The sequence below is a fragment of the Puma concolor genome, unplaced genomic scaffold (genome assembly GCF_028749965.1).
Source record: "Puma concolor isolate L17-30 unplaced genomic scaffold, mPumCon1.1.hap2 unalloc_scaffold_35, whole genome shotgun sequence".
Lineage (NCBI taxonomy): Eukaryota > Metazoa > Chordata > Mammalia > Carnivora > Felidae > Puma > Puma concolor.
The window spans coordinates 138,607-209,478 of NW_028240242.1; the positions used below are offsets into that span (position 1 = coordinate 138,607).

The window sequence follows — 70,872 nt, forward strand, 5'->3', positions numbered from 1 at the left end:
ATACTCAAGGTCCCCATAATCTCCTTCATTCCGGAGAGACACAACTCACCCCTCGGGGACCAAACACACGCTCAGGAGCCTGAGCTGCTCCAAGTGGCCTACACCACACCATCTTCCTGAAAACATAAAGCACCAGTCAGCTCCATATGGAAGTGTGGGAAAGCCTCTGCTCTTAGGCCTTTGCTTTCAGTGAGGTCACAGTGCTGCCTTCAGGATGTTTTCAGCCTTTGAGACAGGATTGGAACTCTCTCGTGCAATGAGATATTCCCATGCAACAAAACGCATTCCTTGCCAAGAACTGGGTCCCTGACGCGGTCCGGACTCCACACGGGCCACAGCACCACACTCACGCACACACACTCCCCCCAACAACCGGGGAGAGGTACAACCCATGCAATGAAAGACCGTTTGCTCAAGACCTCATTTCCCAAGGAGGCTGAGAGAGGAGCACTGCCTGCTCCAGTACACACGCACTGGTTTCTAGGGACCCGGTGGGCTCCCAGTCACTTCTCCCTCGTGCTGCCTGGTGAGTCCCTGAGGAGACGCGATTGCCAAGGACTGAAACTCTTGAAACACGGAACGAATGCAAGACAGGAGGCGCTCCACGGAAACGGGAAGCACCACGCCCCACGGAGAGGAAGAACAAAACCCACCAGTCTGCCTTGGACAAGGAGCTTTTCCATCCACCTTCGTCGCCAGAGTGCGAAGAAGACGTTCCCACCCAACGTGTCCCAAAGAGATGACTTTGGACTCCATCCACAACACCCAGTTCTCTTCAGCACACATCTCCCATCAGGAAAGAGTCTGGACCACCCTCGAAAACACACAAGCGCCACTGATTCCTGGCTCCCGGGCTCCCACTTCATTGATGGAATGCACATTGCCTTCAGAGATGAAGAGCTCAACAGGGAGTTGCACTTGCCCTCATCCAGACTCCTACCCCCTAGTCCCATTGACTCCCACGAGAGAGGACCCCCTTTCGCCACAAGCGGGGTGAGATCTCCCCCTCCCCATCAGAGGGTGCAACTCTGCCACCAGGGGCGGGGCGGGGCGCGGCGCGGCGGGCTGGGCAGGGCAGGAGAGCAGGTGCGGAGGGGGGAGGCAGGAGGCCTGTGTTCACCTGCTGCTTCCACTCTCAATCCCTTCAACACCGTCCCCTGCTGGCCTCCAGCAACTCAGGCCCACCACCCTGACTCTCCCTGGAATGTTTCTCTCGAGTCTCAGGTCCCTTGTACTTCATTTTCACAGGCAGGAATGATTCCTCCTGCTCATGGCTGCCACTTCCCTGGCCCTGCCTTGACACTTTCCCACAGCCGCCGGTCCACGCTTTCCTTCCTTCCTTCCTCCCTTCGTTCCTCCCTTCGTTCCTTCCCACCTCCACCCGCCAAACACCAACCCAGTCAGACCTCCATGGGCACTCAGGGCACCCCCCCTCTCGACCTGAGCCACTCACCACCGCCTGAGCCTAACCCCCTACTCGATCTGGGGCCCTCCTCTTCCAGGGAACCAGGGTCCAACCCAGAAAGCCCACTCCTGAGGCGTCCAGACCGCAGCCGCAAAGGAGCCCAAGAAGAAGCCCGGAGCCCCAGGGCGGGGGGAGGGTTCTCATGGGAGGGGAAGACAGAGAGGGGCAGAGGGGAAGGCCACGTGCGACCTCGTCGCTAGGGACCTTACCTTGGCAGCACCGCGACTGAGGCAGGTCCTGGAGGGAGGCTGTGTGTCTCAGCTGCTCCACCATTAGGCTTCTCCCAGATGGACTTTCAAGGGCGCCGGGGGGGCATCGCATCGCGCTCTGCCCCAGCCAGTGCTGGCACTCCACCAGCGCGGCCAAAGACCGAGGCGCCCGGGAAGCGCGTCCCGCGCCCTGGCCTCTGGCTCCAGGAGCAGCAGGAGCAGCAGGGCTGCCACCCTCCGAGGCTGGAGGCTCATGGCTCCCAGTCTTCTCCACGCGGGGCCCCGCCTGCGCCCCCGCCAGCGCTCCCGCGAGCGCTACCGCTACCCCTACCGCCAAAGCCATGGCTGCCGGGTCGCAGGCGCCAGGCAGCAGCATGTCCCAGGTCGGGGGCTGAGGTGGGCGTCCGTCCCTGGCTGGCCCAGACACTTGGGGGCTTGGGGCGGCAGGCGGGCTGGGAGCCAACTCACGGCACGGCTGCAGCCTCAGCTGTGTCCCTCACCGGGCTCCGGCCCTGGCCCACGCGCATGCGCGCGCTCGAGCGCGCGCTCCCGCACACCTGCTTGGGCCCAGGATCCTAGCCGCCCCATCCCCCACCCCACCCCCACCGCCACCCCCCCACAGGGGGCACAGCTCCTGGGCACCAGGGTCTGCACCACCGCACCTCCCTGTGCCCACCAGATGCTCTGACCGACTGCCCGCCAGCCTGACAGCCGCGAGCCAGGCAGAGGGCTCCAGACACCAGGCCAGTGGGACAGGGACCGGCAGGTGTCTCCTCCCAAGGTGGACACCTCCCTGTCACCCCTCAAGAGACCCAGGAACCTTTTGCATTGCTGGTTTCCCAGGGACGTGGCTGCACGTGAACCCAGTGATCCCTCTTGCATCCTAGGCCTCTGTGTTTCTTCTTCACTCTGCCTCCCATTCCCGCCAACCGTGGCCATCTACAGCCGTGCACCCTCCTCGCTCGTCACCCGTGACCGCAAGGGCAGCCCTAAGGGACAGGGAGACACGCTGGGCACACGAGACTCCTTCCACCTCCCTTCTCCATGAAAGGCCGGTGCTTTTCAGCTCTGCATGCCCTTCCCATGGCCCTACCTGGACCGCACCACCAGCGGTCCCACCCCTAAGTCCACCCTGCCACCGCTGACTGTGGCACGTCCTTCAACTCTGTGGAACCGCCTGTCCACCTCCACTACCTCCCAACCCCCGTGTTTTCTTCACAGTGTGCCTCAGATCCCAACTCCTCCGTGCCATTTTTCTTTTCTTGGGTTTCCATTGCTTTTCAACGTTTCTTTCTTTTGGTGAGAGAGAGAGGGAGAGAGAGAGAGAGAGAGGCCATCACCCATGCGATTGTGCAGCAAGCATCGACTGAACGTGCAAGGCGTACCAGACCCTGCTCTGGAGGGCCAGTGTGCAGAGGTGGGCAAGGAAACGTATGCCTGAGGATTCAAGGGGAGCCACAGGACTACCGTCCAGGGTGAGGAGGAGTAGAGAGACCAAGCAGTCAAGGCTTTCTACGAAACGAGCATCGAGGGCACGAACCTACGCAGCCCTGGAAGGAGAGCAGGGGGTCACGGCCAGATGGATCATCGAAGGCCAGTCCCAATGGGCAGCCTTCATCACGTGTCCTCACCTGAGGACTTGCAAAGAGGCACGCCCAGACTGGACCTGGTAGAAACAGGACTTACAGCAAAAGCACAAGACTGCTCTGTGGACTTCATGGTCATGGGAAGGACACCATCCCACAAGCCCCACCAAGGGACTCTGGACTCTGGGGACTTGGCCTTACTGTGTACCATCAGGACCTGTCAGGACTCTTTCAAGTGCACAAGGGAAGAGCAAACTAAGCCACAAACCTAGGAGAACAGAGATGCAAAACCTTTCTCCCCCCAGGGGCAACGTCAATGATCGCATGCTATACAAATGCAAATGACCTCTGCTAGCATTAGAAAGGTCACCAGTTTTCGGCCTCTTTATCAGTCTCATACCACAAGTGCACCAGGGTTCCATTGGCTCCACAGGGACCATTTGCCTGCATTCTCCGTGGGAGCAGCTTCCTATCCTACCAGAACCCTCGCGTGTGTCTCCCTGTCATGGCACGTACTGATACATACGAGAATGACGTTTCCCTTTCATTTTGAACTTTGTGCTGATGCCTCCCTCCTGGCTCCGCGTCTCCACCCAGAAGACCGTTTGGCTCAGTTTACATGGTGTGTGTGTGTGTGTGTGTGTGTGTGTGTGTGTGTGTGTGTGTGCATATACGTATATATACACATACACGAATACGTGTACGTATCTGTAGACACGTATGCGTATGTACACAGGTATCCCTATGGACACACAGGTAGCTAGATGTATATATAAATGTAGCTGTTTTTTCTTTTGAAAATACACACTGAAAACTCTGTGGGCCGCTTGGATGACTCAGCTGGGTAATGGTCCGACTTCGGGTCACGTCAGGCTCTCAGGGTTCCTGAGCTGAGTCACGCCTAGTGCTCCGTGCTGACAGCTCAGAGCCTGGAACCTGATTCCCTTCTGGGTTTCCTCTCTCTCTCCCTGCCCCTCCCTCGCTTGTGCTCTCTCTGTCTCTCTCGCTTTCTCTCAGAGGTGAACGTTAAAAAAGAAACCAAAGCATGTGGCTCTGGATCTCGCCTCACGTCACGATCTCACAGTTTGTGAGGCTGAGCCTCCACAAGGAGCCCCACCTCAAGATGGGCGCCAACGATGCGGAGCCCGCTGGCCCTCCTCTCTCTCTCCCTCCCTGTCTGCCCTATCCCTGCTCACAGGCACACGTGCATGCGTCCACTCTCTCTCTGCCTCTCAGAATGAATGAAAGAAACAGAGAACCTCAAATGAGAACACTAAAGGAACACCGTCGAGTTCATGACTACAGCGAATGAATGGCTGTGCCCGTGGCCAGCACCTGCCCTGGGGAACGTTCTATTTCCTATTTGTTCATGTGTCTTCACTCTGGAGACACAGGGAGCCAGAGAGCAAGCCGGCAAGCCGGTGACCGCCAGTGGGGGAGGGGCAGAGAAGCAGAGACAGACACACGCAGAATCTGAAAACAGGCTCCAGGGCCTGAGCTGTGGGCACAGAGCCCAGCGCAGGGCTGGAACTCAGGAACCGCGAGGGCGTGACCTGAGCCCAAGTCGGAAGCTCAACCCACTGAACCACCCAGGCGCCCGGGGAAGGTTCCATTCAGGAGTCCACTCTACCCATCCCCGCCCATTGGCGCAAGGTCAGAGCCCTTGCGACACATACCAGCAGGAAGGATGCTCTACAACTGTCCACAACCTGCCCTCTGTCTACCAAAGAGGCTACCCTGACGATACCTAGCAAACAGGGCGCTCCGATCAAAAGGCCCATGGATAAAGGTCATGCCTGCCTCCCCTCAGGGCCTGGTGACTCCCCAGGTTCCCCTTGCGGCGCACTCTGTCCCACTGGAAACGTCGTGGCTTTGGGTTCCAAGGTGCCCTGCAGCTGAGCACAGGCCACCGGGAACGACCTCACCGCAGCTACCTACCAGGAGACAGCTTCGCACCCTTCACCCTTCCTGCAGGCCCTGTGCTCAGGGTCTGGGACCAGCCAGGGCGCGGGTCACAAGCAGAGAACGTTAGCATTTGAGAACGCAGAAACGGCCTCGGTGTTCCCTACTCGGGGACCACGTTCACCACCTGGGCGCCTGCGACACTGGCAACTGGCACACAGGGCGACGGGGAGTGTGGACCGCATGAAATGAGGGCCCTCGGCCGCTTCTCCTGCAATTCAGAGGGGGAACTCGCAAAGGTCCCCTCAGTCACCAGCTCCCAAGAAGCCTCCCTGCGGAAGGGATGGTGCCATCAACAGCCTGTTCCTCCTTCCAGCCCTGCCTGGGTTTCAGGGGCACCACAGCACCGGCGGGGGGGGGGGGGGCGGGGGGGTGTCCTAGGAAGGTCCCGCTGACCCATGCCCCCCGCTGTGCCGCCACCCTCACTAAGAGCCCCGCATGTCACTCTCCAAAGTGTCTCAGGCTGGATGTGCAATGATAGGGTTCCCCGCAGAGAGCGTGACTCAGGCCCTAGAGCCTATTTTGCTGGATTCCCCGTTTGAGGGCACACGCACGTCTCCAAGCCCACCTCTGCTCGCAGGACAGGCACGCTAGGTGCAAATGCTTTCCCTGCCTCTCGACAGGCAGCAGTGGGAAAGCCAGCGGTGCAGCACGCTCATGTGGAGGCCGACTGCCTGCCTTCATGCCTCGAGTCCTCCCGCTTCACAGCACTGACCCCCGGCACACATTCTTTCACATCTTCCCTTGGAAATACGAACGGGGACGAGAGTCCTTGCCGAGGTACTCTGTGTCGTCTGCATAGATCTCTCAAGTGCTCAGAACAGTGCCTGGAACAGGCTAAGCCCTCTACCAAGGTGGGGTAAGACCAAGGAAAACAAACACGCATAGGCAGTCCCCTCCCTCGTGGCCAGCACCTAGGCAACTGCTGGGGATGGTGAGGCAGGGGAGGGATCCCTTCCTTCCCCCGACGGTGTCCGGCTCCCCCTCCCTCCTCAGGACTTCCCGCTGGCATCAACAAAACCTCCCTGCCTGATTCTGGGTGGAGCCGGCTAGGAACCCAGTGCCTCAGGGAGAGGCCCTCGCACATCTCCCTGGATACTTGCACGGGCTTCAGGTCAACAGACTCTGCCTCCTCACCTATATGGCAACAGGGACTGCACACCCGTGGAGCCGCTTCGGGACTTGCAAAGCATCAAAGGTGTTCGGACCACAACCAAGTTTCGAGGCCACGCACGGCGACCATGTTACCAAGGAAACCTCTCACATGGCGAGCTCATGGATCAATATCCATGCGATGACTTAGGCAGAATCATCACGGTAATCATGAAGGTAACGATACTCAAGGTCCCCATAATCTCCTTCATTCCGGAGAGACACAACTCACCCCTCGGGGACCAAACACACGCTCAGGAGCCTGAGCTGCTCCAAGTGGCCTACACCACACCATCTTCCTGAAAACATAAAGCACCAGTCAGCTCCATATGGAAGTGTGGGAAAGCCTCTGCTCTTAGGCCTTTGCTTTCAGTGAGGTCACAGTGCTGCCTTCAGGATGTTTTCAGCCTTTGAGACAGGATTGGAACTCTCTCGTGCAATGAGATATTCCCATGCAACAAAACGCATTCCTTGCCAAGAACTGGGTCCCTGACGCGGTCCGGACTCCACACGGGCCACAGCACCACACTCACGCACACACACTCCCCCCAACAACCGGGGAGAGGTACAACCCATGCAATGAAAGACCGTTTGCTCAAGACCTCATTTCCCAAGGAGGCTGAGAGAGGAGCACTGCCTGCTCCAGTACACACGCACTGGTTTCTAGGGACCCGGTGGGCTCCCAGTCACTTCTCCCTCGTGCTGCCTGGTGAGTCCCTGAGGAGACGCGATTGCCAAGGACTGAAACTCTTGAAACACGGAACGAATGCAAGACAGGAGGCGCTCCACGGAAACGGGAAGCACCACGCCCCACGGAGAGGAAGAACAAAACCCACCAGTCTGCCTTGGACAAGGAGCTTTTCCATCCACCTTCGTCGCCAGAGTGCGAAGAAGACGTTCCCACCCAACGTGTCCCAAAGAGATGACTTTGGACTCCATCCACAACACCCAGTTCTCTTCAGCACACATCTCCCATCAGGAAAGAGTCTGGACCACCCTCGAAAACACACAAGCGCCACTGATTCCTGGCTCCCGGGCTCCCACTTCATTGATGGAATGCACATTGCCTTCAGAGGTGAAGAGCTCAACAGGGAGTTGCACTTGCCCTCATCCAGACTCCTACCCCCTAGTCCCATTGACTCCCACGAGAGAGGACCCCCTTTCGCCACAAGCGGGGTGAGATCTCCCCCTCCCCATCAGAGGGTGCAACTCTGCCACCAGGGGCGGGGCGGGGCGCGGCGCGGCGGGCTGGGCAGGGCAGGAGAGCAGGTGCGGAGGGGGGAGGCAGGAGGCCTGTGTTCACCTGCTGCTTCCACTCTCAATCCCTTCAACACCGTCCCCTGCTGGCCTCCAGCAACTCAGGCCCACCACCCTGACTCTCCCTGGAATGTTTCTCTCGAGTCTCAGGTCCCTTGTACTTCATTTTCACAGGCAGGAATGATTCCTCCTGCTCATGGCTGCCACTTCCCTGGCCCTGCCTTGACACTTGCCCACAGCCGCCGGTCCACGCTTTCCTTCCTTCCTTCCTCCCTTCGTTCCTCCCTTCGTTCCTTCCCACCTCCACCCGCCAAACACCAACCCAGTCAGACCTCCATGGGCACTCAGGGCACCCCCCCTCTCGACCTGAGCCACTCACCACCGCCTGAGCCTAACCCCCTACTCGATCTGGGGCCCTCCTCTTCCAGGGAACCAGGGTCCAACCCAGAAAGCCCACTCCTGAGGCGTCCAGACCGCAGCCGCAAAGGAGCCCAAGAAGAAGCCCGGAGCCCCAGGGCGGGGGGAGGGTTCTCATGGGAGGGGAAGACAGAGAGGGGCAGAGGGGAAGGCCACGTGCGACCTCGTCGCTAGGGACCTTACCTTGGCAGCACCGCGACTGAGGCAGGTCCTGGAGGGAGGCTGTGTGTCTCAGCTGCTCCACCATTAGGCTTCTCCCAGATGGACTTTCAAGGGCGCCGGGGGGGCATCGCATCGCGCTCTGCCCCAGCCAGTGCTGGCACTCCACCAGCGCGGCCAAAGACCGAGGCGCCCGGGAAGCGCGTCCCGCGCCCTGGCCTCTGGCTCCAGGAGCAGCAGGAGCAGCAGGGCCGCCACCCTCCGAGGCTGGAGGCTCATGGCTCCCAGTCTTCTCCACGCGGGGCCCCGCCTGCGCTCCCGCCAGCGCTCCCGCGAGCGCTACCGCTACCCCTACCGCCAAAGCCATGGCTGCCGGGTCGCAGGCGCCAGGCAGCAGCATGTCCCAGGTCGGGGGCTGAGGTGGGCGTCCGTCCCTGGCTGGCCCAGACACTTGGGGGCTTGGGGCGGCAGGCGGGCTGGGAGCCAACTCACGGCACGGCTGCAGCCTCAGCTGTGTCCCTCACCGGGCTCCGGCCCTGGCCCACGCGCATGCGCGCGCTCGAGCGCGCGCTCCCGCACACCTGCTTGGGCCCAATATCCAAGCCGCCCCATCCCCCACCCCACCCCCACCCCCACCCCCCCACAGGGGGCACAGCTCCTGGGCACCAGGGTCTGCACCACCGCACCTCCCTGTGCCCACCAGATGCTCTGACCGACTGCCCGCCAGCCTGACAGCCGCGAGCCAGGCAGAGGGCTCCAGACACCAGGCCAGTGGGACAGGGACCGGCAGGTGTCTCCTCCCAAGGTGGACACCTCCCTGTCACCCCTCAAGAGACCCAGGAACCTTTTGCATTGCTGGTTTCCCAGGGACGTGGCTGCACGTGAACCCAGTGATCCCTCTTGCATCCTAGGCCTCTGTGTTTCTTCTTCACTCTGCCTCCCATTCCCGCCAACCGTGGCCATCTACAGCCGTGCACCCTCCTCGCTCGTCACCCGTGACCGCAAGGGCAGCCCTAAGGGACAGGGAGACACGCTGGGCACACGAGACTCCTTCCACCTCCCTTCTTCATGAAAGGCCGGTGCTTTTCAGCTCTGCATGCCCTTCCCATGGCCCTACCTGGACCGCACCACCAGCGGTCCCACCCCTAAGTCCACCCTGCCACCGCTGACTGTGGCACGTCCTTCAACTCTGTGGAACCGCCTGTCCACCTCCACTACCTCCCAACCCCCGTGTTTTCTTCACAGTGTGCCTCAGATCCCAACTCCTCCGTGCCATTTTTCTTTTCTTGGGTTTCCATTGCTTTTCAACGTTTCTTTCTTTTGGTGAGAGAGAGAGGGAGAGAGAGAGAGAGAGAGGCCATCACCCATGCGATTGTGCAGCAAGCATCGACTGAACGTGCAAGGCGTACCAGACCCTGCTCTGGAGGGCCAGTGTGCAGAGGTGGGCAAGGAAACGTATGCTTGAGGATTCAAGGGGAGCCACAGGACTACCGTCCAGGGTGAGGAGGAGTAGAGAGACCAAGCAGTCAAGGCTTTCTACGAAACGAGCATCGAGGGCACGAACCTACGCAGCCCTGGAAGGAGAGCAGGGGGTCACGGCCAGATGGATCATCGAAGGCCAGTCCCAATGGGCAGCCTTCATCACGTGTCCTCACCTGAGGACTTGCAAAGAGGCACGCCCAGACTGGACCTGGTAGAAACAGGACTTACAGCAAAAGCACAAGACTGCTCTGTGGACTTCATGGTCATGGGAAGGACACCATCCCACAAGCCCCACCAAGGGACTCTGGACTCTGGGGACTTGGCCTTACTGTGTACCATCAGGACCTGTCAGGACTCTTTCAAGTGCACAAGGGAAGAGCAAACTAAGCCACAAACCTAGGAGAACAGAGATGCAAAACCTTTCTCCCCCCAGGGGCAACGTCAATGATCGCATGCTATACAAATGCAAATGACCTCTGCTAGCATTAGAAAGGTCACCAGTTTTCGGCCTCTTTATCAGTCTCATACCACAAGTGCACCAGGGTTCCATTGGCTCCACAGGGACCATTTGCCTGCATTCTCCGTGGGAGCAGCTTCCTATCCTACCAGAACCCTCGCGTGTGTCTCCCTGTCATGGCACGTACTGATACATACGAGAATGACGTTTCCCTTTCATTTTGAACTTTGTGCTGATGCCTCCCTCCTGGCTCCGCGTCTCCACCCAGAAGACCGTTTGGCTCAGTTTACATGGTGTGTGTGTGTGTGTGTGTGTGTGTGTGTGTGTGTGTGTGTGCATATACGTATATATACACATACACGAATACGTGTACGTATATGTAGACACGTATGCGTATGTACACAGGTATCCCTAAGGACACACAGGTAGCTAGATGTATATATAAATGTAGCTGTTTTTTCTTTTGAAAATACACACTGAAAACTCTGTGGGCCGCTTGGATGACTCAGCTGGGTAATGGTCCGACTTCGGGTCACGTCAGGCTCTCAGGGTTCCTGAGCTGAGTCACGCCTAGTGCTCCGTGCTGACAGCTCAGAGCCTGGAACCTGATTCCCTTCTGGGTTTCCTCTCTCTCTCCCTGCCCCTCCCTCGCTTGTGCTCTCTCTGTCTCTCTCGCTTTCTCTCAGAGGTGAACGTTAAAAAAGAAACCAAAGCATGTGGCTCTGGATCTCGCCTCACGTCACGATCTCACAGTTTGTGAGGCTGAGCCTCCACAAGGAGCCCCACCTCAAGATGGGCGCCAACGATGCGGAGCCCGCTGGCCCTCCTCTCTCTCTCCCTCCCTGTCTGCCCTATCCCTGCTCACAGGCACACGTGCATGCGTCCACTCTCTCTCTGCCTCTCAGAATGAATGAAAGAAACAGAGAACCTCAAATGAGAACACTAAAGGAACACCGTCGAGTTCATGACTACAGCGAATGAATGGCTGTGCCCGTGGCCAGCACCTGCCCTGGGGAACGTTCTATTTCCTATTTGTTCATGTGTCTTCACTCTGGAGACACAGGGAGCCAGAGAGCAAGCCGGCAAGCCGGTGACCGCCAGTGGGGGAGGGGCAGAGAAGCAGAGACAGACACACGCAGAATCTGAAAACAGGCTCCAGGGCCTGAGCTGTGGGCACAGAGCCCAGCGCAGGGCTGGAACTCAGGAACCGCGAGGGCGTGACCTGAGCCCAAGTCGGAAGCTCAACCCACTGAACCACCCAGGCGCCCGGGGAAGGTTCCATTCAGGAGTCCACTCTACCCATCCCCGCCCATTTGCGCAAGGTCAGAGCCCTTGCGACACATACCAGCAGGAAGGATGCTCTACAACTGTCCACAACCTGCCCTCTGTCTACCAAAGAGGCTACCCTGACGATACCTAGCAAACAGGGCGCTCCGATCAAAAGGCCCATGGATAAAGGTCATGCCTGCCTCCCCTCAGGGCCTGGTGACTCCCCAGGTTCCCCTTGCGGCGCACTCTGTCCCACTGGAAACGTCGTGGCTTTGGGTTCCAAGGTGCCCTGCAGCTGAGCACAGGCCACCGGGAACGACCTCACCGCAGCTACCTACCAGGAGACAGCTTCGCACCCTTCACCCTTCCTGCAGGCCCTGTGCTCAGGGTCTGGGACCAGCCAGGGCGCGGGTCACAAGCAGAGAACGTTAGCATTTGAGAACGCAGAAACGGCCTCGGTGTTCCCTACTCGGGGACCACGTTCACCACCTGGGCGCCTGCGACACTGGCAACTGGCACACAGGGCGACGGGGAGTGTGGACCGCATGAAATGAGGGCCCTCGGCCGCTTCTCCTGCAATTCAGAGGGGGAACTCGCAAAGGTCCCCTCAGTCACCAGCTCCCAAGAAGCCTCCCTGCGGAAGGGATGGTGCCATCAACAGCCTGTTCCTCCTTCCAGCCCTGCCTGGGTTTCAGGGGCACCACAGCACCGGCGGGGGGGGGGGGGGGCGGGGGGGTGTCCTAGGAAGGTCCCGCTGACCCATGCCCCCCGCTGTGCCGCCACCCTCACTAAGAGCCCCGCATGTCACTCTCCAAAGTGTCTCAGGCTGGATGTGCAATGATAGGGTTCCCCGCAGAGAGCGTGACTCAGGCCCTAGAGCCTATTTTGCTGGATTCCCCGTTTGAGGGCACACGCACGTCTCCAAGCCCACCTCTGCTCGCAGGACAGGCACGCTAGGTGCAAATGCTTTCCCTGCCTCTCGACAGGCAGCAGTGGGAAAGCCAGCGGTGCAGCACGCTCATGTGGAGGCCGACTGCCTGCCTTCATGCCTCGAGTCCTCCCGCTTCACAGCACTGACCCCCGGCACACATTCTTTCACATCTTCCCTTGGAAATACGAACGGGGACGAGAGTCCTTGCCGAGGTACTCTGTGTCGTCTGCATAGATCTCTCAAGTGCTCAGAACAGTGCCTGGAACAGGCTAAGCCCTCTACCAAGGTGGGGTAAGACCAAGGAAAACAAACACGCATAGGCAGTCCCCTCCCTCGTGGCCAGCACCTAGGCAACTGCTGGGGATGGTGAGGCAGGGGAGGGATCCCTTCCTTCCCCCGACGGTGTCCGGCTCCCCCTCCCTCCTCAGGACTTCCCGCTGGCATCAACAAAACCTCCCTGCCTGATTCTGGGTGGAGCCGGCTAGGAACCCAGTGCCTCAGGGAGAGGCCCTCGCACATCTCCCTGGATACTTGCACGGGCTTCAGGTCAACAGACTCTGCCTCCTCACCTATATGGCAACAGGGACTGCACACCCGTGGAGCCGCTTCGGGACTTGCAAAGCATCAAAGGTGTTCGGACCACAACCAAGTTTCGAGGCCACGCACGGCGACCATGTTACCAAGGAAACCTCTCACATGGCGAGCTCATGGATCAATATCCATGCGATGACTTAGGCAGAATCATCACGGTAATCATGAAGGTAACGATACTCAAGGTCCCCATAATCTCCTTCATTCCGGAGAGACACAACTCACCCCTCGGGGACCAAACACACGCTCAGGAGCCTGAGCTGCTCCAAGTGGCCTACACCACACCATCTTCCTGAAAACATAAAGCACCAGTCAGCTCCATATGGAAGTGTGGGAAAGCCTCTGCTCTTAGGCCTTTGCTTTCAGTGAGGTCACAGTGCTGCCTTCAGGATGTTTTCAGCCTTTGAGACAGGATTGGAACTCTCTCGTGCAATGAGATATTCCCATGCAACAAAACGCATTCCTTGCCAAGAACTGGGTCCCTGACGCGGTCCGGACTCCACACGGGCCACAGCACCACACTCACGCACACACACTCCCCCCAACAACCGGGGAGAGGTACAACCCATGCAATGAAAGACCGTTTGCTCAAGACCTCATTTCCCAAGGAGGCTGAGAGAGGAGCACTGCCTGCTCCAGTACACACGCACTGGTTTCTAGGGACCCGGTGGGCTCCCAGTCACTTCTCCCTCGTGCTGCCTGGTGAGTCCCTGAGGAGACGCGATTGCCAAGGACTGAAACTCTTGAAACACGGAACGAATGCAAGACAGGAGGCGCTCCACGGAAACGGGAAGCACCACGCCCCACGGAGAGGAAGAACAAAACCCACCAGTCTGCCTTGGACAAGGAGCTTTTCCATCCACCTTCGTCGCCAGAGTGCGAAGAAGACTTTCCCACCCAACGTGTCCCAAAGAGATGACTTTGGACTCCATCCACAACACCCAGTTCTCTTCAGCACACATCTCCCATCAGGAAAGAGTCTGGACCACCCTCGAAAACACACAAGCGCCACTGATTCCTGGCTCCCGGGCTCCCACTTCATTGATGGAATGCACATTGCCTTCAGAGGTGAAGAGCTCAACAGGGAGTTGCACTTGCCCTCATCCAGACTCCTACCCCCTAGTCCCATTGACTCCCACGAGAGAGGACCCCCTTTCGCCACAAGCGGGGTGAGATCTCCCCCTCCCCATCAGAGGGTGCAACTCTGCCACCAGGGGCGGGGCGGGGCGCGGCGCGGCGGGCTGGGCAGGGCAGGAGAGCAGGTGCGGAGGGGGGAGGCAGGAGGCCTGTGTTCACCTGCTGCTTCCACTCTCAATCCCTTCAACACCGTCCCCTGCTGGCCTCCAGCAACTCAGGCCCACCACCCTGACTCTCCCTGGAATGTTTCTCTCGAGTCTCAGGTCCCTTGTACTTCATTTTCACAGGCAGGAATGATTCCTCCTGCTCATGGCTGCCACTTCCCTGGCCCTGCCTTGACACTTTCCCACAGCCGCCGGTCCACGCTTTCCTTCCTTCCTTCCTCCCTTCGTTCCTCCCTTCGTTCCTTCCCACCTCCACCCGCCAAACACCAACCCAGTCAGACCTCCATGGGCACTCAGGGCACCCCCCCTCTCGACCTGAGCCACTCACCACCGCCTGAGCCTAACCCCCTACTCGATCTGGGGCCCTCCTCTTCCAGGGAACCAGGGTCCAACCCAGAAAGCCCACTCCTGAGGCGTCCAGACCGCAGCCGCAAAGGAGCCCAAGAAGAAGCCCGGAGCCCCAGGGCGGGGGGAGGGTTCTCATGGGAGGGGAAGACAGAGAGGGGCAGAGGGGAAGGCCACGTGCGACCTCGTCGCTAGGGACCTTACCTTGGCAGCACCGCGACTGAGGCAGGTCCTGGAGGGAGGCTGTGTGTCTCAGCTGCTCCACCATTAGGCTTCTCCCAGATGGACTTTCAAGGGCGCCGGGGGGGCATCGCATCGCGCTCTGCCCCAGCCAGTGCTGGCACTCCACCAGCGCGGCCAAAGACCGAGGCGCCCGGGAAGCGCGTCCCGCGCCCTGGCCTCTGGCTCCAGGAGCAGCAGGAGCAGCAGGGCCGCCACCCTCCGAGGCTGGAGGCTCATGGCTCCCAGTCTTCTCCACGCGGGGCCCCGCCTGCGCTCCCGCCAGCGCTCCCGCGAGCGCTACCGCTACCCCTACCGCCAAAGCCATGGCTGCCGGGTCGCAGGCGCCAGGCAGCAGCATGTCCCAGGTCGGGGGCTGAGGTGGGCGTCCGTCCCTGGCTGGCCCAGACACTTGGGGGCTTGGGGCGGCAGGCGGGCTGGGAGCCAACTCACGGCACGGCTGCAGCCTCAGCTGTGTCCCTCACCGGGCTCCGGCCCTGGCCCACGCGCATGCGCGCGCTCGAGCGCGCGCTCCCGCACACCTGCTTGGGCCCAATATCCAAGCCGCCCCATCCCCCACCCCACCCCCACCCCCACCCCCCCACAGGGGGCACAGCTCCTGGGCACCAGGGTCTGCACCACCGCACCTCCCTGTGCCCACCAGATGCTCTGACCGACTGCCCGCCAGCCTGACAGCCGCGAGCCAGGCAGAGGGCTCCAGAGACCAGGCCAGTGGGACAGGGACCGGCAGGTGTCTCCTCCCAAGGTGGACACCTCCCTGTCACCCCTCAAGAGACCCAGGAACCTTTTGCATTGCTGGTTTCCCAGGGACGTGGCTGCACGTGAACCCAGTGATCCCTCTTGCATCCTAGGCCTCTGTGTTTCTTCTTCACTCTGCCTCCCATTCCCGCCAACCGTGGCCATCTACAGCCGTGCACCCTCCTCGCTCGTCACCCGTGACCGCAAGGGCAGCCCTAAGGGACAGGGAGACACGCTGGGCACACGAGACTCCTTCCACCTCCCTTCTTCATGAAAGGCCGGTGCTTTTCAGCTCTGCATGCCCTTCCCATGGCCCTACCTGGACCGCACCACCAGCGGTCCCACCCCTAAGTCCACCCTGCCACCGCTGACTGTGGCACGTCCTTCAACTCTGTGGAACCGCCTGTCCACCTCCACTACCTCCCAACCCCCGTGTTTTCTTCACAGTGTGCCTCAGATCCCAACTCCTCCGTGCCATTTTTCTTTTCTTGGGTTTCCATTGCTTTTCAACGTTTCTTTCTTTTGGTGAGAGAGAGAGGGAGAGAGAGAGAGAGAGAGGCCATCACCCATGCGATTGTGCAGCAAGCATCGACTGAACGTGCAAGGCGTACCAGACCCTGCTCTGGAGGGCCAGTGTGCAGAGGTGGGCAAGGAAACGTATGCTTGAGGATTCAAGGGGAGCCACAGGACTACCGTCCAGGGTGAGGAGGAGTAGAGAGACCAAGCAGTCAAGGCTTTCTACGAAACGAGCATCGAGGGCACGAACCTACGCAGCCCTGGAAGGAGAGCAGGGGGTCACGGCCAGATGGATCATCGAAGGCCAGTCCCAATGGGCAGCCTTCATCACGTGTCCTCACCTGAGGACTTGCAAAGAGGCACGCCCAGACTGGACCTGGTAGAAACAGGACTTACAGCAAAAGCACAAGACTGCTCTGTGGACTTCATGGTCATGGGAAGGACACCATCCCACAAGCCCCACCAAGGGACTCTGGACTCTGGGGACTTGGCCTTACTGTGTACCATCAGGACCTGTCAGGACTCTTTCAAGTGCACAAGGGAAGAGCAAACTAAGCCACAAACCTAGGAGAACAGAGATGCAAAACCTTTCTCCCCCCAGGGGCAACGTCAATGATCGCATGCTATACAAATGCAAATGACCTCTGCTAGCATTAGAAAGGTCACCAGTTTTCGGCCTCTTTATCAGTCTCATACCACAAGTGCACCAGGGTTCCATTGGCTCCACAGGGACCATTTGCCTGCATTCTCCGTGGGAGCAGCTTCCTATCCTACCAGAACCCTCGCGTGTGTCTCCCTGTCATGGCACGTACTGATACATACGAGAATGACGTTTCCCTTTCATTTTGAACTTTGTGCTGATGCCTCCCTCCTGGCTCCGCGTCTCCACCCAGAAGACCGTTTGGCTCAGTTTACATGGTGTGTGTGTGTGTGTGTGTGTGTGTGTGTGTGTGTGTGTGTGCATATACGTATATATACACATACACGAATACGTGTACGTATATGTAGACACGTATGCGTATGTACACAGGTATCCCTAAGGACACACAGGTAGCTAGATGTATATATAAATGTAGCTGTTTTTTCTTTTGAAAATACACACTGAAAACTCTGTGGGCCGCTTGGATGACTCAGCTGGGTAATGGTCCGACTTCGGGTCACGTCAGGCTCTCAGGGTTCCTGAGCTGAGTCACGCCTAGTGCTCCGTGCTGACAGCTCAGAGCCTGGAACCTGATTCCCTTCTGGGTTTCCTCTCTCTCTCCCTGCCCCTCCCTCGCTTGTGCTCTCTCTGTCTCTCTCGCTTTCTCTCAGAGGTGAACGTTAAAAAAGAAACCAAAGCATGTGGCTCTGGATCTCGCCTCACGTCACGATCTCACAGTTTGTGAGGCTGAGCCTCCACAAGGAGCCCCACCTCAAGATGGGCGCCAACGATGCGGAGCCCGCTGGCCCTCCTCTCTCTCTCCCTCCCTGTCTGCCCTATCCCTGCTCACAGGCACACGTGCATGCGTCCACTCTCTCTCTGCCTCTCAGAATGAATGAAAGAAACAGAGAACCTCAAATGAGAACACTAAAGGAACACCGTCGAGTTCATGACTACAGCGAATGAATGGCTGTGCCCGTGGCCAGCACCTGCCCTGGGGAACGTTCTATTTCCTATTTGTTCATGTGTCTTCACTCTGGAGACACAGGGAGCCAGAGAGCAAGCCGGCAAGCCGGTGACCGCCAGTGGGGGAGGGGCAGAGAAGCAGAGACAGACACACGCAGAATCTGAAAACAGGCTCCAGGGCCTGAGCTGTGGGCACAGAGCCCAGCGCAGGGCTGGAACTCAGGAACCGCGAGGGCGTGACCTGAGCCCAAGTCGGAAGCTCAACCCACTGAACCACCCAGGCGCCCGGGGAAGGTTCCATTCAGGAGTCCACTCTACCCATCCCCGCCCATTTGCGCAAGGTCAGAGCCCTTGCGACACATACCAGCAGGAAGGATGCTCTACAACTGTCCACAACCTGCCCTCTGTCTACCAAAGAGGCTACCCTGACGATACCTAGCAAACAGGGCGCTCCGATCAAAAGGCCCATGGATAAAGGTCATGCCTGCCTCCCCTCAGGGCCTGGTGACTCCCCAGGTTCCCCTTGCGGCGCACTCTGTCCCACTGGAAACGTCGTGGCTTTGGGTTCCAAGGTGCCCTGCAGCTGAGCACAGGCCACCGGGAACGACCTCACCGCAGCTACCTACCAGGAGACAGCTTCGCACCCTTCACCCTTCCTGCAGGCCCTGTGCTCAGGGTCTGGGACCAGCCAGGGCGCGGGTCACAAGCAGAGAACGTTAGCATTTGAGAACGCAGAAACGGCCTCGGTGTTCCCTACTCGGGGACCACGTTCACCACCTGGGCGCCTGCGACACTGGCAACTGGCACACAGGGCGACGGGGAGTGTGGACCGCATGAAATGAGGGCCCTCGGCCGCTTCTCCTGCAATTCAGAGGGGGAACTCGCAAAGGTCCCCTCAGTCACCAGCTCCCAAGAAGCCTCCCTGCGGAAGGGATGGTGCCATCAACAGCCTGTTCCTCCTTCCAGCCCTGCCTGGGTTTCAGGGGCACCACAGCACCGGCGGGGGGGGGGGGGGGCGGGGGGGTGTCCTAGGAAGGTCCCGCTGACCCATGCCCCCCGCTGTGCCGCCACCCTCACTAAGAGCCCCGCATGTCACTCTCCAAAGTGTCTCAGGCTGGATGTGCAATGATAGGGTTCCCCGCAGAGAGCGTGACTCAGGCCCTAGAGCCTATTTTGCTGGATTCCCCGTTTGAGGGCACACGCACGTCTCCAAGCCCACCTCTGCTCGCAGGACAGGCACGCTAGGTGCAAATGCTTTCCCTGCCTCTCGACAGGCAGCAGTGGGAAAGCCAGCGGTGCAGCACGCTCATGTGGAGGCCGACTGCCTGCCTTCATGCCTCGAGTCCTCCCGCTTCACAGCACTGACCCCCGGCACACATTCTTTCACATCTTCCCTTGGAAATACGAACGGGGACGAGAGTCCTTGCCGAGGTACTCTGTGTCGTCTGCATAGATCTCTCAAGTGCTCAGAACAGTGCCTGGAACAGGCTAAGCCCTCTACCAAGGTGGGGTAAGACCAAGGAAAACAAACACGCATAGGCAGTCCCCTCCCTCGTGGCCAGCACCTAGGCAACTGCTGGGGATGGTGAGGCAGGGGAGGGATCCCTTCCTTCCCCCGACGGTGTCCGGCTCCCCCTCCCTCCTCAGGACTTCCCGCTGGCATCAACAAAACCTCCCTGCCTGATTCTGGGTGGAGCCGGCTAGGAACCCAGTGCCTCAGGGAGAGGCCCTCGCACATCTCCCTGGATACTTGCACGGGCTTCAGGTCAACAGACTCTGCCTCCTCACCTATATGGCAACAGGGACTGCACACCCGTGGAGCCGCTTCGGGACTTGCAAAGCATCAAAGGTGTTCGGACCACAACCAAGTTTCGAGGCCACGCACGGCGACCATGTTACCAAGGAAACCTCTCACATGGCGAGCTCATGGATCAATATCCATGCGATGACTTAGGCAGAATCATCACGGTAATCATGAAGGTAACGATACTCAAGGTCCCCATAATCTCCTTCATTCCGGAGAGACACAACTCACCCCTCGGGGACCAAACACACGCTCAGGAGCCTGAGCTGCTCCAAGTGGCCTACACCACACCATCTTCCTGAAAACATAAAGCACCAGTCAGCTCCATATGGAAGTGTGGGAAAGCCTCTGCTCTTAGGCCTTTGCTTTCAGTGAGGTCACAGTGCTGCCTTCAGGATGTTTTCAGCCTTTGAGACAGGATTGGAACTCTCTCGTGCAATGAGATATTCCCATGCAACAAAACGCATTCCTTGCCAAGAACTGGGTCCCTGACGCGGTCCGGACTCCACACGGGCCACAGCACCACACTCACGCACACACACTCCCCCCAACAACCGGGGAGAGGTACAACCCATGCAATGAAAGACCGTTTGCTCAAGACCTCATTTCCCAAGGAGGCTGAGAGAGGAGCACTGCCTGCTCCAGTACACACGCACTGGTTTCTAGGGACCCGGTGGGCTCCCAGTCACTTCTCCCTCGTGCTGCCTGGTGAGTCCCTGAGGAGACGCGATTGCCAAGGACTGAAACTCTTGAAACACGGAACGAATGCAAGACAGGAGGCGCTCCACGGAAACGGGAAGCACCACGCCCCACGGAGAGGAAGAACAAAACCCACCAGTCTGCCTTGGACAAGGAGCTTTTCCATCCACCTTCGTCGCCAGAGTGCGAAGAAGACTTTCCCACCCAACGTGTCCCAAAGAGATGACTTTGGACTCCATCCACAACACCCAGTTCTCTTCAGCACACATCTCCCATCAGGAAAGAGTCTGGACCACCCTCGAAAACACACAAGCGCCACTGATTCCTGGCTCCCGGGCTCCCACTTCATTGATGGAATGCACATTGCCTTCAGAGGTGAAGAGCTCAACAGGGAGTTGCACTTGCCCTCATCCAGACTCCTACCCCCTAGTCCCATTGACTCCCACGAGAGAGGACCCCCTTTCGCCACAAGCGGGGTGAGATCTCCCCCTCCCCATCAGAGGGTGCAACTCTGCCACCAGGGGCGGGGCGGGGCGCGGCGCGGCGGGCTGGGCAGGGCAGGAGAGCAGGTGCGGAGGGGGGAGGCAGGAGGCCTGTGTTCACCTGCTGCTTCCACTCTCAATCCCTTCAACACCGTCCCCTGCTGGCCTCCAGCAACTCAGGCCCACCACCCTGACTCTCCCTGGAATGTTTCTCTCGAGTCTCAGGTCCCTTGTACTTCATTTTCACAGGCAGGAATGATTCCTCCTGCTCATGGCTGCCACTTCCCTGGCCCTGCCTTGACACTTTCCCACAGCCGCCGGTCCACGCTTTCCTTCCTTCCTTCCTCCCTTCGTTCCTCCCTTCGTTCCTTCCCACCTCCACCCGCCAAACACCAACCCAGTCAGACCTCCATGGGCACTCAGGGCACCCCCCCTCTCGACCTGAGCCACTCACCACCGCCTGAGCCTAACCCCCTACTCGATCTGGGGCCCTCCTCTTCCAGGGAACCAGGGTCCAACCCAGAAAGCCCACTCCTGAGGCGTCCAGACCGCAGCCGCAAAGGAGCCCAAGAAGAAGCCCGGAGCCCCAGGGCGGGGGGAGGGTTCTCATGGGAGGGGAAGACAGAGAGGGGCAGAGGGGAAGGCCACGTGCGACCTCGTCGCTAGGGACCTTACCTTGGCAGCACCGCGACTGAGGCAGGTCCTGGAGGGAGGCTGTGTGTCTCAGCTGCTCCACCATTAGGCTTCTCCCAGATGGACTTTCAAGGGCGCCGGGGGGGCATCGCATCGCGCTCTGCCCCAGCCAGTGCTGGCACTCCACCAGCGCGGCCAAAGACCGAGGCGCCCGGGAAGCGCGTCCCGCGCCCTGGCCTCTGGCTCCAGGAGCAGCAGGAGCAGCAGGGCCGCCACCCTCCGAGGCTGGAGGCTCATGGCTCCCAGTCTTCTCCACGCGGGGCCCCGCCTGCGCTCCCGCCAGCGCTCCCGCGAGCGCTACCGCTACCCCTACCGCCAAAGCCATGGCTGCCGGGTCGCAGGCGCCAGGCAGCAGCATGTCCCAGGTCGGGGGCTGAGGTGGGCGTCCGTCCCTGGCTGGCCCAGACACTTGGGGGCTTGGGGCGGCAGGCGGGCTGGGAGCCAACTCACGGCACGGCTGCAGCCTCAGCTGTGTCCCTCACCGGGCTCCGGCCCTGGCCCACGCGCATGCGCGCGCTCGAGCGCGCGCTCCCGCACACCTGCTTGGGCCCAATATCCAAGCCGCCCCATCCCCCACCCCACCCCCACCCCCACCCCCCCACAGGGGGCACAGCTCCTGGGCACCAGGGTCTGCACCACCGCACCTCCCTGTGCCCACCAGATGCTCTGACCGACTGCCCGCCAGCCTGACAGCCGCGAGCCAGGCAGAGGGCTCCAGACACCAGGCCAGTGGGACAGGGACCGGCAGGTGTCTCCTCCCAAGGTGGACACCTCCCTGTCACCCCTCAAGAGACCCAGGAACCTTTTGCATTGCTGGTTTCCCAGGGACGTGGCTGCACGTGAACCCAGTGATCCCTCTTGCATCCTAGGCCTCTGTGTTTCTTCTTCACTCTGCCTCCCATTCCCGCCAACCGTGGCCATCTACAGCCGTGCACCCTCCTCGCTCGTCACCCGTGACCGCAAGGGCAGCCCTAAGGGACAGGGAGACACGCTGGGCACACGAGACTCCTTCCACCTCCCTTCTTCATGAAAGGCCGGTGCTTTTCAGCTCTGCATGCCCTTCCCATGGCCCTACCTGGACCGCACCACCAGCGGTCCCACCCCTAAGTCCACCCTGCCACCGCTGACTGTGGCACGTCCTTCAACTCTGTGGAACCGCCTGTCCACCTCCACTACCTCCCAACCCCCGTGTTTTCTTCACAGTGTGCCTCAGATCCCAACTCCTCCGTGCCATTTTTCTTTTCTTGGGTTTCCATTGCTTTTCAACGTTTCTTTCTTTTGGTGAGAGAGAGAGGGAGAGAGAGAGAGAGAGAGGCCATCACCCATGCGATTGTGCAGCAAGCATCGACTGAACGTGCAAGGCGTACCAGACCCTGCTCTGGAGGGCCAGTGTGCAGAGGTGGGCAAGGAAACGTATGCTTGAGGATTCAAGGGGAGCCACAGGACTACCGTCCAGGGTGAGGAGGAGTAGAGAGACCAAGCAGTCAAGGCTTTCTACGAAACGAGCATCGAGGGCACGAACCTACGCAGCCCTGGAAGGAGAGCAGGGGGTCACGGCCAGATGGATCATCGAAGGCCAGTCCCAATGGGCAGCCTTCATCACGTGTCCTCACCTGAGGACTTGCAAAGAGGCACGCCCAGACTGGACCTGGTAGAAACAGGACTTACAGCAAAAGCACAAGACTGCTCTGTGGACTTCATGGTCATGGGAAGGACACCATCCCACAAGCCCCACCAAGGGACTCTGGACTCTGGGGACTTGGCCTTACTGTGTACCATCAGGACCTGTCAGGACTCTTTCAAGTGCACAAGGGAAGAGCAAACTAAGCCACAAACCTAGGAGAACAGAGATGCAAAACCTTTCTCCCCCCAGGGGCAACGTCAATGATCGCATGCTATACAAATGCAAATGACCTCTGCTAGCATTAGAAAGGTCACCAGTTTTCGGCCTCTTTATCAGTCTCATACCACAAGTGCACCAGGGTTCCATTGGCTCCACAGGGACCATTTGCCTGCATTCTCCGTGGGAGCAGCTTCCTATCCTACCAGAACCCTCGCGTGTGTCTCCCTGTCATGGCACGTACTGATACATACGAGAATGACGTTTCCCTTTCATTTTGAACTTTGTGCTGATGCCTCCCTCCTGGCTCCGCGTCTCCACCCAGAAGACCGTTTGGCTCAGTTTACATGGTGTGTGTGTGTGTGTGTGTGTGTGTGTGTGTGTGCATATACGTATATATACACATACACGAATACGTGTACGTATATGTAGACACGTATGCGTATGTACACAGGTATCCCTAAGGACACACAGGTAGCTAGATGTATATATAAATGTAGCTGTTTTTTCTTTTGAAAATACACACTGAAAACTCTGTGGGCCGCTTGGATGACTCAGCTGGGTAATGGTCCGACTTCGGGTCACGTCAGGCTCTCAGGGTTCCTGAGCTGAGTCACGCCTAGTGCTCCGTGCTGACAGCTCAGAGCCTGGAACCTGATTCCCTTCTGGGTATCCTCTCTCTCTCCCTGCCCCTCCCTCGCTTGTGCTCTCTCTGTCTCTCTCGCTTTCTCTCAGAGGTGAACGTTAAAAAAGAAACCAAAGCATGTGGCTCTGGATCTCGCCTCACGTCACGATCTCACAGTTTGTGAGGCTGAGCCTCCACAAGGAGCCCCACCTCAAGATGGGCGCCAACGATGCGGAGCCCGCTGGCCCTCCTCTCTCTCTCCCTCCCTGTCTGCCCTATCCCTGCTCACAGGCACACGTGCATGCGTCCACTCTCTCTCTGCCTCTCAGAATGAATGAAAGAAACAGAGAACCTCAAATGAGAACACTAAAGGAACACCGTCGAGTTCATGACTACAGCGAATGAATGGCTGTGCCCGTGGCCAGCACCTGCCCTGGGGAACGTTCTATTTCCTATTTGTTCATGTGTCTTCACTCTGGAGACACAGGGAGCCAGAGAGCAAGCCGGCAAGCCGGTGACCGCCAGTGGGGGAGGGGCAGAGAAGCAGAGACAGACACACGCAGAATCTGAAAACAGGCTCCAGGGCCTGAGCTGTGGGCACAGAGCCCAGCGCAGGGCTGGAACTCAGGAACCGCAAGGGCATGACCTGAGCCCAAGTCGGAAGCTCAACCCACTGAACCACCCAGGCGCCCGGGGAAGGTTCCATTCAGGAGTCCACTCTACCCATCCCCGCCCATTTGCGCAAGGTCAGAGCCCTTGCAACACATACCAGCAGGAAGGATGCTCTACAACTGTCCACAACCTGCCCTCTGTCTACCAAAGAGGCTACCCTGACGATACCTAGCAAACAGGGCGCTCCGATCAAAAGGCCCATGGATAAAGGTCATGCCTGCCTCCCCTCAGGGCCTGGTGACTCCCCAGGTTCCCCTTGCGGCGCACTCTGTCCTACTGGAAACGTCGTGGCTTTGGGTTCCAAGGTGCCCTGCAGCTGAGCACAGGCCACCGGGAACGACCTCACCGCAGCTACCTACCAGGAGACAGCTTCGCACCCTTCACCCTTCCTGCAGGCCCTGTGCTCAGGGTCTGGGACCAGCCAGGGCGCGGGTCACAAGCAGAGAACGTTAGCATTTGAGAACGCAGAAACGGCCTCGGTGTTCCCTACTCGGGGACCACGTTCACCACCTGGGCGCCTGCGACACTGGCAACTGGCACACAGGGCGACGGGGAGTGTGGACCGCATGAAATGAGGGCCCTCGGCCGCTTCTCCTGCAATTCAGAGGGGGAACTCGCAAAGGTCCCCTCAGTCACCAGCTCCCAAGAAGCCTCCCTGCGGAAGGGATGGTGCCATCAACAGCCTGTTCCTCCTTCCAGCCCTGCCTGGGTTTCAGGGGCACCACAGCACCGGCGGGGGGGGGGGGGCGGGGGGGTGTCCTAGGAAGGTCCCGCTGACCCATGCCCCCCGCTGTGCCGCCACCCTCACTAAGAGCCCCGCATGTCACTCTCCAAAGTGTCTCAGGCTGGATGTGCAATGATAGGGTTCCCCGCAGAGAGCGTGACTCAGGCCCTAGAGCCTATTTTGCTGGATTCCCCGTTTGAGGGCACACGCACGTCTCCAAGCCCACCTCTGCTCGCAGGACAGGCACGCTAGGTGCAAATGCTTTCCCTGCCTCTCGACAGGCAGCAGTGGGAAAGCCAGCGGTGCAGCACGCTCATGTGGAGGCCGACTGCCTGCCTTCATGCCTCGAGTCCTCCCGCTTCACAGCACTGACCCCCGGCACACATTCTTTCACATCTTCCCTTGGAAATACGAACGGGGACGAGAGTCCTTGCCGAGGTACTCTGTGTCGTCTGCATAGATCTCTCAAGTGCTCAGAACAGTGCCTGGAACAGGCTAAGCCCTCTACCAAGGTGGGGTAAGACCAAGGAAAACAAACATGCATAGGCAGTCCCCTCCCTCGTGGCCAGCACCTAGGCAACTGCTGGGGATGGTGAGGCAGGGGAGGGATCCCTTCCTTCCCCCGACGGTGTCCGGCTCCCCCTCCCTCCTCAGGACTTCCCGCTGGCATCAACAAAACCTCCCTGCCTGATTCTGGGTGGAGCCGGCTAGGAACCCAGTGCCTCAGGGAGAAGCCCTCGCACATCTCCCTGGATACTTGCACGGGCTTCAGGTCAACAGACTCTGCCTCCTCACCTATATGGCAACAGGGACTGCACACCCGTGGAGCCGCTTCGGGACTTGCAAAGCATCAAAGGTGTTCGGACCACAACCAAGTTTCGAGGCCACGCACGGCGACCATGTTACCAAGGAAACCTCTCACATGGCGAGCTCATGGATCAATATCCATGCGATGACTTAGGCAGAATCATCACGGTAATCATGAAGGTAACGATACTCAAGGTCCCCATAATCTCCTTCATTCCGGAGAGACACAACTCACCCCTCGGGGACCAAACACACGCTCAGGAGCCTGAGCTGCTCCAAGTGGCCTACACCACACCATCTTCCTGAAAACATAAAGCACCAGTCAGCTCCATATGGAAGTGTGGGAAAGCCTCTACTCTTAGGCCTTTGCTTTCAGTGAGGTCACAGTGCTGCCTTCAGGATGTTTTCAGCCTTTGAGACAGGATTGGAACTCTCTCGTGCAATGAGATATTCCCATGCAACAAAACGCATTCCTTGCCAAGAACTGGGTCCCTGACGCGGTCCGGACTCCACACGGGCCACAGCACCACACTCACGCACACACACTCCCCCCAACAACCGGGGAGAGGTACAACCCATGCAATGAAAGACCGTTTGCTCAAGACCTCATTTCCCAAGGAGGCTGAGAGAGGAGCACTGCCTGCTCCAGTACACACGCACTGGTTTCTAGGGACCCGGTGGGCTCCCAGTCACTTCTCCCTCGTGCTGCCTGGTGAGTCCCTGAGGAGACGCGATTGCCAAGGACTGAAACTCTTGAAACACGGAACGAATGCAAGACAGGAGGCGCTCCACGGAAACGGGAAGCACCACGCCCCACGGAGAGGAAGAACAAAACCCACCAGTCTGCCTTGGACAAGGAGCTTTTCCATCCACCTTCGTCGCCAGAGTGCGAAGAAGACGTTCCCACCCAATGTGTCCCAAAGAGATGACTTTGGACTCCATCCACAACACCCAGTTCTCTTCAGCACACATCTCCCATCAGGAAAGAGTCTGGACCACCCTCGAAAACACACAAGCGCCACTGATTCCTGGCTCCCTGGCTCCCACTTCATTGATGGAATGCACATTGCCTTCAGAGATGAAGAGCTCAACAGGGAGTTGCACTTGCCCTCATCCAGACTCCTACCCCCTAGTCCCATTGACTCCCACGAGAGAGGACCCCCTATCGCCACAAGCGGGGTGAGATCTCCCCCTCCCCATCAGAGGGTGCAACTCTGCCACCAGGGGCGGGGCGGGGCGCGGCGCGGCGGGCTGGGCAGGGCAGGAGAGCAGGTGCGGAGGGGGGAGGCAGGAGGCCTGTGTTCACCTGCTGCTTCCACTCTCAATCCCTTCAACACCGTCCCCTGCTGGCCTCCAGCAACTCAGGCCCACCACCCTGACTCTCCCTGGAATGTTTCTCTCGAGTCTCAGGTCCCTTGTACTTCATTTTCACCGGCAGGAATGATTCCTCCTGCTCATGGCTGCCACTTCCCTGGCCCTGCCTTGACACTTGCCCACAGCCGCAGGTCCACGCTTTCCTTCCTTCCTTCCTCCGTTCGTTCGTCCTTCGTTCCTTCTCACCTCCACCCGCCAACCACCAACCCAGTCAGACCTCCATGGGCACTCAGGGCGCCCCCCCTCTCGACCTGAACCACTCCCCACCGCCTGAGCCTAACCCCCTACTCGATCTGGGACCCTCCTCTTCCAGGGAACCAGGGTCCAACCCAGAAAGCCCACTCCTGAGGCCTCCAGACCGCAGCCGCAACGGAGCCCAAGAAGAAGCCCGGAGCCCCAGGGCGGGGGGAGGGTTCTCATGGGAGGGGAAGACAGAGAGGGGCAGAGGGGAAGGCCACGTGCGACCTTGTCGCTAGGGTCCCTACCTTGGAAGCACCGCGACTGAGGCAGGTCCTGGAGGGAGGCTGTGTGTCTCAGCTGCTCCACCTTTAGGCTTCTCCCAGATGGACTTTCAAGGGCGCCGGGGGGGGGGAGGGGGGGGCATCGCATCGCGCTCTGCCCCAGCCAGTGCTGGCACTCCACCAGCGCGGCCAAAGACCGAGGCGCCCGGGAAGCGCGTCCCGCGCCCTGGCCTCTGGCTCCAGGAGCAGCAGGAGCAGCAGGGCCGCCACCCTCCGAGGCTGGAGGCTCATGGCTCCCAGTCTTCTCCACGCGGGGCCCCGCCTGCGCTCCCGCCAGCGCTCCCGCGTGCACTAACGGTACCCCAACCGCCAAAGCCACGGCTGCCGGGTCGCAGGCGCCAGGCAGCAGCATGTCCCAGGTCGGGGGCTGAGGTGGGCGTCAGTCCCTGGCTGGCCCAGACACTTGGGGGTTTGGGGCGGCAGGCGGGCTGGGAGCCAACTCACAGCACCGCTGAGACCTCAGCTGTGTCCCTCTCCAGGCTCCGGCCCTGGCCCACGCGCATGCGCGCCCACGCGCATGCGCGCACTCGCGCGCGCGCTCCCGCACACCTGCTTGGGCCCAGGATCCAAGCCGCCCCATCCCCCCACCCCCGCCACCCCACAGGGGGCACAGCTCCTGGGCACCAGGGTCTGCACCACCGCACCTCCCTGTGCCCACCAGATGCTCTGACCGACTGCCCGCCAGCCTGACAGCCGCGAGCCAGGCAGAGGGCTCCAGACACCAGGCCAGTGGGACAGGGACCGGCAGGTGTCTCCTCCCAAGGTGGACACCTCCCTGTCACCCCTCAAGAGACCCAGGAACCTTTTGCATTGCTGGTTTCCCAGGGACGTGGCTGCACGTGAACCCAGTGATCCCTCTTGCATCCTAGGCCTCTGTGTTTCTTCTTCACTCTGCCTCCCATTCCCGCCAACCGTGGCCATCTACAGCCGTGCACCCTCCTCGCTCGTCACCCGTGACCGCAAGGGCAGCCCTAAGGGACAGGGAGACACGCTGGGCACACGAGACTCCTTCCACCTCCCTTCTTCATGAAAGGCCGGTGCTTTTCAGCTCTGCATGCCCTTCCCATGGCCCTACCTGGACCGCACCACCAGCGGTCCCACCCCTAAGTCCACCCTGCCACCGCTGACTGTGGCACGTCCTTCAACTCTGTGGAACCGCCTGTCCACCTCCACTACCTCCCAACCCCCGTGTTTTCTTCACAGTGTGCCTCAGATCCCAACTCCTCCGTGCCATTTTTCTTTTCTTGGGTTTCCATTGCTTTTCAACGTTTCTTTCTTTTGGTGAGAGAGAGAGGGAGAGAGAGAGAGAGAGAGGCCATCACCCATGCGATTGTGCAGCAAGCATCGACTGAACGTGCAAGGCGTACCAGACCCTGCTCTGGAGGGCCAGTGTGCAGAGGTGGGCAAGGAAACGTATGCTTGAGGATTCAAGGGGAGCCACAGGACTACCGTCCAGGGTGAGGAGGAGTAGAGAGACCAAGCAGTCAAGGCTTTCTACGAAACGAGCATCGAGGGCACGAACCTACGCAGCCCTGGAAGGAGAGCAGGGGGTCACGGCCAGATGGATCATCGAAGGCCAGTCCCAATGGGCAGCCTTCATCACGTGTCCTCACCTGAGGACTTGCAAAGAGGCACGCCCAGACTGGACCTGGTAGAAACAGGACTTACAGCAAAAGCACAAGACTGCTCTGTGGACTTCATGGTCATGGGAAGGACACCATCCCACAAGCCCCACCAAGGGACTCTGGACTCTGGGGACTTGGCCTTACTGTGTACCATCAGGACCTGTCAGGACTCTTTCAAGTGCACAAGGGAAGAGCAAACTAAGCCACAAACCTAGGAGAACAGAGATGCAAAACCTTTCTCCCCCCAGGGGCAACGTCAATGATCGCATGCTATACAAATGCAAATGACCTCTGCTAGCATTAGAAAGGTCACCAGTTTTCGGCCTCTTTATCAGTCTCATACCACAAGTGCACCAGGGTTCCATTGGCTCCACAGGGACCATTTGCCTGCATTCTCCGTGGGAGCAGCTTCCTATCCTACCAGAACCCTCGCGTGTGTCTCCCTGTCATGGCACGTACTGATACATACGAGAATGACGTTTCCCTTTCATTTTGAACTTTGTGCTGATGCCTCCCTCCTGGCTCCGCGTCTCCACCCAGAAGACCGTTTGGCTCAGTTTACATGGTGTGTGTGTGTGTGTGTGTGTGTGTGTGTGTGTGCATATACGTATATATACACATACACGAATACGTGTACGTATATGTAGACACGTATGCGTATGTACACAGGTATCCCTAAGGACACACAGGTAGCTAGATGTATATATAAATGTAGCTGTTTTTTCTTTTGAAAATACACACTGAAAACTCTGTGGGCCGCTTGGATGACTCAGCTGGGTAATGGTCCGACTTCGGGTCACGTCAGGCTCTCAGGGTTCCTGAGCTGAGTCACGCCTAGTGCTCCGTGCTGACAGCTCAGAGCCTGGAACCTGATTCCCTTCTGGGTATCCTCTCTCTCTCCCTGCCCCTCCCTCGCTTGTGCTCTCTCTGTCTCTCTCGCTTTCTCTCAGAGGTGAACGTTAAAAAAGAAACCAAAGCATGTGGCTCTGGATCTCGCCTCACGTCACGATCTCACAGTTTGTGAGGCTGAGCCTCCACAAGGAGCCCCACCTCAAGATGGGCGCCAACGATGCGGAGCCCGCTGGCCCTCCTCTCTCTCTCCCTCCCTGTCTGCCCTATCCCTGCTCACAGGCACACGTGCATGCGTCCACTCTCTCTCTGCCTCTCAGAATGAATGAAAGAAACAGAGAACCTCAAATGAGAACACTAAAGGAACACCGTCGAGTTCATGACTACAGCGAATGAATGGCTGTGCCCGTGGCCAGCACCTGCCCTGGGGAACGTTCTATTTCCTATTTGTTCATGTGTCTTCACTCTGGAGACACAGGGAGCCAGAGAGCAAGCCGGCAAGCCGGTGACCGCCAGTGGGGGAGGGGCAGAGAAGCAGAGACAGACACACGCAGAATCTGAAAACAGGCTCCAGGGCCTGAGCTGTGGGCACAGAGCCCAGCGCAGGGCTGGAACTCAGGAACCGCAAGGGCATGACCTGAGCCCAAGTCGGAAGCTCAACCCACTGAACCACCCAGGCGCCCGGGGAAGGTTCCATTCAGGAGTCCACTCTACCCATCCCCGCCCATTTGCGCAAGGTCAGAGCCCTTGCAACACATACCAGCAGGAAGGATGCTCTACAACTGTCCACAACCTGCCCTCTGTCTACCAAAGAGGCTACCCTGACGATACCTAGCAAACAGGGCGCTCCGATCAAAAGGCCCATGGATAAAGGTCATGCCTGCCTCCCCTCAGGGCCTGGTGACTCCCCAGGTTCCCCTTGCGGCGCACTCTGTCCTACTGGAAACGTCGTGGCTTTGGGTTCCAAGGTGCCCTGCAGCTGAGCACAGGCCACCGGGAACGACCTCACCGCAGCTACCTACCAGGAGACAGCTTCGCACCCTTCACCCTTCCTGCAGGCCCTGTGCTCAGGGTCTGGGACCAGCCAGGGCGCGGGTCACAAGCAGAGAACGTTAGCATTTGAGAACGCAGAAACGGCCTCGGTGTTCCCTACTCGGGGACCACGTTCACCACCTGGGCGCCTGCGACACTGGCAACTGGCACACAGGGCGACGGGGAGTGTGGACCGCATGAAATGAGGGCCCTCGGCCGCTTCTCCTGCAATTCAGAGGGGGAACTCGCAAAGGTCCCCTCAGTCACCAGCTCCCAAGAAGCCTCCCTGCGGAAGGGATGGTGCCATCAACAGCCTGTTCCTCCTTCCAGCCCTGCCTGGGTTTCAGGGGCACCACAGCACCGGCGGGGGGGGGGGGGCGGGGGGGTGTCCTAGGAAGGTCCCGCTGACCCATGCCCCCCGCTGTGCCGCCACCCTCACTAAGAGCCCCGCATGTCACTCTCCAAAGTGTCTCAGGCTGGATGTGCAATGATAGGGTTCCCCGCAGAGAGCGTGACTCAGGCCCTAGAGCCTATTTTGCTGGATTCCCCGTTTGAGGGCACACGCACGTCTCCAAGCCCACCTCTGCTCGCAGGACAGGCACGCTAGGTGCAAATGCTTTCCCTGCCTCTCGACAGGCAGCAGTGGGAAAGCCAGCGGTGCAGCACGCTCATGTGGAGGCCGACTGCCTGCCTTCATGCCTCGAGTCCTCCCGCTTCACAGCACTGACCCCCGGCACACATTCTTTCACATCTTCCCTTGGAAATACGAACGGGGACGAGAGTCCTTGCCGAGGTACTCTGTGTCGTCTGCATAGATCTCTCAAGTGCTCAGAACAGTGCCTGGAACAGGCTAAGCCCTCTACCAAGGTGGGGTAAGACCAAGGAAAACAAACATGCATAGGCAGTCCCCTCCCTCGTGGCCAGCACCTAGGCAACTGCTGGGGATGGTGAGGCAGGGGAGGGATCCCTTCCTTCCCCCGACGGTGTCCGGCTCCCCCTCCCTCCTCAGGACTTCCCGCTGGCATCAACAAAACCTCCCTGCCTGATTCTGGGTGGAGCCGGCTAGGAACCCAGTGCCTCAGGGAGAGGCCCTCGCACATCTCCCTGGATACTTGCACGGGCTTCAGGTCAACAGACTCTGCCTCCTCACCTATATGGCAACAGGGACTGCACACCCGTGGAGCCGCTTCGGGACTTGCAAAGCATCAAAGGTGTTCGGACCACAACCAAGTTTCGAGGCCACGCACGGCGACCATGTTACCAAGGAAACCTCTCACATGGCGAGCTCATGGATCAATATCCATGCGATGACTTAGGCAGAATCATCACGGTAATCATGAAGGTAACGATACTCAAGGTCCCCATAATCTCCTTCATTCCGGAGAGACACAACTCACCCCTCGGGGACCAAACACACGCTCAGGAGCCTGAGCTGCTCCAAGTGGCCTACACCACACCATCTTCCTGAAAACATAAAGCACCAGTCAGCTCCATATGGAAGTGTGGGAAAGCCTCTACTCTTAGGCCTTTGCTTTCAGTGAGGTCACAGTGCTGCCTTCAGGATGTTTTCAGCCTTTGAGACAGGATTGGAACTCTCTCGTGCAATGAGATATTCCCATGCAACAAAACGCATTCCTTGCCAAGAACTGGGTCCCTGACGCGGTCCGGACTCCACACGGGCCACAGCACCACACTCACGCACACACACTCCCCCCAACAACCGGGGAGAGGTACAACCCATGCAATGAAAGACCGTTTGCTCAAGACCTCATTTCCCAAGGAGGCTGAGAGAGGAGCACTGCCTGCTCCAGTACACACGCACTGGTTTCTAGGGACCCGGTGGGCTCCCAGTCACTTCTCCCTCGTGCTGCCTGGTGAGTCCCTGAGGAGACGCGATTGCCAAGGACTGAAACTCTTGAAACACGGAACGAATGCAAGACAGGAGGCGCTCCACGGAAACGGGAAGCACCACGCCCCACGGAGAGGAAGAACAAAACCCACCAGTCTGCCTTGGACAAGGAGCTTTTCCATCCACCTTCGTCGCCAGAGTGCGAAGAAGACGTTCCCACCCAATGTGTCCCAAAGAGATGACTTTGGACTCCATCCACAACACCCAGTTCTCTTCAGCACACATCTCCCATCAGGAAAGAGTCTGGACCACCCTCGAAAACACACAAGCGCCACTGATTCCTGGCTCCCTGGCTCCCACTTCATTGATGGAATGCACATTGCCTTCAGAGATGAAGAGCTCAACAGGGAGTTGCACTTGCCCTAATCCAGACTCCTACCCCCTAGTCCCATTGACTCCCACGAGAGAGGACCCCCTATCGCCACAAGCGGGGTGAGATCTCCCCCTCCCCATCAGAGGGTGCAACTCTGCCACCAGGGGCGGGGCGGGGCGCGGCGCGGCGGGCTGGGCAGGGCAGGAGAGCAGGTGCGGAGGGGGGAGGCAGGAGGCCTGTGTTCACCTGCTGCTTCCACTCTCAATCCCTTCAACACCGTCCCCTGCTGGCCTCCAGCAACTCAGGCCCACCACCCTGACTCTCCCTGGAATGTTTCTCTCGAGTCTCAGGTCCCTTGTACTTCATTTTCACCGGCAGGAATGATTCCTCCTGCTCATGGCTGCCACTTCCCTGGCCCTGCCTTGACACTTGCCCACAGCCGCAGGTCCACGCTTTCCTTCCTTCCTTCCTCCGTTCGTTCGTCCTTCGTTCCTTCTCACCTCCACCCGCCAACCACCAACCCAGTCAGACCTCCATGGGCACTCAGGGCGCCCCCCCTCTCGACCTGAACCACTCCCCACCGCCTGAGCCTAACCCCCTACTCGATCTGGGACCCTCCTCTTCCAGGGAACCAGGGTCCAACCCAGAAAGCCCACTCCTGAGGCCTCCAGACCGCAGCCGCAACGGAGCCCAAGAAGAAGCCCGGAGCCCCAGGGCGGGGGGAGGGTTCTCATGGGAGGGGAAGACAGAGAGGGGCAGAGGGGAAGGCCACGTGCGACCTTGTCGCTAGGGTCCCTACCTTGGAAGCACCGCGACTGAGGCAGGTCCTGGAGGGAGGCTGTGTGTCTCAGCTGCTCCACCTTTAGGCTTCTCCCAGATGGACTTTCAAGGGCGCCGGGGGGGGGGGAGGGGGGGGCATCGCATCGCGCTCTGCCCCAGCCAGTGCTGGCACTCCACCAGCGCGGCCAAAGACCGAGGCGCCCGGGAAGCGCGTCCCGCGCCCTGGCCTCTGGCTCCAGGAGCAGCAGGAGCAGCAGGGCCGCCACCCTCCGAGGCTGGAGGCTCATGGCTCCCAGTCTTCTCCACGCGGGGCCCCGCCTGCGCTCCCGCCAGCGCTCCCGCGTGCACTAACGGTACCCCAACCGCCAAAGCCACGGCTGCCGGGTCGCAGGCGCCAGGCAGCAGCATGTCCCAGGTCGGGGGCTGAGGTGGGCGTCAGTCCCTGGCTGGCCCAGACACTTGGGGGTTTGGGGCGGCAGGCGGGCTGGGAGCCAACTCACAGCACCGCTGAGACCTCAGCTGTGTCCCTCTCCAGGCTCCGGCCCTGGCCCACGCGCATGCGCGCCCACGCGCATGCGCGCACTCGCGCGCGCGCTCCCGCACACCTGCTTGGGCCCAGGATCCAAGCCGCCCCATCCCCCCACCCCCGCCACCCCACAGGGGGCACAGCTCCTGGGCACCAGGGTCTGCACCACCGCACCTCCCTGTGCCCACCAGATGCTCTGACCGACTGCCCGCCAGCCTGACAGCCGCGAGCCAGGCAGAGGGCTCCAGACACCAGGCCAGTGGGACAGGGACCGGCAGGTGTCTCCTCCCAAGGTGGACACCTCCCTGTCACCCCTCAAGAGACCCAGGAACCTTTTGCATTGCTGGTTTCCCAGGGACGTGGCTGCACGTGAACCCAGTGATCCCTCTTGCATCCTAGGCCTCTGTGTTTCTTCTTCACTCTGCCTCCCATTCCCGCCAACCGTGGCCATCTACAGCCGTGCACCCTCCTCGCTCGTCACCCGTGACCGCAAGGGCAGCCCTAAGGGACAGGGAGACACGCTGGGCACACGAGACTCCTTCCACCTCCCTTCTTCATGAAAGGCCGGTGCTTTTCAGCTCTGCATGCCCTTCCCATGGCCCTACCTGGACCGCACCACCAGCGGTCCCACCCCTAAGTCCACCCTGCCACCGCTGACTGTGGCACGTCCTTCAACTCTGTGGAACCGCCTGTCCACCTCCACTACCTCCCAACCCCCGTGTTTTCTTCACAGTGTGCCTCAGATCCCAACTCCTCCATGCCATTTTTCTTTTCTTGGGTTTCCATTGCTTTTCAACGTTTCTTTCTTTTGGTGAGAGAGAGAGGGAGAGAGAGAGAGAGAGAGGCCATCACCCATGCGATTGTGCAGCAAGCATCGACTGAACGTGCAAGGCGTACCAGACCCTGCTCTGGAGGGCCAGTGTGCAGAGGTGGGCAAGGAAACGTATGCTTGAGGATTCAAGGGGAGCCACAGGACTACCGTCCAGGGTGAGGAGGAGTAGAGAGACCAAGCAGTCAAGGCTTTCTACGAAACGAGCATCGAGGGCACGAACCTACGCAGCCCTGGAAGGAGAGCAGGGGGTCACGGCCAGATGGATCATCGAAGGCCAGTCCCAATGGGCAGCCTTCATCACGTGTCCTCACCTGAGGACTTGCAAAGAGGCACGCCCAGACTGGACCTGGTAGAAACAGGACTTACAGCAAAAGCACAAGACTGCTCTGTGGACTTCATGGTCATGGGAAGGACACCATCCCACAAGCCCCACCAAGGGACTCTGGACTCTGGGGACTTGGCCTTACTGTGTACCATCAGGACCTGTCAGGACTCTTTCAAGTGCACAAGGGAAGAGCAAACTAAGCCACAAACCTAGGAGAACAGAGATGCAAAACCTTTCTCCCCCCAGGGGCAACGTCAATGATCGCATGCTATACAAATGCAAATGACCTCTGCTAGCATTAGAAAGGTCACCAGTTTTCGGCCTCTTTATCAGTCTCATACCACAAGTGCACCAGGGTTCCATTGGCTCCACAGGGACCATTTGCCTGCATTCTCCGTGGGAGCAGCTTCCTATCCTACCAGAACCCTCGCGTGTGTCTCCCTGTCATGGCACGTACTGATACATACGAGAATGACGTTTCCCTTTCATTTTGAACTTTGTGCTGATGCCTCCCTCCTGGCTCCGCGTCTCCACCCAGAAGACCGTTTGGCTCAGTTTACATGGTGTGTGTGTGTGTGTGTGTGTGTGTGTGTGTGTGCATATACGTATATATACACATACACGAATACGTGTACGTATATGTAGACACGTATGCGTATGTACACAGGTATCCCTAAGGACACACAGGTAGCTAGATGTATATATAAATGTAGCTGTTTTTTCTTTTGAAAATACACACTGAAAACTCTGTGGGCCGCTTGGATGACTCAGCTGGGTAATGGTCCGACTTCGGGTCACGTCAGGCTCTCAGGGTTCCTGAGCTGAGTCACGCCTAGTGCTCCGTGCTGACAGCTCAGAGCCTGGAACCTGATTCCCTTCTGGGTATCCTCTCTCTCTCCCTGCCCCTCCCTCGCTTGTGCTCTCTCTGTCTCTCTCGCTTTCTCTCAGAGGTGAACGTTAAAAAAGAAACCAAAGCATGTGGCTCTGGATCTCGCCTCACGTCACGATCTCACAGTTTGTGAGGCTGAGCCTCCACAAGGAGCCCCACCTCAAGATGGGCGCCAACGATGCGGAGCCCGCTGGCCCTCCTCTCTCTCTCCCTCCCTGTCTGCCCTATCCCTGCTCACAGGCACACGTGCATGCGTCCACTCTCTCTCTGCCTCTCAGAATGAATGAAAGAAACAGAGAACCTCAAATGAGAACACTAAAGGAACACCGTCGAGTTCATGACTACAGCGAATGAATGGCTGTGCCCGTGGCCAGCACCTGCCCTGGGGAACGTTCTATTTCCTATTTGTTCATGTGTCTTCACTCTGGAGACACAGGGAGCCAGAGAGCAAGCCGGCAAGCCGGTGACCGCCAGTGGGGGAGGGGCAGAGAAGCAGAGACAGACACACGCAGAATCTGAAAACAGGCTCCAGGGCCTGAGCTGTGGGCACAGAGCCCAGCGCAGGGCTGGAACTCAGGAACCGCAAGGGCATGACCTGAGCCCAAGTCGGAAGCTCAACCCACTGAACCACCCAGGCGCCCGGGGAAGGTTCCATTCAGGAGTCCACTCTACCCATCCCCGCCCATTTGCGCAAGGTCAGAGCCCTTGCAACACATACCAGCAGGAAGGATGCTCTACAACTGTCCACAACCTGCCCTCTGTCTACCAAAGAGGCTACCCTGACGATACCTAGCAAACAGGGCGCTCCGATCAAAAGGCCCATGGATAAAGGTCATGCCTGCCTCCCCTCAGGGCCTGGTGACTCCCCAGGTTCCCCTTGCGGCGCACTCTGTCCTACTGGAAACGTCGTGGCTTTGGGTTCCAAGGTGCCCTGCAGCTGAGCACAGGCCACCGGGAACGACCTCACCGCAGCTACCTACCAGGAGACAGCTTCGCACCCTTCACCCTTCCTGCAGGCCCTGTGCTCAGGGTCTGGGACCAGCCAGGGCGCGGGTCACAAGCAGAGAACGTTAGCATTTGAGAACGCAGAAACGGCCTCGGTGTTCCCTACTCGGGGACCACGTTCACCACCTGGGCGCCTGCGACACTGGCAACTGGCACACAGGGCGACGGGGAGTGTGGACCGCATGAAATGAGGGCCCTCGGCCGCTTCTCCTGCAATTCAGAGGGGGAACTCGCAAAGGTCCCCTCAGTCACCAGCTCCCAAGAAGCCTCCCTGCGGAAGGGATGGTGCCATCAACAGCCTGTTCCTCCTTCCAGCCCTGCCTGGGTTTCAGGGGCACCACAGCACCGGCGGGGGGGGGGGGGGCGGGGGGGTGTCCTAGGAAGGTCCCGCTGACCCATGCCCCCCGCTGTGCCGCCACCCTCACTAAGAGCCCCGCATGTCACTCTCCAAAGTGTCTCAGGCTGGATGTGCAATGATAGGGTTCCCCGCAGAGAGCGTGACTCAGGCCCTAGAGCCTATTTTGCTGGATTCCCCGTTTGAGGGCACACGCACGTCTCCAAGCCCACCTCTGCTCGCAGGACAGGCACGCTAGGTGCAAATGCTTTCCCTGCCTCTCGACAGGCAGCAGTGGGAAAGCCAGCGGTGCAGCACGCTCATGTGGAGGCCGACTGCCTGCCTTCATGCCTCGAGTCCTCCCGCTTCACAGCACTGACCCCCGGCACACATTCTTTCACATCTTCCCTTGGAAATACGAACGGGGACGAGAGTCCTTGCCGAGGTACTCTGTGTCGTCTGCACAGATCTCTCAAGTGCTCAGAACAGTGCCTGGAACAGGCTAAGCCCTCTACCAAGGTGGGGTAAGACCAAGGAAAACAAACATGCATAGGCAGTCCCCTCCCTCGTGGCCAGCACCTAGGCAACTGCTGGGGATGGTGAGGCAGGGGAGGGATCCCTTCCTTCCCCCGACGGTGTCCGGCTCCCCCTCCCTCCTCAGGACTTCCCGCTGGCATCAACAAAACCTCCCTGCCTGATTCTGGGTGGAGCCGGCTAGGAACCCAGTGCCTCAGGGAGAGGCCCTCGCACATCTCCCTGGATACTTGCACGGGCTTCAGGTCAACAGACTCTGCCTCCTCACCTATATGGCAACAGGGACTGCACACCCGTGGAGCCGCTTCGGGACTTGCAAAGCATCAAAGGTGTTCGGACCACAACCAAGTTTCGAGGCCACGCACGGCGACCATGTTACCAAGGAAACCTCTCACATGGCGAGCTCATGGATCAATATCCATGCGATGACTTAGGCAGAATCATCACGGTAATCATGAAGGTAACGATACTCAAGGTCCCCATAATCTCCTTCATTCCGGAGAGACACAACTCACCCCTCGGGGACCAAACACACGCTCAGGAGCCTGAGCTGCTCCAAGTGGCCTACACCACACCATCTTCCTGAAAACATAAAGCACCAGTCAGCTCCATATGGAAGTGTGGGAAAGCCTCTGCTCTTAGGCCTTTGCTTTCAGTGAGGTCACAGTGCTGCCTTCAGGATGTTTTCAGCCTTTGAGACAGGATTGGAACTCTCTCGTGCAATGAGATATTCCCATGCAACAAAACGCATTCCTTGCCAAGAACTGGGTCCCTGACGCGGTCCGGACTCCACACGGGCCACAGCACCACACTCACGCACACACACTCCCCCCAACAACCGGGGAGAGGTACAACCCATGCAATGAAAGACCGTTTGCTCAAGACCTCATTTCCCAAGGAGGCTGAGAGAGGAGCACTGCCTGCTCCAGTACACACGCACTGGTTTCTAGGGACCCGGTGGGCTCCCAGTCACTTCTCCCTCGTGCTGCCTGGTGAGTCCCTGAGGAGACGCGATTGCCAAGGACTGAAACTCTTGAAACACGGAACGAATGCAAGACAGGAGGCGCTCCACGGAAACGGGAAGCACCACGCCCCACGGAGAGGAAGAACAAAACCCACCAGTCTGCCTTGGACAAGGAGCTTTTCCATCCACCTTCGTCGCCAGAGTGCGAAGAAGACGTTCCCACCCAACGTGTCCCAAAGAGATGACTTTGGACTCCATCCACAACACCCAGTTCTCTTCAGCACACATCTCCCATCAGGAAAGAGTCTGGACCACCCTCGAAAACACACAAGCGCCACTGATTCCTGGCTCCCTGGCTCCCACTTCATTGATGGAATGCACATTGCCTTCAGAGATGAAGAGCTCAACAGGGAGTTGCACTTGCCCTAATCCAGACTCCTACCCCCTAGTCCCATTGACTCCCACGAGAGAGGACCCCCTATCGCCACAAGCGGGGTGAGATCTCCCCCTCCCCATCAGAGGGTGCAACTCTGCCACCAGGGGCGGGGCGGGGCGCGGCGCGGCGGGCTGGGCAGGGCAGGAGAGCAGGTGCGGAGGGGGGAGGCAGGAGGCCTGTGTTCACCTGCTGCTTCCACTCTCAATCCCTTCAACACCGTCCCCTGCTGGCCTCCAGCAACTCAGGCCCACCACCCTGACTCTCCCTGGAATGTTTCTCTGGAGTCTCAGGTCCCTTGTACTTCATTTTCACAGGCAGGAATGATTCCTCCTGCTCATGGCTGCCACTTCCCTGGCCCTGCCTTGACACTTGCCCACAGCCGCAGGTCCACGCTTTCCTTCCTTCCTTCCTCCGTTCGTTCGTCCTTCGTTCCTTCTCACCTCCACCCGCCAACCACCAACCCAGTCAGACCTCCATGGGCACTCAGGGCGCCCCCCCTCTCGACCTGAACCACTCCCCACCGCCTGAGCCTAACCCCCTACTCGATCTGGGACCCTCCTCTTCCAGGGAACCAGGGTCCAACCCAGAAAGCCCACTCCTGAGGCCTCCAGACCGCAGCCGCAACGGAGCCCAAGAAGAAGCCCGGAGCCCCAGGGCGGGGGGAGGGTTCTCATGGGAGGGGAAGACAGAGAGGGGCAGAGGGGAAGGCCACGTGCGACCTTGTCGCTAGGGTCCCTACCTTGGAAGCACCGCGACTGAGGCAGGTCCTGGAGGGAGGCTGTGTGTCTCAGCTGCTCCACCTTTAGGCTTCTCCCAGATGGACTTTCAAGGGCGCCGGGGGGGGGGGAGGGGGGGGCATCGCATCGCGCTCTGCCCCAGCCAGTGCTGGCACTCCACCAGCGCGGCCAAAGACCGAGGCGCCCGGGAAGCGCGTCCCGCGCCCTGGCCTCTGGCTCCAGGAGCAGCAGGAGCAGCAGGGCCGCCACCCTCCGAGGCTGGAGGCTCATGGCTCCCAGTCTTCTCCACGCGGGGCCCCGCCTGCGCTCCCGCCAGCGCTCCCGCGTGCACTAACGGTACCCCAACCGCCAAAGCCACGGCTGCCGGGTCGCAGGCGCCAGGCAGCAGCATGTCCCAGGTCGGGGGCTGAGGTGGGCGTCAGTCCCTGGCTGGCCCAGACACTTGGGGGTTTGGGGCGGCAGGCGGGCTGGGAGCCAACTCACAGCACCGCTGAGACCTCAGCTGTGTCCCTCTCCAGGCTCCGGCCCTGGCCCACGCGCATGCGCGCCCACGCGCATGCGCGCACTCGCGCGCGCGCTCCCGCACACCTGCTTGGGCCCAGGATCCAAGCCGCCCCATCCCCCCACCCCCGCCACCCCACAGGGGGCACAGCTCCTGGGCACCAGGGTCTGCACCACCGCACCTCCCTGTGCCCACCAGATGCTCTGACCGACTGCCCGCCAGCCTGACAGCCGCGAGCCAGGCAGAGGGCTCCAGACACCAGGCCAGTGGGACAGGGACCGGCAGGTGTCTCCTCCCAAGGTGGACACCTCCCTGTCACCCCTCAAGAGACCCAGGAACCTTTTGCATTGCTGGTTTCCCAGGGACGTGGCTGCACGTGAACCCAGTGATCCCTCTTGCATCCTAGGCCTCTGTGTTTCTTCTTCACTCTGCCTCCCATTCCCGCCAACCGTGGCCATCTACAGCCGTGCACCCTCCTCGCTCGTCACCCGTGACCGCAAGGGCAGCCCTAAGGGACAGGGAGACACGCTGGGCACACGAGACTCCTTCCACCTCCCTTCTCCTTGAAAGGCCGGTGCTTTTCAGCTCTGCATGCCCTTCCCATGGCCCTACCTGGACCGCACCACCAGCGGTCCCACCCTCAAGTCCACCCTGCCACCGCTGACTGTGGCACGTCCTTCAACTCTGTGGAACCGCCTGTCCACCTCCACTACCTCCCAACCCCCGTGTTTTCTTCACAGTGTGCCTCAGATCCCAACTCCTCCGTGCCATTTTTCTTTTCTTGGGTTTCCATTGCTTTTCAACGTTTCTTTCTTTTGGTGAGAGAGAGAGAGAGAGAGAGAGAGGCCATCACCCATGCGATTGTGCAGCAAGCATCGACTGAACGTGCAAGGTGTACCAGACCCTGCTCTGGTCGGCGAAGTGTAAGTGAACACAGATATATGGAATTCTTCCCATTTAACTGGCTAACTGGGCTGCAGTTTCAATATTTACACTATACTTGCGGTCATGTGGTTTATGAGTTTTCGTACTTGAAAACAATCCATCTTAAGAGGCACTTCATTGACTTCTCAACCACCAGTCGTTTACTTTCTACTGGCCTAGATCTTAATGGAATTTCTTTAAATGTTTTTGAATGGTTATTTATTTTTGAGACAGAGGGAGACAAAGCGTGAGTGGGGGAGGGGCAGAGAGAGAGGGAGACACAGAAACGGAAACAGCCTGTCAGCACAGAGCCCGATGCGGGGCTCGAACCCACGAACCGTGAGATCATGTTCTGAGACGAAGGCGGACGCTCAACCCACGGAGCCACCCTGGCGCCCCGAGACTCTCATATATCTTACTACTATATGTCTGTAAACTCACTAATTACGATTTTTTACTTATTGTTTTCCTAATTCTTGTATTTAAAAGTCAATGATCCTTCACTTCTTAAAGATATTCAGAGATAGCGATACAAGGTCATATTCATTAATATGTAGACATCACACACAAACACACACATAGATGTTTACTCTTCTTACTTCCTTCATACAATGTGTCCCGGAGGAAGAATATTTTCCTGCAGCTCAGGAATTACCTTCGTGTGTTTTGTGGTGCATTTGTAGGGATGCATTTTCTACGATTTGTGCGACATAGGTTCTCACAGATCACTACTTAAAAATCCGTGCCTTTAAAACAAGGAATCAGTGAAAAGGTGGATATTTTAGGCACTCTAGACCAGGCTGATAACATGCTCCCAGGTGCATTTCCTTGTTCTCTTTCCCCTTTATCGCCCCTTGTGCTGCTGGTTGTGCAAGTACCTGATATCCTCGGGAGGGACAAGGGACAAAATGGAGGAACTCTGGGGTCCTCAGTGACCACATGAAGGACTTTAGTCTCCAATCTAAACACACACCCAGCTCTGTCATGTGAGGAAATCTATGGGGACATGCTTTTAGAAATGTGGCGCGTTCTCTGGTAATTCAGCATAAGCTCATACACGTACGAAATGTTAACCCGCAAGATAACTTAGAGATCAGTCTAGTTCCATGAAAATTGGCTGTTTCAGTCAGTGGGGCATGAGACTCTTGATCTTGGAGTGTGATTTCACGCCCCAAATTACGACTAGAGTGGACTCAACAGATATACGATAAAATAAGTATTGGAAAATGACCCAGGTAAATTAGGCTACGATGACTGAGCTGCTAATTGGTGGGTGGGATCCCTTTACGTCCTCAGTCAGCCCCCGGGAATGAGCATCTGAGCATTCACATAGTGCCAGTGCTGGTAAGGCAGCCACGTCTTCCCTCTAGGAGTTCAAGGTCTAGCCAGGAAGATGGAAAGAACACGAAACAAAAATGGGAATGACATGAGCAAGGACTCCATAGAAAACTTCAAGGTGCGACAACTGGGTCCTGAGCTCCCCCAGGGGAGGGTCTGACAAGGCTGTGCTGAGGAAACGTTAATATTTCCTGCCGCAGTGCAAGAACGAGTCAGCCCTGCACAAGTCGAGGGTATGTAGCCCGGCAGAAGGCACAGTGCGGCGGACACTCGGAGGCAGGGGTCGTTGTTTCAGAGGGGACGTGTGAAAGGAGACCGGGGAGACCGGAAAGAGCTGCGGAGGACAGCAGAGAGGGAGGGTGAGGAGGGCCAGGGCCTGGGGCAGGAGGACGTTGTCCCTACTCTGCTCTAGCGCCGTGGGACAATATTCCCCCACCCTTACTGGCTTCCCCATCAACTTCCCACCTCACAGGCCCAGGGAACCAGGAGTTCAGCAGGGCTCAGCTGAGCGCTCCTGCCAGAGCCTCTCAGGAGCTTGGGGCTGCTGTCATCACTCAGACAGAACCTGCTTCACTCAACCCCTGAGCCCACTTCAGGGTGGTGGCAGGATTCAGTCCACATCGAGTGCCTTAGTTCTTCCCTGTCTGTCGTTGTCTCTCAGGGCTAGGCTGTGTGTACCTGTCCATGTCACGACTCAACACGGGGGTTGGTCCCCACTGTCAGGAGCTGAGAGACAACACAGAGAGTGACAGTGAGCACGTGGCCGTGCCATGCACATTTTATCACCTAAACTTGTTTGGTCTGGGGTCACGGTGCCATCTTCTTTGCAACAGAAATCAAACACTACGTCCATACCACACTCCAGGAAGGAAATCCCACAAGGATGTGTTGACAGGATGTGGGCATCCCAGGGAGCCACTGAGGGGAGGAGTAAGTGGAGACCCTGCCAGGGTCAGTGCCTTGCCCAGAATCACAGACTGGTGTAAAGTCAGAAGCCAAGTTGGGCATGACCCCAACTTCATGTCCTCACAATGGGGTCCTGGATTCGACCCAGGATTTCGGAGGGGGTCTGAAAAAGGATGTGTTACTGTCACTGGGTGAAGACACGGAGGTGGTGTGGGGGTGAGGCTGAAGAGGAGCGTCACAGAAGACATCCCGGCACGTTCTTCCCTGAGGAGGACCCCCAGGCCAGGGCAACCCACTGAGTGCCACCCTGTCCCCATCGTATGTACCCAGTGGAAAGGCAGGGAATGGCTCGTGGCACACTACTGACAAAGTCTACGTAAATGAGAGTTCTGTCCTACTAGGCCCCGACTCCAATCCCTTCTGTAGGGATTGCTTTAGAAAGTAGAGAACCTAAGCTCCTAGGAAATGTTTGGCCATCCTTCCCTAGGTGGGGATGTGACCTTCTGGGACCCCAGAAAACAAGCACTGGTAAACACACATACACACACACACTCACGCACGTACGCACACCTGGAAGGACTGTGGGCTGGGATCAGAGGAGCAGCAGAATCAGAGGAGGTGAGAAGTTGAAGTCAATGTGGTTGGATAAACTTCCAACAGGTGACACCGCTGCTCCAATTTCACAGGTATCATCCCACATATGCCTGAGGACATCCTGAGGACATCCTGAGGACATGCTAGAATGATCTCCATTGGGCGGAAAAGACACGGACCATCCCTGAGAAGCACAGTCGCGAATCTGGGACCAGAAAGAGGTAAGAAAGAAGAGTTCTGTCTCAACCCAGATAGGTCTCACAGCTGGGACCCTGGCTGCCCCAGACCTTCCCAGGGGACTGTGGAGAGGGGTGCATTGGTGGAACTGTGTACCGATGTGACATTTCATGGAGAATGGGGGTGAGCAGTCAGCAAAGAGAGGACTATTTGCAAAGGTGTTATCCCACAGGGGGACTCAGGAGGTGGATCCTAGGCAGTGACATCACTTTGCTCACAATGGGCCCCAGGAAAGCTTGGAACTCCTGTAACCTGGCACCCATGTTCTAGGAAGGTCCCATACCAGGCTCACTTGCCTACAGACCCAGAGACTTTAGGATGTTCTCTTGTTGTTTTCCCAGGTACCGGGGCTCTGGATGCCAGAAACCCCAGTGCGCAGGATTACTCAGAGGTTGCAGAGGTTTCCTTAACCCATGCTGGCGATGCCTCACGATGTTTTCCAGGACGTCACATAAGGTAACACAGAGCAGCCCAGAGCAGGCCAGGTCAGGTCAGGTCACAGCTCGGAGCCTTCCCTGGGCACCCCCATCCCCTCATGTTCTGTTTCGGGGAAAGGGGGACATGGGGGCCGGTCCTCCCCGGGACCGGAGCAGGTTCGATGGCAGTGGATGCACGTGTCATGCTGGGAAGGAGGGAAAAGGGATCTCTGAGGTGCCTCTAACCTGTAACAGGTTGAATCCAAGGCCCTCAAGCCACCTTGCTTCTCTCCTCCGTGGGGGAGGTGAGTGCACACTGTGGTGTCGTACCTGGAATGAATTCATATGGGTCTGAGGACAAGTGAAAGCAAGCAGACACGGCTTTGAGGACTCCTGCCTGCCTGCCTGCCTGCCTGCCTGGCTGCCTGCCTGCTGGGCACTGTCTTTACAGAGCCACATGCCACAGATGGAGGAGAAGCTGAATGAGAGCCCCTGCTCTACTTCCCTGAAGGAAAGGAGGAAGCCCCATGCCATCAGCAGGAAGCCGCGCTGGCTCAGGGTGAGTGCAGGTACCAGGGAAACCCAACACCCAGGGCCCAGAAAACACACTGCTGCTCCCCTGGTAGCTCTCGGAGACTCCTGGTCCCAGATGAACCTGGAACCCCATCTGCTCCCCAAACATGCCCTCAGGGCCCAGCCCCTGCAACGGCCAGACACAACGTCACTCTCCACTTAATTGGAAGAAGATCAGAGAAGAGGCGTGAGACCATTTCACGTCCCATTCTGTCTAGAATATATTGGCATTGTTGTACACGTTTCCCCGACGAACGTTCCCAGGTGTCCCGGTTCGCCCGACCATCCTTCCACACCTTCTCCACGTCTGACACACGTTCGTGGGAGCAGGGAGATTTTTACCCAAAGGCCATGGGGCTCAGTGCATTATGTCTAATGCTCTGCACTTTGGTCGCCAAGTAACACGCCCCTGGGGCCCCTCCAGTCAGGAGCAAGGGCCTTACCACCTAGACAACATTCTGGAAATGTGACCACTCACCTCACCCATTCAACCCTTCACAAATGGGGGATTGTGACAGCATTCCCTTCTCTTGCCATGTCACAGTGCTGCACTGAACATCCTACATGTCCTATTATCCTGATCCAACCTCTGCCAGGTACTGTCCCTCTCTTCGGATACCCAGAATGGACTGTACTGTTAGAAATCACAGGGACGCTGCTGTTCATGCAGGGAGGTGCCGTGCATACTCATCTAACAATCTGACCTGAGATTCTTTTTCCTTGATGGTTTTTTAAAAAAAAATATTTGAAATTTATTGCCAAACTGGTTTCCATACAACACCCAGTGCTCATCCCAACACGTGCCCTCCTCAGTACCCATCACCCACGCTCCCCTCCCTCCCACCCCCCATCAGCTCTCAGTTTGTTCTCAGTTTTTAGGAGTCTCTTATGCTTTGGCTCTCTCCCACTCTAAGCTCTTTTTTTTTCTTCCCCTCCTCCATGTGTTCCTGTTAAGTTTTTCAGGATCCACAAAAGAGTGGACACATATGGTATCTGTCTTTCCTTGTATGGCTTATTTCACTTAGCATAACACTCTCCAGTTCCATCCACGTTGCTACAAAGGGCCATATTTCATTCTTTCTCATTGCCACGTAGTACTCCATTGTGTACATAAGCCACAATTTCTTTATCCACTTATCAGTTGATGGACATTTAGGCTCTTTCCATAATTTGGCGATTGTTGAGAGTGCTGCTATAAACATTGGGGTACAAGTGCCCCTCTGCATCAGCACTCCTGTATCCCTTGGGTAAATTCCTAGCAGTGCTACTGCTGGGTCATAGGGTAGGTCTATTTTTAATTGTTTGGAACCTCCACACTGTTTTCCAGAGCGGCTGCAGCAGTTTGCATTCCCACCAACAGTGCAAGAGGGTTCCCGTTGCTCCACATCCTCTCCAGCATCTATGGTCTCATGATTTGTTCATTTTGGCCACTCTGACTGGCGTGACGTGATAGCTGAGTGTGGTTTGATTTGTATTTCCCTGATGGGGAGCGACGTTGAGCGGCTTTTCATGTGCCTGTTGGCCATCAGGATGTCTTCTTTAGACAAGTGTCTATTCATGTTTTCTGCCCACTTCTTCAGTGGATTGTTTGTTTTTCAGGTGTGGAGTTTGGTGAGCTCTTTATACATTTTGGATACTAGCCCTTTGTCCGATATGTCATTTGCAAATACCTTTTCCTAATCCATTGGTGGCTTTGAGTTTTGTTGGTTGTTTCCTCTGCTGTGCAGAAGCTTTTATCTTCATGAGGTCCCAATAGTTCATTCCTGCTTTTAATTCCCTCGCCTGTGGGGATGTCTGATCGGAGATCCTAACGTGTTCAGCCATTTCCCACCTCAAATTCTCGTGTGCATGCCAACATCCTTCTTCAGACACTGGGCACCCAGGTCTCATTCTTGCCACAAGTCACTGACGGCTTGGGGGTTTGGTCTGCATTCTGGACCCCAAGCCTCCTGATGTCCATGGTGCTGTGTCTGACTCTGTGTCCCTCCTGTGTTCTACCTCAGGGTATGAACATCTCACCCATGCCCGACAATGAGAACCGTGAGGAAGGGACCATCGAAGGAAGTTGGATGCTACTGGTACAGCGAGTGGAGCACCTGGTACCTGCTTTCCTGGGTAGAGACCCCTCCTACCTCTTCACATTCTTGAGCACGTACAGAGCTTTTGCTACCACCCAGCAGGTCCTGGAAATACTGTTTATGAGGTGAGCACCCTGCCCTTCACAGCCCAGTGTGTGATTCAGCCCCTGAAAGCTCTGAGTCTCAGGAAAGTCACCAAACGTCCTGGCGTCTCACATTGTGCCTCTGATCCGGGTGGAAACACTCCAGGTCCTCAGTGGGGGCACTGCAGGGAAAGTCACCCTGGCCTGTGGAAGGCTCCGCTGGCAGGGCTGCGTCTCTGCTGGGTCATCTTTGTCCTCTTGCCCACGATCAACTCTCTGCCTCATCCCTCACTGTCGCCAGGTGTTGAGTTGGGCTGTTTTCCCATTGGAAAAGGAGATTGGAGGCTCTATCTGTGTGTCTGAGTCCTGGCTCAAACCAGTCAAGGATGCCCAGGATGAGCAGGACGCCCAGACCCACACCAATATGTGTGATGGAGCTGACTGGGGCCCTATCATTCTTCAAACACGCAGGAAGCCCCACTAGGTGCAGGCACTTCTGTAGGAGCTCACTGGGATCCAATGCGCAGAGCGGACAGTACCCTCCCCTCCAGAGCTCCATTCTAGTCAGCAGTCAGTGACTCTGGATAGGACAAGACGTAGCATCCACACGACAGCTCATATGATGTCCTTCTGGCCTCCTCCAGATACGGAGGCTTCCATTCGGAGGCTGAGGACGATGGCGGACCCCGGGAGCAGGAGAAACTGTGAGTAGGCTGAGCTCAGGCTGGAGGGCCTTCCTTCTCCAAGAGGGCAGTGCTGAGACTGTGCGTGGGAGGGGCTGCAGGACCCAGCATCCCACACGTCTGAGAGTCCTGTGAGAGGGCAAAGTTCTGAGGGCTTTCTCTTGGAAGCAAGGAAAGGGGTCCTGTCCTGTCTGGTAGAGGATGGGCTGTGGGCACAGGGAGGCCCCAGAGAGCGCCAGAGGACCGCGTCAGCCCCTTAGAGAGTCCAACCCCGTCCCCTCCCACTCACAGCCTTGCCTAGACCCCCATCAGGGGACCCAGAATAACGGTTTTGGGGAGCATCACGCTCACCACCTTGGGGAACATCCACAGTGCGTGCTTAGCAAGGGTACAGGAGACACAGTGAGGGCTCAAAGAGCACATATCACCCACACGATGGGAGAACGGTGTCAGCGGGAGGACACCCACATGTGCACTGAGTGCATGAGGCAGCACAGAGGCACAGGTCGTCACGTTGAAGGCATCAGGAGGGTCCCAGCAAGCCCAGGTAAGACACAGAGTCCCCTTGTCCCGTATTTGCGCAGATTTTCATGGAGCGCTAGGGTATGCAGTGAAGGCACTCACTCACCCCGACACCACCCCTCCACTCACGCACGGACTTGAATTCCAGTGGCAGGTAGGCAGCGGGACACAGCGAGGAGTCTGGCTGGCTTCCCCAAGAAGGACAGAGACGACCACATCATTGGTGAAGGGGTTCCCGTCAAACAGAATCTTGACGGTCCCTCTTCAGTGACCAGGTCTCTCGTAGGCGGGACTGCCAACTCACAGGTGGACAACGTATAGAACCACCCTCTGGACATCCAGGAGCAGGAGGCATAGAGGCCGGGTCCCACAGGCCTGTCCTGAGACATCAGTGGGAGGAACACCCCATGGTGATTGTTCTGGCTACTTTTGTATCCCCAGGGCCATCTCCTCCATCCTGGGCACCTGGCTGGATCACTACCCCGAGGAATTTTTCCGGCCTCCAGACTTCACCAGCTTGAAGCTGCTGCGGGCGTATGTAAGGGTCCACATGCCGGGCTCCGAGCTGCAGCGCCGCGCCCGCCTTCTCTACTCATGGCGGAAACACCGTGAGCCCAATGAGCCAGAGTCTCCGGGCGAGGAGGACTCTGGGTGGGAGATGTGGGCGTGTGGAGGGGACGGGCTATGCCACGGAGAACACGTGTCCTGAGACTGCAGGTGGGCCAGGCGTAGGGACTAGTCTCAGATCACTGTTCCATTAGCCTGCCGTCTGGGAGATTTCCTCCTGGTGGGTTCTTTGACTCAGATGACAATGTGTGCGGGAGAGGTTTCCTGCCATGGAATGGCAATCACGGTCATGACACTTTCTATTCTTGAAGCTTTGGCAGCAGCTCTAGAGCCCCGTCCAGACGTGCCTGGGGAGCGAGCCCCCGCTATCTCTGTGGTGCCCACTGCAGCCTCGCGGCCCACGCTGCCTGAAGCCACCAGTTCTCCTGGAGCTCAGCGCGTACGAGAATCGGAGACCCTCACTGCAGCGTCCCCACCAGGACAGGAGGTACTCCCAGCTCTGGCTGACAGTCAGGAGCTGGAAGAGCCACCTGCCCCTTTGGTGGCCCCAGAGCACGAGCAGCCCCCAGCCCCAGCCGGCGGGGTCACGGAAGGGCTGGAGCAACCACCTCCTGCAGCTGAGCAACCAGCCTCAGCTCCCCAACAGCGGCTCATGTCGGCTGCAGCCCCAAAGGAGGAATTCCCTGACCTTGTCATTGCGTTCTTTGTCATTTTAGTATTGGGTATAGGGGTATTTGGTGTCCTTATATACTACCGGTTTATACTTAAAACATAATTTAAGTTTCAAAAAATTTACTCTGATCCTGTGAAATTACAACTTCAAGGATCAGTACGTACATTCGCAGGATTTTACACCCGTGACCACTATGTACTCCTAGAACATTTCCATCACAGAGACACGTGCACTACTAATCACCCACGGCTCATTCCCTCACCCCAGTCTCTGCAACCAGCGATCTCGGTTTCTGCTGCTTTAGCCCCTCTCGGATTTCCTTGTGTGTGCAAACACACAACACGGCCTGTTGTGTCTGGCTACATGACAGGAGACTGATTAATAATTGCTTAAATATTCAATGGCACTAATATCTTTTATGACAGAGGAATAGTCCTCAAAGAACCAAGATTAGGTGAAGCCCCCACTTGAAATATCTTCATTAGCTGGCATGGGGACCCTCTGAGGTTTGACACAAGAGCCGAAGCCAGAAGACAAATGTCTGGACCAGAGCGAATACCTTGAAAATCTTTCATTTTCCTCGACTGGCCATGGTGATATTGGTCTAACGTGCGTATTATAAAACTACCCAAATGAAACCGTCAATATGCCATTGACGCTAATCTATTAGGCAGTAAAGTATAAAGTTCTGGAAGGGTTCCTACAGGTGACACGTATTCAGTAAAAGGAAGATTTAAATAATGAGGACAGGCACCAAGGTGGCTCAATGGGCGAGTTTCCGAGGCGACTTTGGCTCAGGTCGCGATCTCATGGTTCTTGAGATCAAGTCCCAAGTCAGGCTCTGCAATGACAGCTTGAAGCCCTCCCTGGTCAGGATTCCCCTTCTTGCTCTTCCCAAAAAACTAACTAGGAAACAACAAATACATACGGCAAAAAAAAAATGTATATTCTTTGAAGAAATAATGGCCCCCAAGACATGGTGTCATCTTCACACTCCTTTGGCTTTGAGTGCAGCAGGTGACTGTGTTTGTGTTCACGAGTAGTGTGACAGGTTGGGCATCCATCCAGGACTATGGTCTTGTACTATGGGATGTCGCCACAGTGGACAGGCAGAGTCCTGTCCCCTTCTGCATTCTCAGGGGCCACACATCATCCTTTACTCTGTGTCTCCAGAAGCTGAATGACCGGGCCAATTCCAATATTTTGTCTCTCATCACTGTACACAAGGAGACATGTGTACCGAAACTCTCCCTTTCTGTAGGAATGGACCATGGAAGGAGGCCGGATGCTACTGGTACAGCGAGTGGAGCACCTGGTACCTGCTTTCCTGGGTAGAGACCCCTCCTACCTCTTCACATTCTTGAGCACGTACAGAGCTTTTGCTACCACCCAGCAGGTCCTGGAAATACTGTTTATGAGGTGAGCACCCTGCCCTTCACAGCCCAGTGTGTGATTCAGCCCCTGAAAGCTCTGAGTCTCAGGAAAGTCACCAAACGTCCTGGCGTCTCACATTGTGCCTCTGATCCGGGTGGAAACACTCCAGGTCCTCAGTGGGGGCACTGCAGGGAAAGTCACCCTGGCCTGTGGAAGGCTCCGCTGGCAGGGCTGCGTCTCTGCTGGGTCATCTTTGTCCTCTTGCCCACGATCAACTCTCTGCCTCATCCCTCACTGTCGCCAGGTGTTGAGTTGGGCTGTTTTCCCATTGGAAAAGGAGATTGGAGGCTCTATCTGTGTGTCTGAGTCCTGGCTCAAACCAGTCAAGGATGCCCAGGATGAGCAGGACGCCCAGACCCACACCAATATGTGTGATGGAGCTGACTGGGGCCCTATCATTCTTCAAACACGCAGGAAGCCCCACTAGGTGCAGGCACTTCTGTAGGAGCTCACTGGGATCCAATGCGCAGAGCGGACAGTACCCTCCCCTCCAGAGCTCCATTCTAGTCAGCAGTCAGTGACTCTGGATAGGACAAGACGTAGCATCCACACGACAGCTCATATGATGTCCTTCTGGCCTCCTCCAGATACGGAGGCTTCCATTCGGAGGCTGAGGACGATGGCGGACCCCGGGAGCAGGAGAAACTGTGAGTAGGCTGAGCTCAGGCTGGAGGGCCTTCCTTCTCCAAGAGGGCAGTGCTGAGACTGTGCGTGGGAGGGGCTGCAGGACCCAGCATCCCACACGTCTGAGAGTCCTGTGAGAGGGCAAAGTTCTGAGGGCTTTCTCTTGGAAGCAAGGAAAGGGGTCCTGTCCTGTCTGGTAGAGGATGGGCTGTGGGCACAGGGAGGCCCCAGAGAGCGCCAGAGGACCGCATCAGCCCCTTAGAGAGTCCAACCCCGTCCCCTCCCACTCACAGCCTTGCCTAGACCCCCATCAGGGGACCCAGAATAACGGTTTTGGGGAGCATCACGCTCACCACCTTGGGGAACATCCACAGTGCGTGCTTAGCAAGGGTACAGGAGACACAGTGAGGGCTCAAAGAGCACATATCACCCACACGATGGGAGAACGGTGTCAGCGGGAGGACACCCACATGTGCACTGAGTGCATGAGGCAGCACAGAGGCACAGGTCGTCACGTTGAAGGCATCAGGAGGGTCCCAGCAAGCCCAGGTAAGAGACAGAGTCCCCTTGTCCCGTATTTGCGCAGATTTTCATGGAGCGCTAGGGTATGCAGTGAAGGCACTCACTCACCCCGACATCACCCCTCCACTCACGCACGGACTTGAATTCCAGTGGCAGGTAGGCAGCGGGACACAGCGAGGAGTCTGGCTGGCTTCCCCAAGAAGGACAGAGACGACCACATCATTGGTGAAGGGGTTCCCGTCAAACAGAATCTTGACGGTCCCTCTTCAGTGACCAGGTCTCTCGTAGGCGGGACTGCCAACTCACAGGTGGACAACGTATAGAACCACCCTCTGGACATCCAGGAGCAGGAGGCATAGAGGCCGGGTCCCACAGGCCTGTCCTGAGACATCAGTGGGAGGAACACCCCATGGTGATTGTTCTGGCTACTTTTGTATCCCCAGGGCCATCTCCTCCATCCTGGGCACCTGGCTGGATCACTACCCCGAGGAATTTTTCCGGCCTCCAGACTTCACCAGCTTGAAGCTGCTGCGGGCGTATGTAAGGGTCCACATGCCGGGCTCCGAGCTGCAGCGCCGCGCCCGCCTTCTCTACTCATGGCGGAAACACCGTGAGCCCAATGAGCCAGAGTCTCCGGGCGAGGAGGACTCTGGGTGGGAGATGTGGGCGTGTGGAGGGGACGGGCTATGCCACGGAGAACACGTGTCCTGAGACTGCAGGTGGGCCAGGCGTAGGGACTAGTCTCAGATCACTGTTCCATTAGCCTGCCGTCTGGGAGATTTCCTCCTGGTGGGTTCTTTGACTCAGATGACAATGTGTGCGGGAGAGGTTTCCTGCCATGGAATGGCAATCACGGTCATGACACTTTCTATTCTTGAAGCTTTGGCAGCAGCTCTAGAGCCCCGTCCAGACGTGCCTGGGGAGCGAGCCCCCGCTATCTCTGTGGTGCCCACTGCAGCCTCGCGGCCCACGCTGCCTGAAGCCACCAGTTCTCCTGGAGCTCAGCGTGTACGAGAATCGGAGACCCTCACTGCAGCGTCCCCACCAGGGCAGGAGGTACTCCCAGCTCTGGCTGACAGTCAGGAGCTGGAAGAGCCACCTGCCCCTTTGGTGGCCCCAGAGCATGAGCAGCCCCCAGCCCCAGCCGGCGGGGTCACGGAAGGGCTGGAGCAACCACCTCCTGCAGCTGAGCAACCAGCCTCAGCTCCCCAACAGCGGCTCATGTCGGCTGCAGCTCCAAAGGATGATTTCCCTGACCTTGTCATTGTGTTCTTTGTCATTTTATTATTCGGTGTAGAGGTATTTAGTATACTTATGTACTACTGGTTTTTTAATTAAAACATAAATTAAATTTCAAAAAATTTACTCTGATCCTGTGAAATTACAACTTCAAGTATCAGTACGTACATTCGCAGGATTTTACACCCGTGACCACTATGTACTCCTAGAACATTTCCATCACAGAGACACGTGCACTACTAATCACCCACGGCTCATTCCTTCACCCCAGTCTCTGCAACCAGCGATCTCGGTTTCTGCTGCTTTAGCTCCTCTGGGATTTCCATGTGTGTGCAAACACACAACATGGCCTGTTGTGTCTGGCTACATGACAGGAGACTGATTAATAATTGCTTAAATATTCAATGGCACTAATATCTTTTATGACAGAGGAATAGTCCTCAAAGAACAAAGATTAGGTGAAGCCCCCACTTGAAATATCTTCATTAGCTGGCATGGGGACCCTCTGAGGTTTGACACAAGAGCAGAAGCCAGAAGACAAATGTCTGGACTAGAGCGAATACCTTGAAAATCTTTCATTTTCCTCGACTGGCCATGGTGATATTGGTCTAACGTGCGTATTATAAAACTACCCAAATGAAACCGTCAATATGCCATTTACGCTAATCTATTAGGCAGTAAAGTATAAAGCTCTGGAAAGGTTTCTACAGGTGACACGTATTCAGTAAAATGAAGATTTAAATAATGAGGACAGGCACCGAGGTGGCTCAATGGGCGAGTTTCCGAGTCGAATTTGGCTCAGGTCACAATCTCTTGGTTCTTGAGATCAAGTCCCAAGTCAGGCTCTGCAATGATAGCTTGAAGCCCTCCCTGGTCAGGATTCCCCTTCTTGCTCTTTCCAAAAAACTAAATAGGAAACAACAAATACATACGGTAAAAAAAAAACCCGTATATTCTTTGAAAAAATAATGGCCCCCAAGACATGGTGTCATCTTCACACTCCTTTGGCTTTGAGTGCAGCAGGTGACTGTGTTTGTGTTCACGAGTAGTGTGACAGGTTGGGCATCCATCCAGGACTATGGTCTTGTACTATGGGATGTCGCCACAGTGGACAGGCAGAGTCCTGTCCCCTTCTGCATTCTCAGGGGCCACACATCATCCTTTACTCTGCGTCTCCAGAAGCTGAATGACTGGGCCAATTCCAATATTTTGTCTCTCATCACTGTACACAAGGGCACATGTGTACCAAACTCTCTGTAGGCGTGTACACCAAGCACAACTTTGGGGACATAATTTATAGGCATTTTTCGGGGGCTGCCTCCAGTTTACAATATCTACAGACTCTTTATTCCGTTGGGGTCTTATGTGAAAAGCAGGGACCCCTGGGACTAGGTGGATCCCTGAAGAATCAGGAGGACAAGCCAGCACTGAGGCCATCAGGGTACCTAGGAGTGACCCATGGGGAAGGAAAGAAACCACACTCCCTCATTCTGACCTCCTGCACAGCATCCCTGCCCCATGCCCTGGAACACACTCATTCAGGCCCCATCCCATGACAAACCCCAGCTGCCTGTGCACCTCCTGTTCCATAGCTCTGCTTCTCAGTAGTGCAGCCAGTCCTTGCTTTCAGGCCAGGGGAGGATGCAGGCTGGACCACTGCTGTCTGCTTGCTGGTCCTCCTCCCAGGCTGGGTCGCTTACTCTCAGGAAAGTACCTCTAAGTGCAGATCAGGTCAATGAGTTAAAGACCAGGACCTGAATGTCTTCGTCCTGACGACTGAGTGGCAACAGCAAGAACCACTTGAACCTCGGCAAGCCAGAGAGTCCTTTACACAGCACATCAGGAGCTCAAGGAGACTGCAGGATGGAGACTCAGTCAAGGCTTTTGATAGCGAGTCAAGCCGCTCAACCCTTCAGGCTCCTCAAGCAGTGACGCCCGGCACCTGCCAGCCCCATCTTTGGGGAGCAGTGTCCCTGTCATGAGCAGCCACACAGCACCCTCTGGTGACCGACCACAAGGCACACAGGAATACTGCAGGGCTCCCTGATCTCCCAGCAAAGAAAGTGCCATTCCAACCGACACATCCTCAGACGATTCCAGACAGATCACACACAACTCTGTAAAATCCAATGTTTTTGAGGTGCCTTTCAGGAAGTCTATGAAAAACATAGGTCTCTTCCCAACTGCAGTATTCTGAGACGAATTCACTGAGTGGTGGAGTCAGGCACTGGGTTCCAGGACAGAAAAGGGAGACAAGGTGGCTCCCTCCCAAGATGCACAGGGCGTGTTGTGGCAATGTGTTGGGAAGCATATATTTATGTCCCAGCTCTCTGGGTCTGGTTTAAAGAAAACATATATCCAAACAAACCATGTTTATGGACTTGTTGGATTGTATCAACCACAAAACATTTCAGAAAATTTGCACACTCTCACTCCATATATCTGCTTACTCTCATCTAAATTCGATCGCATCATCTTATGTTCCCAGGTACTTTTTCACTCATTGGGAGTGCATGATATGCTCCAGAGAGACCGCAGTGACTCCACAACCTTACTGGTAGACCTGATAAATGAATTCGGTCATGTTAAGATATGTATGTGGTTGTACATAATGTGCTTCAATTCTATACACGAAACACAAAGTCTCAGAGAGAGAAATTAAGAAAATAATTTAAAATCACTCCAAGAGAAGAAAAAGCTTCAGAGGAAATTTCGCCTACAAACACCTGGGTGGCACAGTCAGTGAAGCATCTGACTTTGGCTAAGGTCGTGATCTCATGATGTTGTTTTGAGCCCTGTGTGGGGCTCTGTGCTGACAACTCAGAGTCTGGAGCCTACTTTAGATTCTGTGTCTCCTTTCTCTCAGTTCTTCCCAACTCATAGGCGCTCTCTCTGTCTCTCCCTGTGTGTGTGTGTGTGTGTGTGTGTGTGTGTGTGTGTGTGTTTCCATGTATCTCTCTCTGTCAAGGAAAAACATAGAAAACTTAAAAAAGAAAAGAATGACTTTAACCATGAAGGAGAAAGACCTCTTTCCTGAAAATGAGAAATCAGTGGAGAAAGAGTTTGAAAAGACAGAAATAAGCAGAAAGACATTCTATGCTAGGGGATCCCAAGAATTAAGATTCTCAAAATGTCCACACTACTTCGGGCTCTGGGCTGATGGCTCAGAGCCTGGAGCCTGTTTCCGATTCTGTGTCTCCCTCTCTCTCTGCCCCTCCCCCGTTCATGCTCTGTCTCTCTCTGTCCCAAAAATAAATAAAAACGTTGAAAAAAAAAATTAAAAAGGGGCGCCTGGGTGGCGCAGTCGGTTAAGCGGCCGACTTCAGCCAGGTCACGATCTCGCGGTCCGTGAGTTCGAGCCCCGCGTCGGGCTCTGGGCTGATGGCTCAGAGCCTGGAGCCTGTTTCCGATTCTGTGTCTCCCTCTCTCTCTGCCCCTCCCCCGTTCATGCTCTGTCTCTCTCTGTCCCAAAAATAAATAAAAACTTTGAAAAAAAAATGTCCACACTACTTAAGCATCTACACATTTCCTACGTGCAATCCCTATGAAAGTGGAAGCACATTCCCAAAAATAGAAAAATCCTTCAAGGTGGACAGAACCACAAAAGCCTCTGAATACCAAAGTCAGTTTTAGAAGGAGAAACACAGCTGGAAGCATCATGCTTTCTGATTTGAAACTAGATCTCAAAGGGGCGCCTGGGTGGCGCAGTCGGTTGAGCGTCCGACTTCAGCCAGGTCACGATCTCGCGGTCCGCGAGTTCGAGCCCCGCGTCGGGCTCTGGGCTGATGGCTCGGAGCCTGGAGCCTGTTTCCGATTCTGTGTCTCCCTCTCTCTCTGCCCCTCCCCCGTTCATGCTCTGTCTCTCTCTGTCCCAAAAATAAATAAACGTTGAAAAAAAAAAAATTTAAAAAAAAAAAAAAAGAAAGAAACTAGATCTCAAAACTACAATAACACAAGCTGTACACTATTCGGCTAATAGCAGACACACAGGTCACTGGAACAGAACTGAAGGCCCAGGAAGAAACCCACACATATGTAACCAATTATTTCACAACCAAAGAAGCAAGAATACAACCTGAGGCAAAGGCAGTCTCCTCAATAGGTGGTGCCCAGAATCACTGGGCACACAAAAACAACAGGCGCAGAAAAACAACCTGACACCTATTTAACTTCACACACAGAAACGAAGTTGAAATGTATTACAGACTTGATACCTGAAACCACAAAGGACCTGGATAAGACCTTGGACAGGAGGTGTGGGAAATCGCACAACGATGTCCTGAGTTGGGAGATTATAGGGAACGCTTGGCAGAGCAATCAGTGCTCTCTGGCCTTCCTGCAAACAGCCAGCAGCAGCTCACTTACCTAGTTGGTGTGTATCTGGGGAGCAGGCGAGACCTGGTGGATCGAGTGCATGTGTACTTTTTCACTTATTGGGAGTGCATGATATGCTCTAGAGAGACCGCAGTGACTCCACAACCTTACTGGTAGACCTGATAAATGAATTCAGTCATGTTAAGATATGTATGTGGTTGTACATAATGTGCTTCAATTCTATACACGACACACAAAGTCTCAGAGAGAGAAATTAAGAAAATAATTTAAAATCACTCCAAGAGAAGAAAAAGCTTCAGAGGAAATTTAGCCTACAAACACCTGGGTGACACAGTCAGTGAAGCATCTGACTTTGGCTAAGGTCGTGATCTCATGATGTTGTTTTGAGCCCTGTGTGGGGCTCTGTGCTGACAACTCAGAGTCTGGAGCCTACTTTAGATTCTGTGTCTCCTTTCTCTCAGTTCGTCCCCACTCATATGCACTCGCTCTCTCTCTCTCTCTCTCTGTTTCTCTGTTTGTGTGTGTGTGTGTGTGTGTGTATGTGTGTGTTTCCATGTATCTCTCTCAAGAAAAAACATAGAAAACTTAAAAAAGAAAAGAATGACTTTAACCATGAAGGAGTGAGACCTCTTTCCTGAAAAGAAGAAATCACTGGAGAAAGAATTTGAAAAGAGAAATAAGCAGAAAGACATTCTATGCTCGTGGATCCCAAGAATTAAGATTATCAAAATGTCCACACTACTCAAAGCCATCTACACATTCCCTAGGTGCAATCCCTATCAAAGCTTAAGCACGTTCCCAAAAATAGAATAATCCTTCAAGGTGGACAGAACCACAAAAGGCTCTGAATACCAAAGTCATTGTGAGAAGGAAGAAAACAGCTGGAAGCACCATGCTTTCTGATTGGAAACTAGATATCAAAGCTACAATAACCCAAGCAGTACAGTATTGGGGTAAATGCAGAGACAGAGGTCACTGGACCAGAACTGAAGGTCCAGGAAGAAACCCACACATACGTAACCAATTATTTCACAACAAAAGAACCAAGAATATAACCTGAGGCAAAGGCAGTCTCCTCAATAGGTGGTGCCCAGAAACACTGGGCATACAAAAACAACAGGCGCGGAAAAACAACCTGACACCCATTTAGCATCACACACAGAAACGAAGTTAAAATGTATTACACACTTGAGACCTGAAACCAGAAAGTCCTGGATAAGACCTTGGGCAGGAGGTGTGGGAAATCGCACAACGATGTCCTGAGTTGGGAGATTATAGGGAACGCTTGGCAGAGCAGATCACTGCTCTCTGGCCTTCCTGCAAACAGCCAGCAGCAGCTCACTTACCTAGTTGGTGTGTATCTGGGGGGCAGGCGAGACTTGGCTGATCTAGTGCGTGTGTATCTAGGGGTTGGGTTCGGCACGGGCTCACCAAGTCCTTGGACCGTGTTGTCGCGTGGAATATTTTATCCTGTCTCGATGTGGTTCGTACCATGTCTTCAATACGTTCTTTCTAGCATGTGGCCCGCTGATGTGTTGTACATCGTTTGTAGGCTTAATGAATGCGGGATCCTGAGAGCAGCTCGCGGAGACATCCCTTAAACCCCTCTCGCCTCTTGACTTGTGTGGAGTCTGAAGCAATCCTTTCTGCTGTCCTTGGCTTTGCTGGACAAAGCCAAATGCCAAACCCACGAGAATGTTTGGATCTCAGTCTTGACTTGAGTTTTGGGATTTGACACCAGAAGCCAAAGCCACAAAGGAAAACTAAACAAGTGGGACTACATGAAACTAAAAAAACAAGTTCTGCACAGCAACAGTATCTTTTCAGAATGGGAAGGCAACATAGTGAATGGGCGAAAATACTTGCAAACTACGTACATGGTCAAGGGTTAAAACACAAAAGAAATCAAGATCTCCTACAGCGCAACAATGCAAAAGCAAAGAGCAATGACGGACCTGGCAGAGTCCTGAAGAGGCATTCTTCCAATGAAGACATACAGATGGCCACCACATACATGAAGAGAAGTTCCAAGTCACTCCACATTCGGGAAACGAAAGTCCAAAGCCAAAGAGATATCACCTGAAACCTGTCTGAACGGTCTTATCAAAAAGACAAGAAAACACAAGTGTCGGGTACAATATGGAAGAAAGCGAATCATTGTGCCCTCTTGGTGACATTGGAACTTGGTGCAGGGGCAGTCGCAAACAATCTAAAGTTTCCTACACAGTTCAGAGGAGAACATCCATATCATCCAGCAACTTCCCTCAATTACCCCCCTAGGTACAACTCGGAACACATGAAATCACTAACTCCCAAAAATGACTTCACACCTGTTATCATGCCACAGTGTTTATAATAGCCTGGAGGGCATTATGCCTAGTGAAAGAACTCACACAGAAAAAAACACATATAAATGCTCGCACATATATAGGAAATCTGAAACAAAAACTAAGAAAACAAAAAACAAAAATCCTCATAACAGAAGGAAACAAGCCCATCAATACATAAAGATGATTGCAAAGGTGGGGGGGGGCAGGAGGAGGGAAATAGGGTAAAGGTCAAAAGACATCACCGAATAAAAAAAGACCATGTCAACAGGGAAAGGGAGAGTAAAGGTGACTCAATATCTCAAATTCTAGTTTCCTCTTTTTCAGAGACCTTAGTTCAGTCCCTTCCATTCACTAGACCTACTAGAATAATAAGGAATTATCAGGACTTGACAGTGTTTGCATGATGTGTTCTTTACTTACGATTTCGTATCCAAAAGAACACAGTGTTGAGATTACTAGGTAACTTAGATTTTCCATTACTTTTATGGTTTCTTGAAGTACCGTGATGTCACAAAAAACTCCTTAGATCTAAGTGGACACTTTCATTACTCTAAACGTATGAACATACCTCTAAAATAGTACAATAAAGGTAAGGTGCATTGTCCATTGCACAAGAGTGATTGTTTTACTCCTTGTTGTAGTGAGCTTTGGTGATGAAAACGTTCCGGTTATCGAGCTCCTTATCAAATTCCATGCCAAGGATTAGGCAGAATATAGTAATCGCGGTAATCAAGAAAATAATGACCTTCAAGATAATCTTAATCTTCTCAATTGCTGACAGAGACAACTAACCCCCCGAGGACAAAACAGACTGTTAGGAGCCTGACCTGCTCCAAGTGGCCTACACCACACCATCTTCCTGAAAACATAAAGCACCAGTCAGCTCCATATGGAAGTGTGGGAAAGCCTCTGCTCTTAGGCCTTTGCTTTCAGTGAGGTCACAGTGCTGCCTTCAGGATGTTTTCAGCCTTTGAGACAGGATTGGAACTCTCTCGTGCAATGAGATATTCCCATGCAACAAAACGCATTCCTTGCCAAGAACTGGGTCCCTGACGCGGTCCGGACTCCACACGGGCCACAGCACCACACTCACGCACACACACTCCCCCCAACAACCGAGGAGAGGTACAACCCATGCAATGAAAGACCGTTTGCTCAAAACCTCATTTCCCAAGGAGGCTGAGAGAGGAGCACTGCCTGCTCCAGTACACACGCACTGGTTTCTAGGGACCCGGTGGGCTCCGAGTCACTTCTCCCTCGTGCTGCCTGGTGAGTCCCTGAGGAGACGCGATTGCCAAGGACTGAAACTCTTGAAACACGGAACGAATGCAAGACAGGAGGCGCTCCACGGAAACGGGAAGCACCACGCCCCACGGAGAGGAAGAACAAAACCCACCAGTCTGCCTTGGACAAGGAGCTTTTCCATCCACCTTCGTCGCCAGAGTGCGAAGAAGACGTTCCCACCCAACGTGTCCCAAAGAGATGACTTTGGACTCCATCCACAACACCCAGTTCTCTTCAGCACACATCTCCCATTAGGAAAGAGTCTGGACCACCCTCGAAAACACACAAGCGCCACTGATTCCTGGCTCCCGGGCTCCCACTTCATTGATGGAATGCACATTGCCTTCAGAGATGAAGAGCTCAACAGGGAGTTGCACTTGCCCTCATCCAGACTCCTACCCCCTAGTCCCATTGACTCCCACGAGAGAGGACCCCCTTTCGCCACAAGCGGGGTGAGATCTCCCCCTCCCCATCAGAGGGTGCAACTCTGCCACCAGGGGCGGGGCGGGGCGCGGCGCGGCGGGCTGGGCAGGGCAGGAGAGCAGGTGCGGAGGGGGGAGGCAGGAGGCCTGTGTTCACCTGCTGCTTCCACTCTCAATCCCTTCAACACCGTCCCCTGCTGGCCTCCAGCAACTCAGGCCCACCACCCTGACTCTCCCTGGAATGTTTCTCTCGAGTCTCAGGTCCCTTGTACTTCATTTTCACAGGCAGGAATGATTCCTCCTGCTCATGGCTGCCACTTCCCTGGCCCTGCCTTGACACTTTCCCACAGCCGCCGGTCCACGCTTTCCTTCCTTCCTTCCTCCCTTCGTTCCTCCCTTCGTTCCTTCCCACCTCCACCCGCCAAACACCAACCCAGTCAGACCTCCATGGGCACTCAGGGCACCCCCCCTCTCGACCTGAGCCACTCACCACCGCCTGAGCCTAACCCCCTACTCGATCTGGGGCCCTCCTCTTCCAGGGAACCAGGGTCCAACCCAGAAAGCCCACTCCTGAGGCGTCCAGACCGCAGCCGCAAAGGAGCCCAAGAAGAAGCCCGGAGCCCCAGGGCGGGGGGAGGGTTCTCATGGGAGGGGAAGACAGAGAGGGGCAGAGGGGAAGGCCACGTGCGACCTCGTCGCTAGGGACCTTACCTTGGCAGCACCGCGACTGAGGCAGGTCCTGGTGGGAGGCTGTGTGTCTCACCTGCTCCACCTTTAGGCTTCTCCCAGATGGACTTTCAAGGGCGCCGGGGGGGCATCGCATCGCGCTCTGCCCCAGCCAGTGCTGGCACTCCACCAGCGCGGCCAAAGACCGAGGCGCCCGGGAGGCGCGTCCCGCGCCCTGGCCTCTGGCTCCAGGAGCAGCAGGAGCAGCAGGGCCGCCACCCTCCGAGGCTGGAGGCTCATGGCTCCCAGTCTTCTCCACGCGGGGCCCCGCCTGCGCTCCCGCCAGCGCTCCCGCGAGCGCTACCGCTACCCCTACCGCCAAAGCCATGGCTGCCTGGTCGCAGGCGCCAGGCAGCAGCATGTCCCAGGTCGGGGGCTGAGGTGGGCGTCCGTCCCTGGCTGGCCCAGACACTTGGGGGCTTGGGGCGGCAGGCGGGCTGGGAGCCAACTCACGGCACGGCTGCAGCCTCAGCTGTGTCCCTCACCGGGCTCCGGCCCTGGCCCACGCGCATGCGCGCGCTCGAGCGCGCGCTCCCGCACACCTGCTTGGGCCCAGGATCCAAGCCGCCCCATCCCCCACCCCACCCCCACCGCCACCCCCCCACAGGGGGCACAGCTCCTGGGCACCAGGGTCTGCACCACCGCACCTCCCTGTGCCCACCAGATGCTCTGACCGACTGCCCGCCAGCCTGACAGCCGCGAGCCAGGCAGAGGGCTCCAGACACCAGGCCAGTGGGACAGGGACCGGCAGGTGTCTCCTCCCAAGGTGGACACCTCCCTGTCACCCCTCAAGAGACCCAGGAACCTTTTGCATTGCTGGTTTCCCAGGGACGTGGCTGCACGTGAACCCAGTGATCCCTCTTGCATCCTAGGCCTCTGTGTTTCTTCTTCACTCTGCCTCCCATTCCCGCCAACCGTGGCCATCTACAGCCGTGCACCCTCCTCGCTCGTCACCCGGGACCGCAAGGGCAGCCCTAAGGGACAGGGAGACACGCTGGGCACACGAGACTCCTTCCACCTCCCTTCTCCTTGAAAGGCCGGTGCTTTTCAGCTCTGCATGCCCTTCCCATGGCCCTACCTGGACCGCACCACCAGCGGTCCCACCCTCAAGTCCACCCTGCCACCGCTGACTGTGGCACGTCCTTCAACTCTGTGGAACCGCCTGTCCACCTCCACTACCTCCCAACCCCCGTGTTTTCTTCACAGTGTGCCTCAGATCCCAACTCCTCCGTGCCATTTTTCTTTTCTTGGGTTTCCATTGCTTTTCAACGTTTCTTTCTTTTGGTGAGAGAGAGAGAGAGAGAGAGAGAGAGAGAGAGAGGCCATCACCCATGCGATTGTGCAGCAAGCATCGACTGAACGTGCAAGGCGTACCAGACCCTGCTCTGGAGGGCCAGTGTGCAGAGGTGGGCAAGGAAACGTATGCCTGAGGATTCAAGGGGAGCCACAGGACTACCGTCCAGGGTGAGGAGGAGTAGAGAGACCAAGCAGTCAAGGCTTTCTATGAAACGAGCATCGAGGGCACGAACCTACGCAGCCCTGGAAGGAGAGCAGGGGGTCACGGCCAGATGGATCATCGAAGGCCAGTCCCAATGGGCAGCCTTCATCACGAGTCCTCACCTGAGGACTTGCAAAGAGGCACGCCCAGACTGGACCTGGTAGAAACAGGACTTACAGCAAAAGCACAAGACTGCTCTGTGGACTTCATGGTCATGGGAAGGACACCATCCCACAAGCCCCACCAAGGGACTCTGGACTCTGGGGACTTGGCCTTACTGTGTACCATCAGGACCTGTCAGGACTCTTTCAAGTGCACAAGGGAAGAGCAAACTAAGCCACAAACCTAGGAGAACAGAGATGCAAAACCTTTCTCCCCCCAGGGGCAACGTCAATGATCGCATGCTATACAAATGCAAATGACCTCTGCTAGCATTAGAAAGATCACCAGTTTTCGGCCTCTTTATCAGTCTCATACCACAAGTGCACCAGGGTTCCATTGGCTCCACAGGGACCATTTGCCTGCATTCTCCGTGGGAGCAGTTTCCTATCCTACCAGAACCCTCACGTGTGTCTCCCTGTCATGGCACGTACTGATACATACGAGAATGACGTTTCCCTTTCGTTTTGAACTTTGTGCTGATGCCTCCCTCCTGGCTCCGCGTCTCCACCCAAAAGACCGTTTGGCTCAGTTTACATGGGGTGTGTGTGTGTGTGTGTGTGTGTCTCTGTGTGTGTGTGTGTGTGTGTGCGCGCGCGAGTGTGTGTGCATATACGTATATATACACATACACGAATACGTGTACGTATATGTAGACACGTATGCGTATGTACACAGGTATCCCTAAGGACACACAGGTAGCTAGATGTATATATAAATGTAGCTGTTTTTTCTTTTGAAAATACACACTGAAAACTCTGTGGGCCGCTTGGATGACTCAGCTGGGTAATGGTCCGACTTCGGGTCACGTCAGGCTCTCAGGGTTCCTGAGCTGAGTCACGCCTAGTGCTCCGTGCTGACAGCTCAGAGCCTGGAACCTGAATCCCTTCTGGGTTTCCTCTCTCTTTCCCTGCCCCTCCCTCGCTTGTGCTCTCTCTGTCTCTCTCGCTTTCTCTCAGAGGTGAACGTTAAAAAAGAAACCAAAGCATGTGGCTCTGGATCTCGCCTCACGTCACGATCTCACAGTTTGTGAGGCTGAGCCTCCACAAGGAGCCCCACCTCAAGATGGGCGCCAACGATGCGGAGCCCGCTGGCCCTCCTCTCTCTCTCCCTCCCTGTCTGCCCTATCCCTGCTCACAGGCACACGTGCATGCGTCCACTCTCTCTCTGTCTCTCAGAATGAATGAAAGAAACAGAGAACCTCAAATGAGAACACTAAAGGAACACCGTCGAGTTCATGACTACAGCGAATGAATGGCTGTGCCCGTGGCCAGCACCTGCCCTGGGGAACGTTCTATTTCCTATTTGTTCATGTGTCTTCACTCTGGAGACACAGGGAGCCAGAGAGCAAGCCGGCAAGCCGGTGACCGCCAGTGGGGGAGGGGCAGAGAAGCAGAGACAGACACACGCAGAATCTGAAAACAGGCTCCAGGGCCTGAGCTGTGGGCACAGAGCCCAGCGCAGGGCTGGAACTCAGGAACCGCGAGGGCGTGACCTGAGCCCAAGTCGGAAGCTCAACCCACTGAACCACCCAGGCGCCCGGGGAAGGTTCCATTCAGGAGTCCACTCTACCCATCCCCGCCCATTTCCGCAAGGTCAGAGCCCTTACGACACATACCACCAGGAAGGATGCTATACAACTGTCCACAACCTGCCCTCTGTCTACCAAAGAGGCTGCCCTGACGATACCTACCAAACAGGGCGCTCTGATCAAAAGGCCCATGGATAAAGGTCATGCCTGCCTACCCTCAGGGCCTGGTGACTCCCCAGGTTCCCCTTGCGGCGCACTCTGTCCCACTGGAAACGTCGTGGCTTTGGGTTCCAAGGTGCCCTGCAGGTGAGCACAGGCCAACGGGAACGACCTCACCGCAGCTACCTACCAGGAGACAGCTTCGCACCCTTCACCCTTCCTGCAGGCCCTGTGCTCAGGGTCTGGGACCAGCCAGGGCGCGGGTCACAAGCAGAGAACGTTAGCATTTGAGAACGCAGAAACGGCCTCGGTGTTCCCTACTCGGGGACCACGTTCACCACCTGGGCGCCTGCGACACTGGCAACTGGCACACAGGGCGACGGGGAGTGTGGACCGCATGAAATGAGGGCCCTCGGCCGCTTCTCCTGCAATTCAGAGGGGGAACTCGCAAAGGTCCCCTCAGTCACCAGCTCCCAAGAAGCCTCCCTGCGGAAGGGATGGTGCCATCAACAGCCTGTTCCTCCTTCCAGCCCTGCCTGGGTTTCAGGGGCACCACAGCACCGGCGGGGGGGGGGGGGGCGGGGGGGTGTCCTAGGAAGGTCCCGCTGACCCATGCCCCCCGCTGTGCCGCCACCCTCACTAAGAGCCCCGCATGTCACTCTCCAAAGTGTCTCAGGCTGGATGTGCAATGATAGGGTTCCCCGCAGAGAGCGTGACTCAGGCCCTAGAGCCTATTTTGCTGGATTCCCCGTTTGAGGGCACACGCACGTCTCCAAGCCCACCTCTGCTCGCAGGACAGGCACGCTAGGTGCAAATGCTTTCCCTGCCTCTCGACAGGCAGCAGTGGGAAAGCCAGCGGTGCAGCACGCTCATGTGGAGGCCGACTGCCTGCCTTCATGCCTCGAGTCCTCCCGCTTCACAGCACTGACCCCCGGCACACATTCTTTCACATCTTCCCTTGGAAATACGAACGGGGACGAGAGTCCTTGCCGAGGTACTCTGTGTCGTCTGCATAGATCTCTCAAGTGCTCAGAACAGTGCCTGGAACAGGCTAAGCCCTCTACCAAGGTGGGGTAAGACCAAGGAAAACAAACACGCATAGGCAGTCCCCTCCCTCGTGGCCAGCACCTAGGCAACTGCTGGGGATGGTGAGGCAGGGGAGGGATCCCTTCCTTCCCCCGACGGTGTCCGGCTCCCCCTCCCTCCTCAGGACTTCCCGCTGGCATCAACAAAACCTCCCTGCCTGATTCTGGGTGGAGCCGGCTAGGAACCCAGTGCCTCAGGGAGAGGCCCTCGCACATCTCCCTGGATACTTGCACGGGCTTCAGGTCAACAGACTCTGCCTCCTCACCTATATGGCAACAGGGACTGCACACCCGTGGAGCCGCTTCGGGACTTGCAAAGCATCAAAGGTGTTCGGACCACAACCAAGTTTCGAGGCCACGCACGGCGACCATGTTACCAAGGAAACCTCTCACATGGCGAGCTCATGGATCAATATCCATGCGATGACTTAGGCAGAATCATCACGGTAATCATGAAGGTAACGATACTCAAGGTCCCCATAATCTCCTTCATTCCGGAGAGACACAACTCACCCCTCGGGGACCAAACACACGCTCAGGAGCCTGAGCTGCTCCAAGTGGCCTACACCACACCATCTTCCTGAAAACATAAAGCACCAGTCAGCTCCATATGGAAGTGTGGGAAAGCCTCTGCTCTTAGGCCTTTGCTTTCAGTGAGGTCACAGTGCTGCCTTCAGGATGTTTTCAGCCTTTGAGACAGGATTGGAACTCTCTCGTGCAATGAGATATTCCCATGCAACAAAACGCATTCCTTGCCAAGAACTGGGTCCCTGACGCGGTCCGGACTCCACACGGGCCACAGCACCACACTCACGCACACACACTCCCCCCAACAACCGGGGAGAGGTACAACCCATGCAATGAAAGACCGTTTGCTCAAGACCTCATTTCCCAAGGAGGCTGAGAGAGGAGCACTGCCTGCTCCAGTACACACGCACTGGTTTCTAGGGACCCGGTGGGCTCCCAGTCACTTCTCCCTCGTGCTGCCTGGTGAGTCCCTGAGGAGACGCGATTGCCAAGGACTGAAACTCTTGAAACACGGAACGAATGCAAGACAGGAGGCGCTCCACGGAAACGGGAAGCACCACGCCCCACGGAGAGGAAGAACAAAACCCACCAGTCTGCCTTGGACAAGGAGCTTTTCCATCCACCTTCGTCGCCAGAGTGCGAAGAAGACGTTCCCACCCAACGTGTCCCAAAGAGATGACTTTGGACTCCATCCACAACACCCAGTTCTCTTCAGCACACATCTCCCATCAGGAAAGAGTCTGGACCACCCTCGAAAACACACAAGCGCCACTGATTCCTGGCTCCCGGGCTCCCACTTCATTGATGGAATGCACATTGCCTTCAGAGATGAAGAGCTCAACAGGGAGTTGCACTTGCCCTCATCCAGACTCCTACCCCCTAGTCCCATTGACTCCCACGAGAGAGGACCCCCTTTCGCCACAAGCGGGGTGAGATCTCCCCCTCCCCATCAGAGGGTGCAACTCTGCCACCAGGGGCGGGGCGGGGCGCGGCGCGGCGGGCTGGGCAGGGCAGGAGAGCAGGTGCGGAGGGGGGAGGCAGGAGGCCTGTGTTCACCTGCTGCTTCCACTCTCAATCCCTTCAACACCGTCCCCTGCTGGCCTCCAGCAACTCAGGCCCACCACCCTGACTCTCCCTGGAATGTTTCTCTCGAGTCTCAGGTCCCTTGTACTTCATTTTCACAGGCAGGAATGATTCCTCCTGCTCATGGCTGCCACTTCCCTGGCCCTGCCTTGACACTTGCCCACAGCCGCCGGTCCACGCTTTCCTTCCTTCCTTCCTCCCTTCGTTCCTCCCTTCGTTCCTTCCCACCTCCACCCGCCAAACACCAACCCAGTCAGACCTCCATGGGCACTCAGGGCACCCCCCCTCTCGACCTGAGCCACTCACCACCGCCTGAGCCTAACCCCCTACTCGATCTGGGGCCCTCCTCTTCCAGGGAACCAGGGTCCAACCCAGAAAGCCCACTCCTGAGGCGTCCAGACCGCAGCCGCAAAGGAGCCCAAGAAGAAGCCCGGAGCCCCAGGGCGGGGGGAGGGTTCTCATGGGAGGGGAAGACAGAGAGGGGCAGAGGGGAAGGCCACGTGCGACCTCGTCGCTAGGGACCTTACCTTGGCAGCACCGCGACTGAGGCAGGTCCTGGAGGGAGGCTGTGTGTCTCAGCTGCTCCACCATTAGGCTTCTCCCAGATGGACTTTCAAGGGCGCCGGGGGGGCATCGCATCGCGCTCTGCCCCAGCCAGTGCTGGCACTCCACCAGCGCGGCCAAAGACCGAGGCGCCCGGGAAGCGCGTCCCGCGCCCTGGCCTCTGGCTCCAGGAGCAGCAGGAGCAGCAGGGCCGCCACCCTCCGAGGCTGGAGGCTCATGGCTCCCAGTCTTCTCCACGC

General features: G+C 56.9%; 1 protein-coding gene across 2 annotated transcripts; it reads left to right on the forward strand.

The window, feature by feature from the left end:
* The first annotated feature begins 42,340 nt into the window (after nt 1-42,340).
* On the forward strand, nt 42,341-49,564 carry LOC147571258 (ral guanine nucleotide dissociation stimulator-like). 2 transcript variants are annotated; one of them, XM_086696487.1, is made up of 5 exons: nt 42,341-42,439; nt 45,371-45,499; nt 45,857-45,971; nt 48,508-48,707; nt 49,310-49,564. In XM_086696487.1, exons 3-5 carry the CDS (start codon nt 45,948-45,950, stop codon nt 49,371-49,373), a joined length of 288 nt encoding a protein of 95 aa, XP_086552613.1. In that variant the 5' UTR covers nt 42,341-42,439; nt 45,371-45,499; nt 45,857-45,947; the 3' UTR covers nt 49,374-49,564. The 2 variants fall into 2 exon arrangements, with proteins under 2 accessions (XP_086552613.1, XP_086552612.1); XM_086696486.1 differs by lacking the exons at nt 42,341-42,439; nt 45,371-45,499; nt 45,857-45,971 and adding an exon at nt 46,225-46,490.
* Nucleotides 49,565-70,872: the final 21,308 nt, after the last annotated feature.

Coding starts and splice junctions, on each gene's coding strand:
- LOC147571258 (XM_086696486.1), top strand. CDS start 46,389: ATGCCACAGATGGAGGAGAAGCTGAATGAGAGCCCCTGCTCTACTTCC. Junction 46,491..48,507: donor GGAAGCCGCGCTGGCTCAGG/GTGAGTGCAGGT, acceptor GTTCTACCTCAG/GGTATGAACATCTCACCCAT. Junction 48,708..49,309: donor CTGGAAATACTGTTTATGAG/GTGAGCACCCTG, acceptor GGCCTCCTCCAG/ATACGGAGGCTTCCATTCGG.